This window comes from Monodelphis domestica, chromosome 5 (genome assembly GCF_027887165.1).
Source record: "Monodelphis domestica isolate mMonDom1 chromosome 5, mMonDom1.pri, whole genome shotgun sequence".
Taxonomy (NCBI): domain Eukaryota; kingdom Metazoa; phylum Chordata; class Mammalia; order Didelphimorphia; family Didelphidae; genus Monodelphis; species Monodelphis domestica.
This window is the reverse complement of record NC_077231.1, coordinates 172,619,481-172,682,738: the sequence shown is the minus strand read 5'-3', so window position 1 is coordinate 172,682,738 and position 63,258 is coordinate 172,619,481. Positions and strand designations below refer to the sequence as shown.

At 34.7% G+C, this 63,258-nt stretch overlaps 1 protein-coding gene across 3 annotated transcripts; it reads left to right on the top strand.

The window, feature by feature from the left end:
* The first annotated feature begins 2,583 nt into the window (after positions 1 to 2,583).
* On the top strand, positions 2,584 to 57,627 carry PNPLA8 (patatin like phospholipase domain containing 8). Of its 3 annotated transcripts, none has more exons than XM_056799549.1 (10): positions 2,584 to 3,050; positions 7,670 to 8,849; positions 8,993 to 9,142; positions 21,086 to 21,237; positions 29,477 to 29,571; positions 35,944 to 36,115; positions 38,764 to 38,821; positions 45,875 to 46,069; positions 54,246 to 54,444; positions 56,575 to 57,627. In XM_056799549.1, exons 2-10 carry the CDS (start codon positions 7,764 to 7,766, stop codon positions 56,847 to 56,849), a joined length of 2,382 nt encoding a protein of 793 aa, XP_056655527.1. In that variant the 5' UTR covers positions 2,584 to 3,050; positions 7,670 to 7,763; the 3' UTR covers positions 56,850 to 57,627. The 3 variants fall into 3 exon arrangements, with proteins under 3 accessions (XP_056655527.1, XP_007504198.1, XP_056655526.1); XM_007504136.3 differs by lacking the exon at positions 2,584 to 3,050 and adding an exon at positions 3,058 to 3,248; XM_056799548.1 differs by lacking the exons at positions 2,584 to 3,050; positions 54,246 to 54,444; positions 56,575 to 57,627 and adding exons at positions 3,078 to 3,248; positions 51,880 to 51,912.
* The last annotated feature ends 5,631 nt before the right edge of the window (positions 57,628 to 63,258 follow it).

The window sequence follows — 63,258 nt, the reverse complement described above, 5'->3', positions numbered from 1 at the left end:
ATGATCAAATCAATTTACTACTCCATCAGCAATGTCTTATTGTCCCAACTTTGCCACATCCTCTACAACATTTATTATTTACCTTTCCTGTTATATTGGCCACTCTGCTAGGTGTGAGGTAGTACCTCAGAGTTGTTTTCATTTGCATTTTTCTAATCAGGAGGGATTTAGAACAGTTTTTCATATGATTATTGATAGTTTTGATTTCTTCATATGAAAATTGCCTATTCATATCCCTTGACAATTTGTTAATTGGGGAATGATTTGACTTCTTATAAATTTGACTTAGTTCTTTGTATATTTGAGAAATTAAACATTTGTCAGAGAATTTTGTAATAAAAATTTTCCCCATTTTGTTGCTTCCCTTTTCATTTTGGTTGCATTAGTTTTGTTTGTACAGAAACTTTTAAATTTAATATAATCAAAATTATTTATTTTACATCTTCAACAAGAATAGTTTGGGAAAATTGGAAAACAGTTAAGTTCTCAATGGATGAATTATCTCTAAAAAGGCATATTTCATACAATTTGGGGGGAATGACATATCTTTTATAATTATCAATGTTGAAATTTTGGTAGGATGGAACAATAGGATCTCATTTTTAGTTTTATTGCTATCTTTTATTTTTAATCTCATTAATTTCTGTTTCAGTTTCTCATCTGTAAAATGAGCTGAAGAAGATCAAGAGAGGTGAAGTGACTTGATCAGGATCACACAGGTCCTCAACATTCTTTCTCTAGCACAACCCCAAGTTCAGTTCTCTACAGCAAAGCTTTTTCTTATGTGACTTTTATGGGCCAGAACAGTTATTTTAATATAACAATTATGTTACTATTTGAAATATATTCTTTGTTAGGTTGTTCATTAATGAAGTGTGATGAGGGAGATGTCTGAGGTCACATTTGAACCTAAGACCTCCCATCTTTGGGCCTGGTCCTCTATTCACTTAGCCATCTAGAAACCACTGATTCCTGGAATTTTTAACAGGAAGTAATATTGAATTTTGTCAAAAGCCTTTTCAGCATCTGTTGATATAACCATGTGATTTTTTATTTATATCATTAATATGGTTAAATTTATAGTCTTTTTAATGTTGAATTAACCCTGTATTACTGACATAAAACCAATCATAGTATACTGTATAATTTTGTAATATTTTGTACTAGCCTATCTGCTAATATTTCAGTTAATTTTTTTTGTATCAATGTTCATTGGGGTATTGGTATATTATTTTCCTTTTCTATTTTGTTTCTTTCTGGTTAACTATTGTCAACATGGAAATATAGAAATCCCCAGTTTATTTAGTTTGAGTGTAGAAACCCCAGGTTTTGACCTTGTCACTGGAGAGGTTTCCCCTTGAAGGAAGGTCCCTCTTCACCAGACAATGGACTTCCTGGTAGTTTGGATGGGAACAGCTAATCCCATCCAATATTAAGCATCTCTTTTTTCCCTGTTGTTTCTCCCCCTAGGCTAAGGTCCATTCCCTAGCAGGCCCAGCCCTGGGCTGGGTCTTTCCCTTTTGTGTCCATTGTAGGGCATCAGCCCCTCACTGTTATTTCTGTCTGGAACTCCTCATTTTCCTTTCTTACCATTGTAAAGTCAATCAACTGTCCCTCTAATCCTAAACCCCCCAGGTCATCTAGAGTGGTATATAGGTTCCCCAAGTTCTTTTGTCGCACTTAGTAGCTAACCCTTTTCCCCTTGATTAAAGAGTGATTTTGACTATTTAATAGTTCTGCGTTTTTTCTCGTTGACACTATCAAGAATATACTTCTCACAGAGAAATATTAGGAGGATGCCTTCTTTTCTTATTATTACAAATAGTTTTACCCTATATTGGGATTTTAAAAAAAATTGATAGAATTTACTTTTGAACCAAAAGGAATTATTTACAACTTTCATAAATATGTATAGAGAAAGAAATGCTAACAAAATAAGTAGAAATGATCATAGAAGATGAAAAGCTATTGCACAACCAAAAATGTAGTAAAAATTAGGAAGGAAATAGTTGACTGTGAAAAATATATTTGCAGCAAATTTGTCTAATAAAGGTTTGATATCCAACACATAGGGAAGTTATATATTCATATAAGAACAAGAGCCATTCTCCAATAGATAAATGGTCAAATGACATAAATAGGCAGTTTTTAAATGAATAAAAGTTATTGTTGTATGGCTGTGGGGATAGGAACAATAATGCATCGTTAGTGGAGATGCAAATTGATCAGAATAAACTCACTAAAACTAGTCACTAAACTGTGTATATACCCTTTGACTCACTGATGCCACTACCAGAAACATATCAAAGAAGAGCTAGGGAAAGCCTCCAGTAGGTGAAATTTTAGGGGGATCAAAAGGGAAAAGGAGGGGGGGGGGAGAGTAGTCCCGGATTTTATTTTTAATGTTTTTGTGCCAATTCTTAAAGTTTTATTAACCAGACTTTTATCAGAAATATGTATTTTTTCCAAGTCTGTTCCTTTTATACGGAGTGTGCCAATTTTTATTTTTATGTATTCAAATCTATCTGACTAGAAATGCTGAATGAGCCATTTCCCATCTGTGTGAATTCAGAACAAGTCACAGGACCTCCCTGTGCCTGTTTCCTCATCTATAGCAGAGCTCTTGTTGTACGAGTCTGAGCCGCTTTTGGTCTTGGTCTGCTGGCCAGCCGGAGGTAGGGGAAGGCACGTCTTTTTAGAAGCGAGGTTACAACACAGTTTCTATAAACATAGGAAAGGTCGGACACTGCCACTGGGGCCTGGGACCGACACCAAGTTGCCACAGGAAGAGAACCACTAGGGAGCAGAGAAGGACGCACGCTCTAGAAAAGGGGCCGTTTCAGCACGCTCTGGTCCCACCAGTCCTAGGCCTCACGAGCGTCAGAGGGCGGGGAAGTGCGTAACCCACAACCACCTCGCACCACACGCACTACGTCCCCATAGCTGGCAGTGGTTTCGAGAGCCCGGATAGAAAGGAAGTGGAAACTGGAAAAAAGGTCCCGGCCTCACGACGCTGGTCACTGATTGGCTGAGTCGGGCTAGGCCCACAGGTACTTCACTTCCTTGGGCCTTGTGGGGGCGGGGCTAAAGGAAGTGTTCCTAGCGAGTCTGGTTTGGGCGTCTTGTTTGTGTTGGTTACTCAGCTGATCTGGGTGGTGCGTTCGGGGCCTCGGCTGGGGCTGACGTCATTGTTCCCTGACGGGTGGAGGGCGAGATGAGGCGCTGAGCTGCTCTCGGCCTGCAACCGGGTAAGTGGGCCAGGGGACCCACCCTGAGGCTGCCTTCCCCTTCCAGCACTGTATAGGGACCATTTATCGACCACTCCAGGCCTTTCGTGACAGTGCTTCCGACTCTAAGGATTCCAAAGGACCCCTGACTCCCCCGGAAACTTTGGAGTGGTCCAGAGGCCCCTTCCCCCTTCCCTACCCGTCCACCACTGTCTGTTGTGTTTGGGTTTCGCTGTCTCCATCCAATCCCTTTGCTTCCTCGGACCCTCTTCTTCCCCATTCTTGAACTCTGACAAGTCTCGAAGTGGCCACAGGTTCTGGGGCCCAAGTTTCCATTCTTTCTGAGTCAGCGCTTTGGTGCCCTTTGATCTAGTGGTTTATATACTTGTTAGTGTATGTTTGTGTGTTTAGGTATTTTATGTCCCCGGAGCCTCCTTCTTAGCTCTCTTCAACTCCCACCCCCAGCCTTTGTTCGAGTAAGCTCTACTACTTGCTCTTTTGAAAAAATGAAATTGTTGTGCTATTTGTAGGATTACCTGTCAATTTTTAATGTCCATATGTATTTTTAAGCTTTCAGAACTTAAACCCCGACAACATTTTTAGGGATACCTTGTCGATCGATAGTTATATCTTGATAGATCTTTAGATCTCCGTATCTATATAGGGGTCAGCTAGGTGGTGCCATAGATAGAGTACCAGGCCTGGAGTCAGAAAAGACTCATCTTGATTTCAAATCTTGCTTCAGACACTTAATTGTTGTGTAACCCTGGACAAGTCGGTTAACCCTGTTTGCCACAGTGTCCTCATCTGTCAAATGCTGGAGAAGGAAATGGCAAATCACTCCAGGATCTTTCCCGAGGAAACTCCAAATGGGGTCAGGAAAAGTTGGAAAGGTCTGAAACAAGTGAACAACAACAAAAATAGATCCCTAGATCTAAACAGTTCTAGATTTTGTCTGTCTATCCTTTTGGATCTATAGAGAGTATGGAGGTGAGAGAAAGAGAAATAAGACAGACAAATCAGTTATTACTGCAAGTAAACTAGTTTCGAAATAGGATTATGGCATTAAACCAAAAGAAATAAAAGACTTCCAGGAAAAAAAAAAAACTTTCGGAAGATAAGACATAGACTTGCAGAACAGAAGGGAGAGCATAGAGCATTACTTAATGGTTCTTAAAATAGTGCATGTTTTTAGGTTCAGTTATTTTCTAGATGGTACAGACAAGTAGAAAGATAATTGAGTATAAAAACAAAAATATTAAAGCTTGCTATTGGTTTGAAGAAGGCAGGTTGGTTTGTATCTTAGAGTCTCCGTTTTTCATTTGTAAAAAGTTGTTGTAGCAGATTGCATCTAAGGACCCTTCCAACTCTAAATCTGTGATCATATGGAAGTTTGTAGTTTTAGGCCATTACTACTATACTAGAAATTCTTAAAAAAACAACATATGAGATGATAATGATAAAATTTGTATTTGCCCATGACACTTGGATTATGGCTTTTCTAATCATGTGGTCCCTTGTTCTGAAAACAATTTATACTTATAACATGTGTGCTTGTTTATATGTGTGGTAATTCTTGTCTTTAGTGTATTATAGAAGATTTAGAACTGGAAGTGATCTCAGAATTTACTCACCTAGTCTAACCTCTTCATTTCTTAGTGGAAATTTCTCTGGGTTACAAGAAATTCTGTTAAGGCCAAGGTCAGAAAACTAGTAAGTAGCAGAGCCACATTTGAAACCCAAGTTTTCTGATTCTAAATACAGTGGGGTTTTTTTCTACTGAACCCTGCTGCCTCTTGATCTAAATACTCTTAATACCTTTATGGTGTATAAAATGCTAGCTTAAAAACCCTGTACATTACTATTTTTTGTTCAATAAAGTTAAATGGAATTATGGATCTCAATAGAGGCTACAGCCTAATGATAAATGCTTATTTTTCATTTATAAAGATGATACAACTGACAGCATGCATTTTGATTTTTTCCCTGGAATTGGAGATTTATGCCTGATCCAACCATACTTCAACTTGTGACAGCTCAATTTTGTGATCTTGGTTGGGATACAGAAAGATCTGTGGTTGTTTAACAGAGTAGAATTCTATGGCTTATTTAAGAAAAGAATCCAAATCTCATCATATAAACGGGAACTTTCCAGTCCCAAGCCCTTTTTAAGTCCTCATTCTTATTTTAATTTTCATTGCATTTGATACTATTTACTCATTCCTTGATTTTCCTTACATTATTTTTGTTACACAGTTTTCCCTTAGTGATCTTGCCTCTGACTTTCTTTTTTTTCCCCTTTTGCATTCTTCTTCCTGTGTATGCACTGTTCTCTATCTTTCTTTATGTCTATTTTCATTCCTTAGATAAGTTGATGACTTCAAGTTTTATTACTTCTTTGTAGTTAAGATCCAAATGCATATAACTAGACCATGTCTCTCGGTTTCTGCTTTATATGCTATCCAACTACAGAATATCTCCACTTTTTTTCCTTCCATATTTATATGGCAGTTATATACAAAGAGCTTAACAATTTTTGTTCACTTAGTCCTGTCCAACTCTTCATGATCCTTTGTTTTTTTTGGCAAAGATACTGGAGTGGTTTGCCATTTCCTTCTCCAGCTCATGGGAAACTGAGGCATAAAGGGTAAAATGCCTTGCCTAAGGTCACACAGCTATTAAATGTCTGAAGCTAGAATTTGAATCTCAATTTGAAATTGAGAAGATGAGTCTTCCTGACCCCAAGCCCAGCACTCTCTTCCCTTTGCCACCTAGTTTCTCTTCTTCATAATAAATACCCTTACACCTTGATCTTAGTGTGTCCAGAAGTAAATATTTTTCTTCCCATCTCTCAAACTGACTTCCTTTTCTAACTATACTATCTCCAACAGTGGCAACACCATTCTTTCACTATCCCCGGCTAGGAACCTTGGAATTACCTTTAAGTTATCTCATTCTTTCATCCTCTGTAAACATTTTACTCAAGGTCTTTCTTAAAAAAAAAAAAACAACCTGATAATTCCTTTCTTTCTATTCTATTAGAGTACTTTATAAAACGGCTAATTATTGAGCATTTAAGAAAGGAAGTAACAATCACTTACTGACAGCATGGCTTCCTTAAGAATAGGCTATGATATACTGAATTTATTTCTTGAAAGGTAACATGGCTTAGTTCAAAGAGGGCTGCATTTGGAGTCATGGGACTTAGGTTCCTGAGAGTCATAAGATCCTGGATTGAGAATGAGAATGTCATGTTGGACCTTGTTGGGATTTTTGTCCTGTAGTGAAATTGTTGGGTTAAAGAATATGAACAGTTCATTGAGATTTCAGCAAAGCATTTTGCAAAGATTTTAATGGTATCCTTGTGGACTAGATGGAGAAATGTAGGCTATATTGCAACATGTTGGAGTACAAAAGAGGTCAGAGTACCTGGTTTCAAGTCTTACCTGTGAAACAGCATTGTATGACTTGGAACCAGCTTACTTAATCTCTTATTTCCTCTGTAAAACCCACCATACTGTGAGGCATATAATAGAGGCTCAATAAATACTTTTTTCAATAAATACTGATTTTTATTACCATGTATAGGTAAAGAGCTAAGATGACTCAAATTTTGTAATCTTGGCTCCCGATCATCTTCCCTTCTCTCATTTTTCTTTTCCTATTCTTACAAACCATCAAGAGAGGCATGATTGAACTCTAAATGAGTAAGTTATACATGTACTTTTGTTTTTTTAAACCCTTACCTTCCATCTTGGAATCATCACTGTGTATTGGTTCCAAGGCAGAAGAGTGGTAAGGGCTAGGCAATGGGGGTCAAGTGACTTGCCCAGGGTCCGCACAGCTAGGAAGTGCCTGTGGCCTGATTTGAACCTAGGACCTCCAATCTCTAGGTCTGGCTCTCAATCCACTGAGCCACCCAGCTGCCCCTTACATGTACTTTTTAAATGTTTAATATGCCAGTAAGCTTTTCTTTAGGGAAAAAAAAAACACAAAAACCTAGGAATGATTTTTCTTCAGTTGTCTAGGTATTTTATTTAGTCCCTACTCTGTGTTAAGAATTAGAAACAAAAGTGTCAATGTTCTACTGTTAAAGAGTGTACAATGTAATTAAAGGGGTAAAACTATCACATGTGAGACAGAGTGATAAGTCTACTTAGATGTTAAGTTACGTGGTATAGAAGAACTGATATATTAAAAAGCTTCCTAAATTTGATCTGTCTAGTGAAACTTGTACTAATCCTCAGTTCCCTTATTTCTACTGGCCATGTACTGACTGGTGGATTCATTCTCATAAGCTAAAAATAAAAGACTAAATGATCCACAATAAAAATACAGAATTCTGTTTCCTTGAGAAAGATTGTCTGAATTTAATTCAAATGAATTTTTTCTTATTTCCATTTAAAAATTTTAACTTCTAATTTTTTTTTTTACCATTTCAGATAAGACTATGAATTGTGGCATTTCTTAAATGAAGCATTCAGGAGTGAAGTGAAAGAAAGTCATAACATATGGGAAATAAAATCCTCTTAAGTAATGTCCATTCATTTGACTTTAGATATATATATTTATCTCCTTAGTAATGCAAGAAGTCTTTGTGGGAAACAGAGAAGCAAGCAACTCTATCTCTTGTGCACATCTAAATATTGGAGAATAAGCTACATCAATCAGCAAAGAAGTTTTCATATAAGTAGAACAAGATATAAATGGACCAGAAGCCACACATTTGTTTCTAGTAAACACTCTTGTAATCCACGCAACCATGATTTACACATTGGAGTTTCAAAACTTAGTACTTCTGCACCCAAAGGACTAACAAAAGTAAGCATTCATATGTCCCGTATTAAAAACACCTTGGACTCTGTTTCAAAAGCTGTTTTTGGCAATCAGAATGAAATGTTTTCACGTTTCTCTAGATTCAAACCAGGAATATTGAGGAAAAAATCAGAAGATGATGTGTTAAAACAGAAAAGTGTTAAACAAGCTTCTGGCACCAACACTCTGAATGATTCCAGTGATAATAAAACAGAAAAGGGCCCTTTTCCAGAAGGTGAAATCTCAGACCCTTCTTTGGAAAACCCAGCCAAGATTGACCCAGTTTTAGAGAAAGGCCTAGAAGAGCGTAAACAAAATATTTATTATACAAACTATATAATTGCAAAATTTGAAGAATCGTTATACTTTTTATCAAATCATATAAATTCGTACTTTACAAATATGACTGAAAGAACTGAAAATGACCATCTGCAGCAGGCCACAGAGATGAAAATGGGAAAAGATGAAGCTGGAATCAGAGAGAGTCCTTCTAAGGATGAAGTTCAACTTAAAGAAAAGGGGACAGATTCACAATTTCTTTCACCTACTGTAGCTCACTCTGAAGAGCTCACTGGAACATCTGATACTCTTCCAGTTTCTGTTAAACAGAGTTTTGCCAATTTTCTTGCAAGACCTAGTGACAGTGTACAAGCACTTGTAGGTGGTTACATTGTGGGGCTTGTACCCAAATTAAAGGCTGATGCAAAATATCATTCAGAAGAATTTCAAGGAGGTAAAGCTGAGCAGGCTAGTGGGAAAGAAAACCATGAGGAAGAGAAAAAACACCTATCCCTTCAGCGAGAAAAAGCAAGTCACTTTTATAATTAGTTTTAACTTGTGTTGATATTTGTAACATTTGAGATGTTTTTCCATTTTTCTGGTTTTGCTTAAGATTTAATATTTTTCAGTCTTGCCAGAATAATTTATTTCTCTTTCTATATGTTTTATAGATTATTGAAAGGGTAAGTATAGATAACAGAACCCGGGCACTAGTTCGAGCATTAAGAAGAACAACTGACCATAAACTCTGTATTAACAGGATTGAAGAATTAACTTTTCATCTTCTAGCATTTCCAGAAGCAAGAGCACTAGCTGTAAAGGTCAGTATTATTTTTTTAAGTTCTAAAATGGGTTTTCATTTTTGGATTATTTTTCTATCAATGTTTTTCTTATCTACTTTAAGTACTACATATTCATTACAAAGTTTTTCTATTTATCCATCTTACTGTTAATTGCTACTCTGTTGTTACTAAGTAAGCTTGATACCTCAAAACTGGAAGGTTTTTCTTGGCATCTACTGGTTGGCCCACCCAGTACCTATCATTTTATGTCTTTAGAACCTTAAAAAATTATAAATTTATCAATAAGTATTATCAAATCAACATACAAAATAAGAGGCAAAGTGAAAGTCTTGCTCTTTCCTCATGCTTTTAACAAGGCAAAACCAAAAGAATTAACAAAAAGATAAAATGATTTTTGTCCTGTGTCCTTTTCCATGCCTCTCCAAAATTCTGGATTTTCCTTTTTTCTTTTATTCTTTTGGGCTTTCCTTTTTTATTTTATTCTCAGAGTGGTTCTGGTTCTTTGAATTTACTTTTCATCACCCTCATATAAATATTCCATATTTCCTTATTTCATATTTATAATATTTTGTGGTAGTATAATATTGTTCCATTAACATCATTTATTTAGCTATTTTTCAGCTGTTTGAATATAAGTTGTTTCCATTTTTTTCCTGTTGTAAGTAGAGCAGCTATGAATATTGTTCTATATATAGATATTTTGATTATAATTTTGGTATAGACCTAGCACTGAAATCATCAATGTCTTCAGGGGTCTGTAGCCTCACTAACACTTTTTTAGAGAGTATGTCTCCCCACAACCCTGTCAACTTTGAACTTTTGGTTTTTAAAAAAGTTTTCATTATTCTAGTACATTTAAAGGACTTTGGTCATCTTTTTATGTAATTACTAATGGTTTAGATTTCCTCTTTCACAAATTGGGTCCTTTAATCATTGTTATATTGGGAAAGTAGAAGTGATTAATATTAGTCTTTTGATATGCTGTCAAATTTTTTTTCCCAATTAAAAAATCCATTGCTTGTGGTATAAATTTATTATTTTGAAATCTTGCACTTAATTCTGAAGTAGACTTACCAGGCTTTGCTCAGTGCTCTGAAAATAGTCAGAACTTAATAAATGTTTGTTGAATTTCCTGTTGGTATTGCTACAGTTTTCCTTCAATGCCTTTTAAAAAAAAATATTTGAGTCAGTTTTATATTGTCTAGTTATAGAACATGATTTTATTCCTATTTTAATAGTGATTCATTTTGTGATCTTGACTAAATACTTTTTTCTTTGCTTTAGTTTTCTTAACTATAAAATGGGAATAATATGAATAAATCTTATGACTTCTGTATAAAGTATTGAATCTTTTTATCATAACTTTTTTGCAATTATATATTTGCAAAGCAGGGTTTTTGTTAAAATTATCAGAAGTGTGCTAGTTAATAATATTTTTGTCAATATGTGAAACTAAAATTGAAGTTGAAAAGAAACAATGACTTGGACATTCTCAGTCTTACTTTATTGTTCCAGAATTCAGATATATCCTCTTTTAGATGGCAACTGCGTAACTGAATGTTACTGATTATTATGCTTATTCATTCACCTCTTTTAAGTTTTTGAACCAACTATTTATGCCTAGGTTAAATAGGCTGTTAGGCAAATATTCAAGTTCTAATTATTAAAAGAAGCTATCTTTAATTAGATTTTAGTGCTTAATAAGATTTTGGAGAAAAAGTGTTGGAGAAAAATTGATATTCCAAAAAATGGACTGAAATCACAAGTGTAATTAAATGTCAACTTTTCATGCTACATACAGTTTATAATCTGTGATCTTCCAATACCCATTTCTGTTTAAATAGGGGCATAATTGCTAATATTTCATGTACCTAAAATAACTTTGCTCTTATACCAAAAGATACAGTAAAAAGATAAATTTATTGATATATATTTTGTTATTTTCATATACATTTCCCATTGTATTTCTCAGCCACCTTCCTCAAAAGGATCCATATCTTAAAACAAAAAATAAAAGAGGGAGCAGTTCCAAGATAACAAAAGAGTCTAATATATTTAGCATTCCACATCTATTGCCCCCTGCCTCTACAAGAAGTAGATTGAGGTGGCTTATCATTTCTCTTCTTTTGGGCAGATCCTGATTATGATAATTTTATATTGTCATATAGCATTAAATCATACATTTGTTTATAAATATATTAAAAATTCCAATGTAAATTCAGTAATGGATTGTATTATAAGGAGGTGCAAGATAATACCTTGAAATCTCATGAAGCTATAAAAATGACTTCCGTCAAGTGTTAGCTAAAGTTCTGCAAGAAACCTTTCCCAATTTTCTTAATGATATTTCCTTCCCTGGATTTTTTCCAATTTATCTTGTCCCTATCTTGTTTGTCCACTGTTGTTTGGATGTTGTTTTCCCTCTTCAATTGTCAGTTCTTTGAGAGCAAGGATTTTTGCCTCTCTTTGTATCTCAGTGCTTTACACAGTACCTAGCACATAATAAATAGTTGTTTAATAAATGTTTATTGATTGCTTGCTTGTTCGTGCTTAATAAAGCTTTATTTGACTGACTGGCATACTGGATACTATTGCATTTGGCTTAACTCATCTACAGAAACTTTGCCTGACTGATAAAAGGATAATTATAAATCCAGTCCTAGTATGTACAAATCAGTCAAGATTGGGCACAGTATGAATGTGGGGAAAAAAAAAAACATAGTCTGAAGGGCTATCTCTTGAGCCTTCTACATAAGAAGGCCCCCAAATCCTCATTCTTTGTGAATTGGCTTAGTAGGATCCAATCTCCATTCTGTCTCATTTAGGAGAAATGGAGAAGAAACCTTTGTTAACTTGGTATATAAATTAACTTATTTAGAAAAATCCTAATAAAATTCAAGCCTATAAACCACATGTGTGTGAGTGTGTATGTGTGTGTTTATTTTTTACTGATTTCATAGTAATTTACTAATCATGGTTGTATGCTTGTATTGGCTAAATTACTTTGTAAATTTCATGAGGGAAGAGATCTTGTCTTTGTGTTCAGTAGCTTACATAGTATTACCTTACATAGTAACCATTACATAGTATTGCCTCCTATTCAATCAATAATCATTTACTAAGCACTTATGATGAGTCAAGCATTATTGTAAGCACCAGGGATACAAAGACGAAAGCTAAATAGTTCTTACTTTTAGGAACTTATATTCCAAAGGAAGAGGTAATGTGTACCCATTCAAGTACATTCCACATACCTATAAAGCAGAAAAAAGATAATTTTGAATGGCAAGACAGTAGTAGCTTGGGAGACTAGAAAAGGACTTCTCTGCAGAATTGGTGTACTTTATCAGATTTTTAAAGAAAATGAAGGATGCCAAGAGTAAAAGGCATAGAGATAGAGCGTTTCCGGCCTGGGGGACAATTAGTAATTAGGCTTAGAGATGGGAAATAGAACATTGTGTATAGAAATTGTAAAGTAGACTTTTGTGGCTGGACTATAGAATGCACAGAGAAGAGTAATGTGGAAGGAGCATGGAGAGTTAGGAAGAGGTCAGGCTATGAAGAACTTTAAATATCAAACAGAGGAGGGTAGTTTTAGATCCTAGAAGTCATATGAAACCATTGGTAGAGTGGGATTATCTGGTGAGACCTGAAGTTTATAAAAATCACTTTGGGGGCTTCTTGTAGTATTGTTAATAGGAGGCTATTGTAATGGTCCAGGTTAGAGATAATGAGAGCTTGAATCAAGATGGTACTTGTGTGAGTAAAGGAGATATATGCCAAAAGAGTGTTTATGGAGCTAGAAACAACTAGATTTGGCACTTGAGTGAGAAGTTGAAGATGACACCAAGGTTGCAAACCTGGGTGACTAGAAGATAGTGGTGCCCTTAATAATAATAGGTAAGTTAAAAAAAAGGGTAGGTTGGTGGAAAAAGGAAGAAATAGGGAGTTTTGTTTGGGATATGTTGAGTTGGAAATGGGATAGAAGGTTAAGAGAGTACAACTGAATATATAGATCTGTGAGTTTTTTATAGGATAATTTAGCCATTCTGAGCTGATGGGGTCACTAAATCAGAGAGTATACAGAGAAAAGAACTCCTAACATTGACTCTTAAAGTTAGTAGGAAAGATATAGATGATGACCTAGTAAAGTAGATTGAGAAGGAAGAATCAGATAGGTTGAAGAAGAGTGTCACCCAGGATGGAGAGAATGACCAGGAGAGGAGGATGGTCAGAAGTATAAAATGCTTTAGGGGGATAAATAAGGATGAATGAATTCAAATTGGAAAAAATAGCAGTTCTATATTCTATTTATCAAATATTTTAGTTTAATTTGCATACTAATTCAGCATTGGGACATCTCAGTGGCACAACAAATAGAATGCTAAGCCTGGACTCAGGAAAACTCATCTTCCTGATTTAATATCTGATCTCAAATACTATGTGACCCTGGGCAAGTCACTTAACCTTATTTGCCTCAGTCTCCTTATCTGTAAAATAAACCATAGAAGGAAATGGCTTATCACATAAGAAGTTGGTGGTAGAATCTAGGGTTCCTGTTTTTCTGTCCAGGACTCAGTGTATCACTTTGTATTATAATAATTAGAAAATATTTCATTTCCCATAAAATATTTAAGCCATGGAATGGCACTTCAACATTTTTGTTACAAAAACACCAAATGGGGTCACAAAGGGTCAGAAATGCCTGAAATGAATAAAAAACAAAATTCATATTTTGACTTTGGCTTAATGTCTTTGTGTAGAATAAATACACACTGCTATAAAACATACACTGTCTTGGTATAGTTCCAATTTGTTCTTGCTTCTAAAAATGGCTTAGTAAAATTAAATAAATAAATAAAATTCTGAGAAGGAAAACTCATCAGCTTTTGACCTATAATAGCGAAATTTATAATTTATTAAACAAAGGTTATACTCAAATACTGAACACTTATCATGTATCAACTATCTAGAGTTCTAGTCCTGTTCTAAGTCTTGAGCTTAGTTCTCTGAGTGTAGGTGTATTTGAGTATATACATGTAAAATAGAACAGAATGTTTATATTCTATTTTCTACCTTGTTCCATATTGCTATGTTTTCCTTCTCTTTCTTTTTTATTCATAAGATTGTAGATTTAGAATTGGAAAGAACCTTAGAAATCATCTAGGGGGCAGCTGGGTAGCTCAGTGGATTGAGAGCCAGGCCTAGAGACGGGAAGTCCTGGGTTCAAATCTGGCCTCAGACACTTCCCAGCTGTGTGACCCTGGGCAAGTCACTTGACCCCATTGATTAGCCCTTACCACTCTTCTGCCTTGGAGCCAATATACAGTATTGACTCCAAGACAGAAGGTAAGGGTTAAAAAAAAAAAAAGAAATCATCTAGTTTGGCGCCTTTGTTGTGCAGATGAGGAAACTAAGGCCAGGAGAGACCGAGTGATTTGCATAATGTCACACTAATAATAGAAGCAGATTTTGGACCCAAGTATTCTGATTCCAATCCATTGCTTTTTCCACTACACCATATAGCCTCTCTCTGTTTCCATTGTCTCTTTTTTTATCCCATCTTTCTGTTTTTACTTTCTTTTTTGCCCAACTCTTTAAATTTCTTCTTAATTTCTTATGTCATCTCAGCTTTATTTAGGTCCTCTATAAGAAAGAATAAAAATAGTATATACAAATTTTAAAATAGACATTGATATTATTTAGCTTAAAATCAAGGTTAAAGAGAAAAGTTATAACACTTTATTCCCGTATATTAGGAATGATTTTAAATTTCATCAGTGATGCTTTTATCTAACTTGAGAAAAGCCATCTTTAGAACAGTTGTAAAGAAGAAATTTGTTGCATATCAAATGATTGGTGGTTAAGATGGTTAACAACCCAAGGGAGGCAATGTATATTATTTAGTTTCAATATAAGTTTCCTATTCCACCCCCATATTCTTTCAATCTGTATTATACTGAAATTGAGTATAGTCTATATATTTGGTCTTAATTTTTGTTGAATATATATTTTTCTTTGAAAGATCATCCATAGGAATGTGGATTCCAAACTACCATGGCATTCCACTCCCCCCTCCAAGAGTCTTTAAAATAGTTAAGAATTTATTATGGTGTGCTGATACAAATCTGGTCTGAAGGTCTGTTAAAAAAATATAAATATGATTTTTGATTTTGAGCCTTGTTATTAAAAATCTTGTTGCTGAGGAAAAAATTCCATAAAAATAAGTTACTCTGTAATTCTAACAACCAAGTTCAAAATAAGGCTTGATTAGTCATTCTAGGGCTTAAATATTTTATGGGAAATGAGGTGTTTTCTAATAAATATAATGTAAAATGAAGTTTGATAAAGGTTTTTTGATGGGTGGAAAAACAGGAGTCTTAGACTCTGCCACTAACTTTTTTGAATGATTTTGAGGGAGTTATTTTTCCCTCTTAGGGACTGTTTCTTTTTTTTATAAAATGAGGATGTTAATACAAGACCAGCAATGATAAAACTTTTATAGACCAAGGGCCCAAATTGTAACCCTTATTATTCATGTAAGCCGCCCCCTCACCCCAGACAGGGGAGGGAGGAAGTACTCCCATTCCACTGCTGGGCAGAGGGGCAGGTGAAGTGAGGCATGTCTACTGGCACAGTGGAGAGGGGGAGGGAATCAACCCCCTCTGGCATGCGTGCCATAGGTTCCCCCGTACAGCACTAGATCTTTTTTAGGTCTTTTCCATAGTGATTCTAAGTACATAAAAGGTAGTATTAGAGTTCAAAGGTGGAAGAGATTGTGGAAATTAGGGAAGGATCATATGGAGATGACACTTTTAAGACGTCACAGACATTTTCAGTAGTCCAAAATGGTGAGGGCTTTCCATGATTGAAAACTACCAGTGAACAAAAAGCAAAAGGAGAAAAAGATTGAATGGGATGGGATGGGTAGAAAAGTTCAAAAGAAATTGGAAAGGTGTAGAGTAGGCAGGAATTAGAAAGTCTACTAAATTACCTCTTTCTTTGTGTTCTCCCCCTTCTTCAGTGGAATGATGAAACCAGATTTTGACTGGGATACATAATATCTTTTTTAATATACATAATAAATTAAAAAAAATTTTTTAACCCTTACCTTATGTCTTGGAATCAATACTGTGTATTGGTTCCAAGGCAGAAGAATGGTAAGGGCTAGGCAATGGGAGTCAAGTGACTTGTCCAGGGTCACACAGCTGGGAAGTCTGAGGCCGGATTTGAACTCGGGACCTCCCATCTCTAGGCCTGGTTCTCAATCCACTGAGCTACCCAGCTGCCCCTATATAATAACTTTTTAAGTTAAGATGATGACTGAAGATTTGGGGGGTAATTCAGTTAATAACTTTCTAGTTTGAATTTTCAAATATTCAAGCCTGAAGAATATTTACTTGGCTGTTGCCATTACAAATAAACTGCTTGTACCAATGATAGTTGTTAGACATAATAAAAAACTGTATTTGATGACAATATCTTCATTTGCATGTATTCAATTACAGAACTCACTACAGATTCTAAAGGCAGCTTAAGTAATAATCTTTCCATCTACATCTGTATTTTCCTGAAACAAAAGACAGAAAGATTTTAAAAATCTGCTTTTTAACATTATTCTCACCTGGGCCTGACTCATACCAGTTTCCTAATATTGATGCTGGAACCAAATTAACACCTGTAAGCCATGCAACAAAAAATTATCAAGTCAACAAAAAGATTTGTATTTAGTCACAGAAGGAGAAGGTATTCAATAAAAAAAGGTATTGAGGACACCTCAAATTGATACGGCTGAGTATCTCTGTAGAGTGTCTTTGGAGCTTTTTATTATGATGACTTTATACTAAGGCAGTGAGGAAGTTATGCCCCTTGAGTCAACCAAGTGTCCAAGAAGGTGTCAGTAACTTTTAAGGAAAAGTAGACATAACTTGCATGGGAGGAGACATTAAGACACTGCTTTTGTCCTAAACACCAATTCTCTAATCTTGCTGTATAGCTTTAAATTGTTGAATACTACATTTGCCAAAGAATTAGTTTCAAAGTCTCACTTTCTCTTTACATACTCCCTACTTAAGGGTACCTTAGTTCAAGTCTTTTTCATCTATAATCTAAACAACTTCAGTAGCTTCCTAATTAGTCTTCTTAATTCCATTCACCCCTTTCATTAATTCATATCCTATATAGTTGCCAAAGAACTCTGTCAGTCTGTTGCACAAGAAGCTCCAGTGGCTTCCTATGGTTTCTAGGGTCAAATATAAACTTTTCCATTAGGCATTTAAAGTCTTTTACAAAATGGTTCCAGTTCATCTTTCCAGATTTATTATGTGTTGCTTCCCTTCATATATTTAACATTTTGGCCAAACAGTCCTAATTTTTGATCTTTACAAATAATACGGGATCACATTCTTGCTCCTTTCTCTGTGCCTTTCTACAAAATTTCCCCCCACACCCCCATTATTCAATATGCATTCCTTTCCAAATCTTTGGCTTCCTTTAAAGCTCACTCAAGAGCTATTTCTATAGGAAGCCCTCTTTCTCCCCTCAGCTACTAGTGCTCCCCCTGAAATTACCTTATATTTACTCTGTATGTATGTATTTTAAAAAATCTTTTAACATATATATATGATTTTTAAAAATACATGTATATATGTGTATATATATATATATGTTAAAAGATTTTTTAAAATACACATTTAGTTTCTCCTAATTAAAAAGGTCAAGGATGGTTTAATTTTTTTATTTCATTATATTCAGTGTTTAAGTATCTGGTACATAGATGGTGTTTAATGACTTGATTGATTAGTTGGTATAACTATTCAATAGCATTTTATAAACAAATTGCTCACAAAAGATGAATAAAAGATATCATCAAAGATGTATGAATAGAAACGAAGCTGGGCCAATTGTGTAGCCAAATTGTATTATTATCATTGTGCTACTTTGGTACCCATGTTATATTGAGAAGCCTTGAAGAAGGCTCCCCCAAAACCATCTGTAGAGGATATACCAGAAGACATAGAACAGTTGTCACATATAATGAGATTACATGGATGAATTGTGATTTACATTTTTGAAGGAAATATCCATATAATCTTGATGAAATCATATATTCAAGGAATTATTCTTTGCCAGGCTGGTTAAAAACAACTATTTTAGTGATTGCAAATCTACTATAAAATTTTTGGGACCTTGCTAGTGGAGGGGTGGGTGGTGGTAGAAATGGAAATAACTTGAACATTGTTTTGATAACTTTGATGTATTTATATAAATGATAACTGTATTTTATTTTCCCCACTAGATTATAATAAGGCCCACAAAGGCCATGGCTGATCTAAAGATTGTGTCTCTCCCACTGCTTAGCATAAAGTTCTTCACACAATAATCTCAATGTTAAATGAATAAGTAAATAACTACAGTTGTTTCTGAAAATGATATGTTTAAAGTTGGGGGTAGTGTCTTAATCCAGATTAAGTAGAATATGGAATGCTAAAGTCTTACATAAGTAAACTCAGAGCTCACAATATGATATATGTGACCATGAAAATATGGGTTTCAAGACTGTGAATTGCCCAAACTGTTAGATAATTTTTAGCATCTTGATTTTATATAAAAAATAAATGGTCGCCATGGGGAAAATTCCCAAATAAGAAATACCCAAGTCAGACAGGTTTTATGGAGATTTTAATTAATATAAATGAAGGAATTAAGGAAAGGGAAAGAGACAGAGTAAGAGGAAATAGTAGGAAAAGGCTAGGGCCTAGGCCAATGGCCTAGGCCTTTTCTCTTTAAGAGAGAAACTAAGTCAGTCTTTAATCACTCACCACAAGATCTTTCCAAGCAAAACTCTAGTGTTCAGAGAACCAGCAGTCTCCTCTGACTCCTGACCTCCAATTCAGCTCACAAAGCTGAATTAAATCTAACTCCCTTGAACTGGTTCAGACAGCTCCTTTTAAAGAGAAATTTCTTGTTTCACCTCCCCTAAATTTTCATGTCTACCAATCACAGTAGACGCTTTTCCTAGGACAGCCCATTCTTAGTTTTTTAGTTCTCACCTTCTCTGGGTAGATTATATCTTCTGAGTATTTCACACCTCTTTGTTAAGCTTGTCCCTTGCAAGTTGCCTGACCTTTTAGTGATTAATTTGACCTTCATAGGTACTTAGCACCCTTTTGTATTAGATCTAAAGATAGACCTCGCTTAAGGGCTTTTGCCTCACTATAAGTATGGGTTAAGTACTTTTTCATTGTTCAGTAAGGAGTTTACAACTTTATCTTCCCCTAAAGTATGTCTAAGTATGGGTGGAGTAATGTTAGAGTTCCCAATACATTCCTGACCAAGTACCTCCATTGTTTAAATGGGGACTAACCTTAACCATAACCTTAAGATAATGTTCCAAGGTAGAGTCTGAGAAAATTTAAGATTTACAATAGCAAGCTAGCTTTGTTGATGGGAGACATATAAAAAATTAAGCACAGTCAGAATGATGAAAACAAGTCAGGTCTGGTGGAATATTAGAGTCTGGTGGATTTTTATTAGGTTTTTATATGAATGTAGCAGGACCAGATATTCTGGGAAGGAATCAAGGAGCCTGGACTTATGAATTGGTTCTAATTTTGGTAATTGAGGGAGAGAATACACCTGCAGAATTGAAGGCTAGTTACCAAACTCTACTCAGTTGGGAAAAGGGGCTTTGTTGCCTATTGCTGCTTATCTTACTTTGGCAATCACTCAGCTTCCCTTTGTACTTAAAAAAAATTTTTTTTTAAGAATTCCAGTGTTTCTTTAGTGGCCTGGGAGATTACTGTAATTCTTATATCAATAGGAATTGTTGTTTAGTTGTTTCAGTTGTGTCCCATTCTTTGTGACTTCATTTGAGGTTTTCTTGTCAAAAATGCTGGAGTGGTTTATCATTTTCTTTTTTCCAACTCATTTGAGAGATGAGAAACTAAGGTAAACAGGGTTAAGTGACTTGTCTAGGATCTTATAGTTATTAAGTATCTGAGGTCAGATTTGAACTCAAGAAGACATGTCTTCCTGATTCCAGCCCTAGTGCTCTATCCATTGTGTCTCTTAATTGTTCTATATAGCAGTGGTATAAAATTAAAATAGAAATTGAGGTCACTAAACTGTATATAAGGATCCTTGCAGTTGCATATTGACTTAGAAAGCCACATATTTGCATTAACTATTCTTTACTGTATTTTTATTTATTTTGTTAAATATTTCAAAATTATATTTTAATCTGGTTTGAGCTCCACCTGGGAGAGTTGCAGGCTTCTGTGGATGTTTGAAACCTCTGAGTTATACAGTTTTATTTAGGACTCCTAGAATATAAACAAAAAATTATGAATAGCAGTGAAAAAATTAGATTTCAAAATATTGATCCCAAAGTGAATTTAAATCTCTAAGTTGTATTGCTTCTCATGTTCTGCTTTTCTGAGACCTTAATTTGCTAACAAAAAATTTTTCATTTGGTTTAACCCATCAGAAATTTCATTAAGTATCTTAGACTCTTTTAAGTATAGGTCTTATTTTTTTTATTTCTACATTTAAAAATTACTAACGAATATGAAACAGTATTTGTCATTTTGTTCTCTCATATTGAATATTGCAAAAAAAATAGTTAAATGTAAGCTTCTTGTGGGCAAAGACTTTTTTACTTTCTCTTTCTTCCATTTAACAGTGCACATAGTGGGAACTTTATATATGCCTATTGAATTGTATAGGTGATGTTCAGTTAAGCTTTTGTTATGATTTATATGGGAAGATTTTATCTAATCTCTATATACCTGCATTTTCTCTAGCTTTAAAAGAAAAGTTTTTCATGGAGATTGATATATTTTAACAAATACTTATGAAGAAATACATTTTCTAAACAAAATATTGTCAAAGGATTCTTAAAAGAATAAACTTTTCACTATTGCATTTTAAAATTCAATAAATATATTTCCTTCTCTACAGGAAAAACTTGTTCCATACTTATTACGACTAAGAAGAAATAAGGATGAAATTCTTCAAGCTACCGTTAGGGAAAATTTGGCTTTAATTGGCTATACAGATCCTGTGAAAGGAAGAGGAATTCGTATTCTCACAATTGATGGTGGAGGAATAAGGTAGAATTGGGGATAATTTGATGCTTATTTTAGAGTGAAACCTAATGTTATGGAAATTTAGCCGCCTGATTCTTTAATTAGAAAATCAAACATTGGTTAACATTATTATAAAATCAAACTTAAGTTTGTGATTTTTACTAAATAGTTTTTCCATAAAGGAAACTGATTTTTGCTTAAAATTCTTTGTTTCTTATTTTAAAAGAAACTTTTTGACACAAAACTAAAGTTTATTTTGTAACACAGATGGGAAGGGTCATCCACATTTTTTTTTTGTTGGGACTTCACACCTTTCACTTGGACATGGACTACTTACTTATTCTTTGAGTTGTCTTGTTCACCCTATCCTGCCCTTATATTAGCAGGTCTATATTATAGAAAACCACATATTATTTTCAAATTCTCTCAACAGAGAATTCTCTCAATAACTTGTCAAGTAAGTAATATAGTGGATAGAATATTGAATTTGGAGTCAGGTAAACCTTTTTTTTCAAGCCCTTATCTTCCATCTTGATTCTAAGGCAGAGGAGTGGTAAGGGCTATGCAATGGGGGTCAAGTGATTTCCCCAGTGTCACACAGCTAGGAAGTGTCTCAGGCCATATTTGAACCTAGGACCTCTCATCTCTAGGTCTGGCTCTCAATCCACTGAGCTACCCAGCTACCCCCTAGAGTCAGGTAAACTTGATTTCCATCCTACCTTACTATCTTTATAAGTTGGGGCAAGTTACTTGCCCTCTCATTTTCAGTTTCATCCCTCTTCCTACATAAGACAATATGTAAAGTGCTTGGTCAGCATGAAACAGTATATAAATGATAGCTGTTTTTAATTAATAGTAATAATGATTATTATTCTCATGTTCTCATCAGTGTGTTTCTATTTACATAAACCAGTCATTCACCAAGATGACACTTTCAGATTATAAACAGGATTATAGTAATAAATTTTTTAAAAAGTCAATAGATCCCAAAAATAATGTTAACTAGCTTTTATCTAGCACTTTAAGAAGGAAGTGCACAACTATTAAGTCACAATCTACACATAAACCTTGGAAACAGGCTCCTGCCAGTGCACTTATTGACTGTAGTGCCTGGACCAACACAGGAACCTAGAAAACAGATACATGAAAGAACAAAATCCTGATGGGCTTATGGTAACTTAGAGCTTTTGATCACAGGCTTCACTGTTATTGATCCACTCAGAAACAGTGGTACTACATGAAACTTCTGCTTTGGTCACTGCAAAAATAAGAACCAAATGTAGAACAACTGATTATGTTATGGTTGAAAAAGGAATATAGCAAGGCTATATATTGTTACCCTATTTGTTTAACTTCTGAAGAGAGTACATTATGTGAAATGCCATGCTGAATGTATCAAAAGCCAGAATTAAGGTTGCTGGGAGAAATATTAACAATTTTAGACATATAGACAATACTACTCTGGCAGAAAAAGATAAGAATTAAAAAGCCTCTTAATGAGGATGAAAGAGGAGAGTATAAAAGCTGGCTGGATACTGTCAGGTTTTATATTCTTGGGCTCAAAGATCAATGCAGATGGTGACTAAGACCATGAAATTAAAAGATGCTTGTTCCTTGGAAGGAAAGCTATGATAAATCTGGACAGTATATTAAAAAGTAGAGACATCACTTTGCTGACAAAAGTCAGTATGAAGTAGAGCAGAGAAGCTCAAAAGTCACCATGAGAATCCTTTCCAAACAATTTTAAAATAATACCATAAAACCAATACAGGAGTGAAAGAACCAATAGGAAGACAGAGTAAAACAACTTTCAAGAAAAGAAAAACCTAAAAAGTAGGCAGAGAACATCTGGGGCACTGGGGTGAGAGATGAGCACAGCCAGCAAGACTATAGCAAGTAGTGAAAAGCAAGCCAAGAGTGAGGCTACTTCCAGCCCCTTCCCCTGCCCCCTTTCCAAGTAACACCTGTTGTTCCAGGTTCTGAACCTAAGCCCAAGCCTACATCCAGATTTTGAGATGCTGCCTGGGCAAATAGAGGTCCAACAAACCCACACCCCTTGAAATTCCAAACCTGTAAGGAAATCTGTAATTCTAGCCCAGGGCAGTCTGTGCCAAGGCAGGCTGATCTGTGTGGGCCCAGTGTGAAGATAGGAGTCCCAATCTGGATCTGAGACAAGGACATAAATCCCAGTTTGGGGTAGTTGGTAGACTCAAAGGTGGGGGAGAGACCTCCTGATCTTTTTGCCAAAAGCTCGAGGCAGAACCCTAGGACAGGACAGTCCTTGACCTGATCAAGCACAGAATGAGATCAAAAACTTACACCCAAGCCTGAAGCAAGACTTTAAATTATGAGCATCTCAAGGGTTAATTGAATCAACAGTGGGATGTGACCTTAAGAGCTCCTAGCCCTCAGGCTATCATACCATCTTGGAAGAACTGAAACTGGCAGAAACCCAGAAATAAAGCTAAAGTTAGCATCAAGGAAGGAGTAAAGTTTAAGAGGGTATCTAACCTCCCAGAAAACAGAGCCTACCATTAAAAAGTTATGAAAAATGAACAAACAACAACAACAACAACAAAAAAGCACCTAATTATAAAGACTTTTTATGGAAACTAAAAAGAACAAGTTACAGACACTGAAGGGGACAATAAAAGCAAAGCAAACACATGGAAAGTTTAAAAGAAAAATATGGATTGGGCACAGATTCTTGAAGAGCTCATAAAGGACTTCAAAAACAAATTAAGGGAAGCAGAGGAAAAATGGAGAAGAGAAATAAAAGCAGTGCAAGAAGAAATGGACCAAATGAAAAAGGAGACCCCAAAACTGACAGGAAAATCACATCAAAATTGAGCTACTAAAAACTAGTGATTTCATGAGACATAAAGAAACTATAAAACAAAATAAAAAGAATGAAAACAAAACAGAAGAAAATATGAAGTATCTCATTGAAAAAAAACTGACCTGGAAAATAAATCTAGGAAAGACTATTTAAGATTTATTGAACTATCTGAAAGCCATGATCAAAAAAAAAAAAAGCAAGCTTGGACATCATAATACAAGAAATTACCAAAGAAAACAGCCCAGAGGAATTCAAACAAGAAAATAAAATAGAAATTGAAGGAATCCACAGGTCACCTCCAGAAATCCTCAGATGAGACATCTTCTAGGAATATAATAGCTAAATTCAAGAGCCTGCCACCTCAAGCCAAGGAGAAAATACTTCAAGCAGCCAGAAAGAAACAATTCAAATACCATGAAGCTACAATCAAGGATCACACAGGACTCAATAGACTTATACATTAAAGGATTTGAAGGCATGGAATATGATATTCCAGAAGACAAAAGATCTGGGTTTACAATCCAGTCACCTATCTAGCAAAACTTGAGTATATTCTTTCAGGAGAAAAACTGGATATTCAATAAGATAGAAGATTTTCAAGCATTCCTGAGGAATAAGCCAGACCTAAACAAAAAATTTGAGGTCCAAACATAAGATCCAAGTGAAGCCCCAAAAGGTAAATAAGAAAGAGAAAATTAAAGGGACCAAATGTTGATATGTCTTCATAGAAAGAGGGTTTCTATATAATTCTCAAACATTATTCTTAGTAGTAGGACAGATAGAAGGAATATACTTAGAAAGAGAGTGGAAAAGTAAGCTGTTTGATGATATGATATGTAAAAGAAAATCAATGGGTGAAAAAAAAGGATTGCACCAAGAGAAAAGGGAAGAGAGAGATATAATGGGGTAAAGTATATAACATAAAGGGGCATGAAAAATTATTATGGGGAGGGGAGAATAAGGGTGGTGATAGGCAATACTTAAACTTTACTCTCATTGTAACTGTCTCAGAGAGGGAAAAACTAATATACTCATTGGGAATTCTCTTACCCTACAGAGACATAGAAGGGGGAATAAGATGAGGGAAGGGGAAGGTAATTGGAAGGAGTGGGAAATGTGGAGGGGGTGATAAAAAGAAAAACACTGGTGAGGAGAAATGGAGTGAAAGGGAATAGAGCAGGACCCAAAGGGGAAAATAATACAGAGAACAAATCACAATTAGTAATCATAAGTGTGAATATGAAAGGAATGAACTCACCCATAACAGTGGATTAAAAACAATAATCCTACTATATTTTGTTTACAAGAAACACATTTGAGTCAGGGTGACACAGACAGATTCAAGGTAAAAGGCTGAAGCAGAATAATATCAGGCAAAGCTAAAGTAAAATTTTATCTGATTAAAAGAGATGAAGAAGGAAATTACATCTTGCTAAAAGATACTATAGACAAAATGTAATATCAATACTGAACATTTATGCACTATAAATGGTATAGCATCCAGATTTTTAAAGGTAAAACTAAAGGAGCTTAAGGAGGAAATAGAAAGTAAAGCCATACTAATGGGGGACCTCAACCTTTCTCAAACAAAATACATAAAACAAACCAAAAAATAAATAAGAAAAAAGTAAGGAAAGTGAATGAAATGTTAAAAAAAATTAAGAGCTAATAGATATCTGGAGAAAAATGAATAGGGATAAAAAGGAATATACCTTCTTTTCAGTAGCACATGGTACATGTAAAAAGATCAACTATACAAGGCATAAAACATTGCAAACAAATGCAGAAAAGCAGAAATAATAAATGTGCCTTTTTCAGATCATAATAAAAATTTTAATTAATACAGGTTCATGGAGAGGAAATTTGAGATTAATTGGAAACTAAAAACAGACAAAACTATAGATCAATCTCCTTAATGAACATAGATGCAAAAATCTTAAATAAAATACTAGCAAAGAGGCTACAGCAAGTCATTACAAGGATATGCTCTATGACGAGGTCTGATTTATATCAGGAATGCAAGGATTGTTTAATATTAGGAAAAACATCCACATGATTTACCATATCAATAATCAAACTAACAAATCACATGATTATCTCATTAGATGCAGAAAAAGCCTTTGACAAAGTACAACAACCCTTCCTATTGAAAATATTAGAAAGTATTGTAATAAAAGGGACTTTCCTCATGATCAAATGTAATCAACTTTGCTACCAAAAACAATGTAATGATCCAGGACAACTTTGAGGGACTTAAGAGAAAGAACCCTTTTCACATTCAGAGAAAGAACTGTGGGAATAGAAATCCTGAAGAAAATGTATGATTTATCACTTGTTCATATGGGTTTGGTGTTTTGCTTTTAATAGATGATTACAAAATAAATAATATGGAAATAGGATTTGAATGATAATATATGTATAATCCAGTGAAATTTCTTGTCGACTTCAGGAAGAGGATGGGGTCAACAAGAATCACATAACCATGAAAAAAATTAAAAAATAATTTTATAAAAACAAAAAATAATGTAGGCCATAAGGAAACTATTCCATCACTCTTTGTGGATGATACAATGGCATACACTTAGAGGATCCTAAAAATCAACTAAAAAGCTAGTTGAAATAATTAATTACTTTAGCAAAGTTTCAGGATAGAAAAGAAAAACCAACATAAATCATCAGTATTACTATATCTTTCCCAGAAAGCTCAGCAGCAAGAGTTAGAAAGAGAAATTCCATTTTAAATCACTCCAGACAACATAAAGTATCTGGGAATCTGTCTACCAAGACAAACACAAATATTATGAACACAATTGCAAAACCCTTTTCAGACAAAGTTGGATCTAAATAATTGTAAAGACATTGATAGCCCATGGATAAGTGAAGGGAAAATAATAAAAATGATAATCCTATCTAAACTAATTTACTTATTCAAGACCACACCAATCAAACTACCAAGAAACTTTTTCATAGAAGTAGAAAAGCTTATAAAAAAGTTCCTGTGGAAGAACAAAAGATCAAGAATATTAAAAAAAAAAGTAATAAAAAATGTGAAGGATGTGGATTTAAAGTACTAGATCTTAAACTGTACTATAAAGCAGTGATCATCAAAAAAAAAAAAATATGGTACTGGCTAAGAGACAGAAGGGTGGATTGATGGAATAGGGTAAATGTACTCAGTAAAGTAGTGTTCCACAAACCCCAAGATCCCAGCTTTTGGGAAAAGAGCCCAGTATTTGACAAAAACTGCTAGGAAAATTGGAAAACAGTATGGAAAAAAAAATAGTTTTAGATCAATATCTTACACTCTATACCAAGATAAATTCAAAATGGGTAAATGACAAATATAAAGAGTGAAATCATAAATAAATTAGGTAAACATAGAATAGTATATCTGTCAGATCTATGAAAAGGAAGGCATTTAAGACTAAGCAAGAGTTAGAGAACATTACAAGATGTATAATTTTGATTATATGAAATTAAAAAGGTTTTGTACAAACAAAACCAATGCAACCAAAATTAGAAGGAAAACAACAAACTGAGAAAAAAATTTTAACAAAATTCTCTGGCAAAGGGCTAATTTCCCAAATATATAAGGAACTAAGTCAAATGTACAAGAAATCAAGCCATTCCCTATTTGACAAATGGTCAAGGGATATGAATATGCAGTTTTCAGCTAAAGAAATAAGAACTATCAATAATCACATGAAAAAGGGTTCTAAATCCCTCCTGATTAGAGAAATACAAATCAAAACAACTCTGAGGTACCTCCTCACACTTAGCATATTGACCAATATTACAGTAAAGGAAAGTGATAAATATTGGAGGGAATGTGGCAAAACTGGGACATTAATGCATTGCTGGTAGAGTTGTGAATTAATCCAACCATTCTGGAAGGCAATTTGGAATTATGCCCAAAGAGCCTTAAAGATTGCATGCCCTTTGATCCAACTACAACACTACTTGGGTTTGTAGTCCAAAGAGATAAAAAAAATGTTCTCATGAAAATATTTATAGTTTAACTTTTTGTGGTGGCAAAACATTGGAACATTGATATGCAATCAGAACTATTTATATTCATAATTGTATACTACTATGATATATATATGTTATAATATATATAATATATATATATAACTTATTAGTTACTAGTTTTTATTACTCTAGGAACTTAGAGAGGCAGATCAGACAAGGCTGAACTTCTGAGGGAAGACTTTATAGACCTCAAAAGATGAGTAAGCTTTAAATAGTTGGAGAAGAAATAATAGAGAATATTATAGTAGAGAACAATATGAATAGATTCATGGCTCTTTAAATTTTAGGGTTCTTAGTGTCATATATTTTTGAAACTAATAAGAACATTTGAACTTCCTTGAGAACCAAAGTACATGTTATAAAGTCAAATAAGATAGTTTGTGTGAGTAGAATGAGACTTATGAAATGGAAGATTTTTAAGTCAAAGCAGAAGTTTGAATTTAATGTGATTGGAAATAAGGAAATGTTGAAGGCTTTTTTTTTTTTAAAGAAAAGGAACGACATTTCAGAAGATGTGTTTAAAAAAGTAGTTTGTCACAAACTGCCTGTTTTCTTGTGCCCTTATCCACCTCTCTTCTAGACAAATGCACCTGATCACTTCTGGGTTCAGATCTGTCCATAGTCATAGAGTAGTTCTAGCCCTAAATTGAAATTATTTGAGTATCCCTATATTAAAAGGTATCAGCTTAACTGTTAATCTTCATTATTGGTTCTAATACCCTATTCTTTGCTATTTTGCTCCTTTAGATCCTGACTTCTTAACTGCTCAGACTATTCATCCTGGAGTCATGATCTTTGTTATGTAAACCTCCTATTTGGAGACCCCTTATCCTTTTATTTCCTTGTCCTAGATTTCTAATTCTTGCTGTTCATTTTCCTGGATTTAAGTAGTTTTTTTTTTAATCTCTACCTGCTTATTCTTTCCTGCCTTATCTTTCTTCTTTATACTTGGTCATAAATTTCCTTTCTGGACTCCTGATTTATGGTACTTGGTAATGTCCCTTCATCCTACTTAAATTTCTGGTTCTGGCCCCACCCTGGCCTATTGCTGCCCAAATCCTGATATGATAGTGTAATGCAGGATATATTAGAATTATCAGATTTAAACAGGAAATTATTTCAGTAATCCAAGAATGAGATGATAGAGTTGTGAACCCAGACACTGGATGCTAATACTGGATTATTTTAATAGCTTTAATGAGATTTAAAAAGGAATAACTTGTTACAAATGCTAACTTACAAAAAATGTACTCTTGCTTATTTACATATTAATATGTCATGATTACTGGTTTAGAATAAACTGGGAAATGCATTTTCTGGGGGGCTTGAACTTCAGTCCTTTTTCTTTAAAGCAAACATTTTAATTATATCTTTCTCTAAACTTTATTACAGAGGTGTAGTTGCTCTTCAGAGTCTTCGAAAAATTGTTGAACTTACTAAAAAGCCAATCCATCAACTTTTTGATTACATTTGTGGTGTAAGCACAGGTAATTGATACTGAAAATGATATATTTCATTAACCCATTTAAAGAAAATAATCAAATAGGTTTTAAAGAGAAATCTATTTACTACTGCTTTTTTTTTCAGCTTTTAGGTTTAAAATTTAAATATTCTTGTTTTGGAGAAAATTCATCTTTCAGTCAACTCCTTAAGGCTATTGATTAAGGAGTAAACCATTTGGTTGCAATACAGTGTGGTTCAAATCAAAGTGATATACATTGAGTTAATCTATTTAGGATAGCATTGTGAAAAACAATTTTAAAAAGACTAAGTAATTCAAAAGCATATCTTTTTCTTCTGTAAGCATTACATAATTCACCTGATGATCAGTTTACTTTTTTAATGTGTTTATTATAAGCAAATATTTAAAATATGCTTGTCTGTAATATTTGAGTAACAGTGCCAAAAATTCTAGCTACAGAACAAGATTTAATTTTATAACCAGTTCTCATCTAAAATTACATTGCAGTTAAATCATACAGATATGGAAGGTATATTTTCTTCCCCAATCCAGTATATTTTCAGGGGTTCTTTCTTTGCTTTCCTTGATTTATATTGCATTTTTTTTAAAGACTGGCAAAATGGCAATCTCTGTCATGGTCCTTTAAAAATAAGTAGGAGCATCTAGGTGGCTCTGTATGTAGTGTGCCAGGCTTTGAGTCAGAAGGACCTGGATTTAAATCTGGTCTCAGACACTTCCTAGAGACCCTGGGCAAGTTACTTAACCTTAGTGGCCTAGCCCTTACCTCTCTTTGCCTTGGAACCAATACTTGTAGGAATTATAAGATAGATAGTAATGGTTTCCCCCCAAAAAAAGAATTCTTTACATTTGGGAATATCAATATTATATTGACTTGAAATTAGAAGTGGATAAGAGTTATACAAAGTTACTGTCTGTATTCTGTTAGGGATTATTTCATTGGTGAGAGAACTTGCAGTCAAGAACCAGATTGAGAATTGGAAGGCTTTGCTTTTTGAGTAATATGGAATACATTTTAGTAGTCAGTGTTATGCAATTTGTCTTGCTTACAGTTCTTAAGTTGCAGTTGGTTCATTTTTGTTTTAGTACTTCAGGTTAGGAATATTCTTACTATTGAATGGTTTTATAATTCACTTCTGTTCTTTACCAGTAAGTAGGTAGGTGGCACAGGACCTAGAGTTAGTAAGCCTGAGTTCAAATCTGGATTTAGACACTTACTAGCAGTGTTACCATGGGCAAATCACATAATCTCTATGTGCCTCAGTTTCCTCATCTTTAAAATAGGGATGATAATAATAGTATCTACCTCCCAGAAATGATAGAAATTCTCAAGAGGCAGTATTTATTAAACCTAAGTTAATTTACTAATTGGCCACTCAAGAAAATCTAAACTAGCCAGTGAATCCCTCCATAATCTAAATGGATGCCAAGGAGTGTAAACAGGGCAAACAAAAGAGTGGGCACCCAGGAGCATCTGGGCAAGAGAGCTGAACCAGAGAATCCATGAAGCCAGAGAGCTAGGTAAGAGAGAGTGACTTCCTTTAGCATAAACAGTATATATCCTTTGTGATATCATCACTCAACCCCTCCCCAGGATATCTGATTGGAAGATCATCACTGTGAAGGTGGACCTAGAGACCCCAAAGCTTCCCTTATTATAATTATCATTTTGCAAAAAAAATCACAATTCAATATTAATTTTCTGCACAGGGTTGTTATGAGGATCAAATGAGATATTTGAAAAGTGCATAGCATAGTGCTTGGCACAGAGTTGGCACTATATAAATGCTAACTATTACTGTTGTTGTTATTGTTATTATTAGCTTCTTTTTCTCTTTTCCATTTCCCTTGCTCTGTTCTTACTCCTTTTCACTTTTCTCTTTATCCCCCAGCCTTACCAATTATATCCACAGACATTGCCTAAACTCACAGCTGATGCTCGGGTTTGGTTAAATTAATCATCCTTGTTAAATACCTTATTTGGGGATTTGACACTTCCACTCTCCTCTTTCTTGGTCAGGCCAAATCTTAAGTATTGTGTTCTGTCCCAAGTAGCATATTTTAGGAATAAAGGTCATAGATATTCAGAAAAGGGAAACAAGGATAGGTAAAGGTCTTCAGATCATCCTATATAAGAGAAACAGCTTAAAGATAATGATTTTTTAGTCTGGAGAAGGGATGGTTTGGTGGAAAGGGAGGAAAAGACAGGGAAGGGAAGTGGTAGACATAGCCACCTTCAAGTACCCCTAGTAGCTTTCACATGAAGTAGAAATTTAATTTGTTCTGCATGATCCTGGAGGGCACAACAAAGAGGAACTGGTAGCAGTTTGCAAAGGAACAAATTTTAGATTTGATGTAAGGAAAATTTTTCTAAAACTTCTTATTAGATTTAACCTAATGGTCTAGCTTTTTATATTCATAGTCTATTATTTAACACATTTAACTGGTACTTCTGGTTTTGTGTGTATAAATTTGATAAGCATGCCATTTTGCTTTTATCCAGGTAATTTATTTAAAAAGTTAAATAGCAGGAAACCAAACATATCTCCAAATAATTCTGTCAGAAAATGATTTCCAAATCGATATCTAACCATTTATGACTACTCTCTGTGTCTGATCATTCAGGCAGCTCCAAATCTACCTATTATATAGTCTACATAGCCATCTTTTCCACAAGAATATGCATGTGAGATTTTGTTAAGCATTTTGCTAAAATCAACTACATCTATAGATTTTTCCTTGATCCACCAGTCTAGCAGGAGTCATTTTAGCTCTTTATGATACTTCTTTTTCTAAATTGTTCACCAGCCATTCCTTTCATAAGGCTTCTTGCAGTTTTTTTTTTTTCAGGAATATAAACAAACCTCATAACTATAGTTTGCTTAACTCCATTCTCTTCCCTTTTTTGAAAATCGAAACATTTCCCTTCTTTCCTGTCCTATGGCATTTCTCTTATACTCTGTGGTTTCTGAGAGATCACTGATACTGCCTTAGCAATCAGAGTCATCAGTGGGTTTTTTTGTTTGTTTTATTTTGTTTTGTTTTTAGTATCCTAAGATGTAGTTCATCTGCACTTAATGACTTGAACTCATCAAAACCATCTAGGTACTCTTTTACTTTGTTTTTCTTTGGAATCAACTCTGTTGGATTTTTTGCTTATAGCCTTTGGCCAGTGTCAAAATACAAAAACAGAAGCAAATTATGAGTTAATAAGTTCCACTTTATCTCCTTTTCTTATTCTTTTTGTCCTTATTTTCCCTAGTACAACTTAAAAAAAAAACAAAAACCAACCCATAACCCTGTTTTAATTTCCTTAGTTTTTCTTACCAGCTTCAAATCATTATAATTACTAGTTATTTCCACATATATTATTGTGGTCATAGTTTTTCTGATTTTATGTATTTCATTTAGTATTAGTTCATATGACTTTCTGTGCTTCTCTACATTTTTCATATTATTTCTTTTAAAAATTTTTTGATATCTTTTGTTTTTCTACCTTCATTTGTCATTGCCATTCTTTCCCCCATGCCTTAAACCAGAGATCCATTTCTTATAATAAAAAAAAATTTAAAAGAGGAAAAAATAAAGTTCAGAAAAATCAACATATTAAAAAATGTCTAATATTATATGTATTATTTTACACCCATGGTTCTCCTCTACCTTTGCTCTAGGGTGCAGCATTTATTAGGAATTGTTTTATTTTTTTCATTACATTATTATAATTTTGGGGTATAATGCTTTCCTAGTTTTAAGTATTTTATTTTGCATCAGTTAATGTGTTCTCATACATTTCTCTATTCATCATGTTCATTGTCTCTTAGAGTTGTAAGGGTTAAATTAAGAGCTTTGACAAAAAAAGAGAGCAGCTTTTAATAACTTACATTTTAATGAGAATATAGTAGAATTGTAAATTAATATTATCCATTTAAGCCAAAGAAAAGAAAACTTCTAGCAGCTTTTAACAATTAACAATTTAGTTTAAAATAGAAATAGTAAAATTAATATAGTAAAGGAGAGAAAAATAGGAAAGAGGTAGAGAAAGAAATTTCCTAATGTCTATACTGGTTATCCTATAACTACCTATATTTACTACCTAAAACTGCCTATATCTACCTATAACTTTCTATAACTACTGCTATTAACTGCTATTAGAAAAAGTCCAGCTGATCACCCTTTGGCTCAGCTCATCAGGCAGAATCAGTATATATATCTATATTCCAACCACCAACTAACTAATCACCAACCCATACCACCAGAAACCAACCCCTAACAACCAAATACCAACTACTTCCCAATCCTAAAAAGGTCAAAAAGCCCCTCATAGTCTTGGTGCTGGCCTTTTATATCCCCTTCCTACCTCACTTCTGTCTCTCCTTTCTACTTCCTTTCACTCTCTATGGTAAAAGGACCTCCAGGTCCCCAGTTAAATTAGAAGAAAGGAATTAAGAATTCCCTTTTACAGAGCATAATAATATTTTGTTACATTCATGTACTACAATTTAACCATTCTGTAAATATTTTTATTTATATGGAGTTTTTATTTTTGTAATTGACTTTGGAGCATATAGGTAGAAGTGGAATTTTCTGTTCAAAGGGAATAGGAATTTTAGCCACTTCCCGCACAATTCCATCTTACGTTAAATACAGTCATTGTATCCACTAAGTTGGCCAATTGAAAGGTCCACCAGCAATACAGTAGCATACCCTCATTTCTGTAACCTTTCTAATCTTGGCAAAGATGGCAGAATTCATTTTGCTATGTAGAGGTGAAATTTCAGGTTTTTTATTTGCAATTTTCATTTCAGGATTTTTATTTGCAATTTTCATAGTGAAACAGCATTGGTTCATGTGTTTACTATTAATAGTTTGTAATTCTTTTGAGAACTGGTCATATCTATTAACAATTTATCTATTGAGACATGCCTTTTGGTCTTACAAATATCAGTTCTTATCAGATATTTCATTTAAAATATTTTTTTCCTAATTGACCTAGTCCCTTCTCCCAGGTGGATTAATTTTATTTCTGCAAAACTTTTTCAATTTTATGTGATCAAAATGATCAAGTTTATCATCTGTCCTTGCCTTGATCTCTTGTTTAGCTAAAAATTAATTCACTAGCTAGGGTTCTATGGGATAATGAACTATGTCTCTTTTAAATTTTTATATGATCTTGAATATTTAGGTCAAGTATTCATTTTGAATTTCTTATGGTATTGATCTAAGGCAGGACTTCAGAGGTCATCTGATTTAACACCTTTATTTTACAGATGAGGAAGCTGAGGCCCAGGGAGTTTAAGGAATTTACCCAGAATTCCGCAGGAAGTAAGAGACAGAGTTTTGGATTCTTGTCTTCTGACTCCACATCCATATTTTTTTCCATTGTACCATGACCACTACTATTTTTCTCTTCTTCCTCTGTATCTTATATGCCCACCAGATGGCACATATGTGCCTGAATCTTTCTTTGAAGCACAAGCAACTATTTTCTCATCAGGAGGCCCTACTCCCTCCTTTTTAGGAATTGCTTCATCTGTTACTTAGGCTCTAGTGATCTTTCTTCCCAGTTCTCCTCTATTTCACAGTTTTCTACCTTCTGTCCTACTGTTCAGTATATCTCCACTGCCTCAGTGGATCTTTTTTCTCCTTTGTTTATACATTTAAGTCATCTTTTTTGTTTATTGTATTTTTATAATTTCTTTCACAGTTTTGGCAAGTTTAATGAACACATATTTTCTTAGAACTTAGATTTATATAGTAAAGCAATTACTATATAGTTTACGTAGGGATGGTTGTTTTTTTTTTCTTTCCAGCAATCTCAATAATGAAATGACATTTCTCTTAAGTTAATGATACCATGTCATAGTAACAAGCATTTTCAGCATAACATTCAGAGTTCAGAGAGAATTTGATATTGCTAGTTATGGTAATATGGTATGGTTTATGCATTTAGAAAAAATGTTTTCTTTATTTTTTTTCTCAATTGTATCCCAGTTATCACCATTCCAGTTTATTCATTGACAATTTAAAATATTTTTATAGTTCTCTCCTTTATTTATTTTTTTTGGTTGGCTTAGCCTCAATCTAAGACACACTAGGTGGCAGTAGTTGCTTGTTATTAATTGTAAATTAGCTTTTTAAAAAATCATTCTATATACCTACAAAACTTCCTTGGTCTAATTTAAAGGAATGAGTTGGTAGGTTTGTCAGATGAGACATTCAACTATCAAAGCTATGTAATTATTCTAGCAAATCTGTCTATTGAAGTTTCCCATATGTTACTTAATGGAAGGTATGTGTATAATTTCTTCAGTTTTAATTAAAATTTGATACTTTTTTTCTTGAAAAACACAAATTTTATACATTGACATTTTTCTTTTAGGTGCCATATTAGCTTTCATGGTGGGATTATTTCACATGGATCTGGATGATTGTGAGGAACTTTATAGAAAATTAGGAACAGATGTATTTACACAGAATCTCATTATCGGAACAGTCAAAATGGGGTGGAAACATGAATTTTATGACAGTGAAACCTGGGAAAGAATACTTAAGTAAGTTGCCATTTGAATATGTCATTTCAATAAATTTTTACTTGAAGTTCTCAGATATGAGTGATATATTTGTTACCTTTTAGAAAAGCTTATTGTTCCTGGCACTTAGTATCTTCAGAGAAAACTGAGTTTTGGTGGGCTGATTTTAATTTATAATTATCCATAGATTGTCATGTAATTATCACTTCTATTTTCCTGAAAAGTATAATTTGAAACATTTGTAATGATTTTTCCATTTTTAAGTAATATCTGAAATAAAAACAACTGAAATACTTTTAGAATTTGCTCATGATGATTTTTATCTACTAAGTGATAAACTACTAAGTGATAAACTCATGATGATTTTTATTTACTAAGTGATAAAAAAAATTAGAAATGATGTAGATATAGTTTCCTGAGAAGCTATAGAATGTGCAAAAGTTGTATCAGACTATTGCCAGAAGAAAAATTAGTTTTTTTCTGTGCCTTCTAAATGCATAAATTAGTTTTTTTTCCCTGTAAGATTTGATAATATTTTTGATTATATATAGTTTAACATTGCTAGCAGTTAGTTTCTTTTAAAATAATAGGTCATATATTGTAACACATTAAAGTTTGAAAAAGTATTTTCCTCACAGCTTCCTTAAAATTATATAGTGAACAGATCCTCATCCCTATTTTATAGATGAATAAGCACTTTTACCCAAAGAAATGAAATTATTTACCAGACCTAATATGATTTATTAGTGGTAGAATATAGACTTAGGTCTAATTATAAAGTCAAGTCCACTGTCCTAAAATTTAAAAATTTAAAAAGAAAAAATCCTTTAAAGGTTTCCTATTTAGAATTTAAATTAAAAAAATAAATTATACTACTTGTAATTAGGAGTGTGTCCTACCACATTAATTTGGGGTTACTCTTGGCTGCAACATTTTCTTAACCCAATCAAATACCAAAAATAAACAAGCCTGAAAAAAAGTAAGCTGCTTCATATAAAAAGTAGCAAGGAGGGGGCAACCAGGTACCTCAGTGGATTGAGAGCCAGGCCTAGAGACAGGAGGTCCTAGGTTCAAATGTGACCTCAGCCACTTCCTAGCTGTGTGACCCTGGGCAAGTCACTTGACCCCATTGCCTAGCCCTTACCACTCTTCTGCCTTGGAGCCAATACACAGTATTGACTCCAAGATGGAAGGTAAGGGTTTAAAAAAAAAAGTAGCAAGGAAAGTAAAAAGTTTGGGTTAATTTTTATAACCCCATCAAGACTGAAATAGACTAAAATGTTTACCTAATTGATTTCATTATCTTTAGAGTTGATAATAAAATCTAATTTCTGAATGTTCAGCTGATTAACACTTATATGGTAAATTCTGTTTAATATTACAGTAGTTGTAAGTTTTGCAAAATATTTTACATATATTATCTTATTTGATTCTCCTAACAGTGATGTGAAGTAGCTAGAAAAGTTATTATTCTCATTTTTACAGATAAAAGCCTCAGAGTTATTCACATAGCTAGTAGTGTCAGAAGTGGAATTTGAACCCAGGTCTTTCCTGTGCTCAGACCAGCTGTTTTGATATCTCACTACCTTAGCCTTACTATCCAAATGAGGATTCTTAGTTCAGAAGAAAGATTTAAACAACACTAAGACAAATACTTTCAAAGCCCCTTGGTGCTTAAATCATATTTTACTTAGAAAGTGATTACCGCACCACCATTAGAGCTGAGCTGAGCTAAAGGGTGCCTCTTCACTACCTCATATTTGCGTATTGGAGAAATCTGAGAAAAGAAATTTCCCCATTAAAAGACTGTCTGATTTATTATTGATCCCAAAGGCGGCATGGTGCCAAGTCCAGAAGAAGCGAATTCTGGTCCTTCTCAAAGGTCTCTTTTATATTTAAACTAGTATAAGGTTTCTTTATAAAAGGCTTTAAAAAAACACTACCAAACCAGCACACAAATTATTCAGGTGTATACTGGAACTAAAATATATGAATATATGTAGTACAAAGTATAGTGCTCAATTCTTAAGTAACTTACTTTTTACATTTGCCACTAATAATTTGGTCTTTTTTACCCCTAAGTTCTTTTTCACCTATTTTATCTTCTAAAACCTTTATTTCCTTGAAATTTAGTAGAATGGCTCACATTTCCATAATGTAAGATAGGATTAAATGTGATAGAAGGCAAATTTTAGAACTGAGCTAATTTAATTGAATGAGCAATTTGCATAACAGCTTTTCTTGATTTTATTATTCAACTAAGAGATATTTACTTGATGGCCTTTATATACTTGACTATGAGGATCCTTAAATGAAGTAGTTTTTCTTTTTAAGTAAGAGGATGTATCCTTCCTCTAAACAAAAATACTTGGGGCTTGAAGAATTGATTCATATGTATTGGTTTTATCTCCTTTATTAAATTTTAAAGTTCCATAAAGAGAAAGAATAATAGCATTTTTTGTTATCTCCCAATATTTTGGTGCATAATAATATTGTTTGGAAAATACTTGTTCATTTATTGAGAGTTTAAAATGTAATTTAATTAGAATTTTTAAAATTTTATTATTTTATTTTTAATTTTAAATGGATTTTAAAATAGATTTTTTTTATCACCAACCTTCTAAAATGTAATTCCTTTGATATAAGTTGCTATTTCTTATTTTATAAAGGGACAGGCTGGGATCTAATCTAATGATTGAAACAGCAAGAAATCCCAAGTGTCCTAAGGTAAGTGTAGAGTCATATGATTGTGAAAGTATAGAAAAATGTTTTATTTATAAGTACTTTTTATGGGGAAGAAATAACAGAGCTTTTCAGAATAATACTTCCTTCAAATCCCAGTTCTAACCAGGTTTTATAAATACCTGATTTTTTAAAAAAGTGCTATAAAGTGGTAAAATTTATGATGGTCTGTTGTCATGACCAATTCTTTGGGACACTATTTAGGATTTTCTTGATATACTACAATGGTTTTTCATTTCCTTCTCTAGCTCATTTTACAGATGAGGAAACTGATGCATCAAGGGTTAAGAAACTTGCTCAGGGTTACATAGGTAGTGTCTGAGGCTAGATTTGAAACATTTGTTTCCTGATTCCAGGCCTGGTACTTTATTACTGTGCCATCTAGCTGCCAAAAAAATTGGTGTAGAGTAGTATAACAGGGGGGGAAAAAAAGCATTATATTCTAGATCAGTGATGGCAAACCTTTTAGAGATAGAGTGCCAGGCCCCACCCCCCTAGACCAAGTGCTGTGCCGGCCCCCCATCAGAGACTGAATGCCATGTCACATTCTACACCCTCTTTACCTTAGACAGGATGGAGGAATCACTCCCATTGGGCTGCTGGGCAGAGGTGTAGGTGATGAGAGGCATGCTTGGAAAGAAGAGGAGTGGCCCAAGGGTTCCACTCCCCTCCAGCTCTGCTGCCATGACCCACCCACCTTACCCCCTATGCACTCCTATTGGGCTGCTGGGCAGAGGGGTGGGGGATGTGAAAAAAATGTCATCAGGTACAGTGAAGAAGGGGAGGGAAGTAGCTCTGCTCAAGTCCCTTTACCTTTCTATTAAAAAACTCAGAAGGCTGGGGGAGGGGGTTTGGGAGGGTGGCCCATGTGCTAATAGAGAGTGCTCTACGTGGCATAGGTTTGCCATCATTGTGCAACCTTATTTCCTTTTCTGGCAGTTCAAGGGATTACAATGGATAAAATTTACTTAAATTTTAGCAAAATATTTGAATCCTTTTATTTCTGCTTTTAATTGATTGTGAGTGTGATTATTGACTTATTTCCAATTGATTTTCTAGCCCATTCACTGAAGGAACTTTTCCAAACTTTTTCGTCTCTCCTCAAACCTCCCCAGAGTGACTTCTCCCCACTCTCACAACTGAGAATTTTGTTTCATATTTCACTGAAAAAATTGCCTTCATCAGGACCTCCATCTTCTCATCTTGTACCACTCAAAATGATTTGCTATTATTACTTTCTTCACCTGTCTCCCATGAAGAAGGGTCCCTTCTCCTTGCAAGGCAAACATCTCTACACACACAACTGAGCTCATTCCATTCTTTCTTCTCCAGAAGAGTGCTTCCTCTATCATAGCCTTGGCTAGCCTTTTCCAAGTTTGAGTGCCCAGTGGGTAAATTTGAGGTGTCTATGAGCCCCCACATTACCAGAGAGAGCAGAGGGAGGAAATGCTTGCTTTGGGCAGCTGGACAGAGGGCAGGACATGCAAAAAATTTCCTCAGGTACTTGGAAGAGTGGGAACAGAGCAGCTCCTTGACTGCCAACTATGCACACATGCCACGTCGCTTCACCAGCACTGCTTTATCATATCCAGTCTCTTATTTATTGCCCATCTTTCCCTATCTCCTGGCTGCTTCCCTGCTTCACTATTGTAGTGGCCTTATGATTCTGATTCTGCCTCTATATCTTCCGTACTTCAGTCCATCTTTTCAGCTGTCCAGTGAATCTTCCTTATGGGCAGATCTGATCATGTCATTCATTACCTTATTCAGTAAATCCTTGGGGTTTCCTATACCTCCAGGATGAAATAAGCTCTATGTAGTTTTTAAAGCCCTTTATAACTTGACTATCATCTACCTCTCTAGGCTTCTTATACCTTACTTCTTCCCTTGTCTCCCCATGCCCACTTAGTCTATAATACACTGATACTAGTTCCTTCTTAAATACTCCTACTTCCTGATATCATGCATTTTCATTGGCTGCCCCAATTCCCTTGAAACTCTTTTCTTCCTCATCTTGATTTCTGACTTCTCTGGACTCCTTCAAATATTAGATAAAGTTCTACTTTTCGCAGTCCTGTTTAATCTTAATTCCTTCTTTTGAGATTGTCTCCAATTTATCTTGTTAGCATGTAGTTGTTTTTTTGTTATCTCCCATAGGTGGATTTGGCGCTGTTTGAAATGACTCCAATTTCTACTTGGAAAGATAATTCTAATGAAGTGTTTTAGGGACCTAGTTTAACCCTATGCTATTTAATATTTTTACTAATGACTTGAATAAAGATCTAAATGTCATATTTATCAGATTTTAAAATGATAAAACTGAGAGGCATAGCTAATAAAAATTAAAGATCTTAACAAATTAGAATACCAAGCCAAAAGGTGAAATTTAATAAAAATAAATTAAAGTCTTAGACTTAAATTAAAAATATATTACAATTATAAGTTGTGGGGTGAGAGGCTAAACAGTTTACCTGAAAAATATGAAGATTTAGACCATATGCTTCATATGATTCATCGGTGATATGGCAACTGGAAAATTCCCTTTCACAGTTTCTTTCATGAATTTATCAGTGAATTCTTTAAATTCCTGATTTACCTGCAGGATCTAGAATATCAGGGCAGTTTCTTTGATAATTTGTTGAAAGATTATATCTAGATTCTTTTTTTTTTTTTATCATGGCTTTCCATGATCCAATAATTAGAAATTTATCTCTTCTGGGTTTCAGGTTCCTTGTTAGTTGCAACAAAAAAGAAAAGAAGAAAGGAAGGAAGGAAGAAAGAAATAGAAAAAAAGCTCTTCTGTGTTCCTGGGCTATAAAATTGGCTCATAAATATAGAACTAGAAGGGAATAGAGAATACCAAGTTTAACTATTTTTTAAAAATGAAATTAAATTAGCAGAGGAGGCAGAGGCTTGGAGAGATTGGGTGACTTGACCATGGCTACACAACTGGAAAAAATTGAGGGTGGAATTTTGAACTCAGAGCAGGTCCAGTCTCTAGCCTCCATAATCTGAATCCAGAGCCACTATTCTTTTTCATTAGAATATACTGCTTGCCTCTGCACAATTCCCATCCTTCAGGGCACCCATGCCTGAGATTTTGCTATAAGAGACCAATCAGTTTTATGACAATTGGCTACCAGCTCCCATCCATCAACTCTTTTGAATTTAAATAATTCATGTTAGGTGTGCCAAGGGAATCTTATCCCTTCCCCCTCCTCCATGTTCAGGCTGTACATCAATAAAAGGTAGGGGGCAGGTCTTTTCTGGACTTCTTGGATGGACACGGGAACTAGAGAGAGAGATGAAGGGGAGAAAGATAAATGGACTCTACGCACAAGTGGTTTGAGATCTTAAGAGTAAGGCAGTGAGATTTAAATTTTCTACCCTTTTATTAATAAACTATATATTTAATAACTGGGTAGTTATATTAATTTAAATCTAACATAGGTATGCTAGAGTTCCAACCTAATCCTTTATTCTGGGTTGTTTCTCTCAGTGTTGTATTATGCTGTATTAGGAAAGCATGACATTTAAAAATAATATCTCTTGGGGGCAGCTGGGTAGCTCAGTGGATTGAGAGCCAGGCCTAGAGACGGGAGGTCCTAGGTTCAAATCCGGCCTCAGCCACTTCCTAGCTGTGTGACCCTGGGCAAGTCACTTGACCCCCATTGCCTACCCTTACCACTCTTCTGCCTTGGAGCCAATACACAGTATTGACTCCAAGATGGAAGGTAAGGGTTATAAAAAAAAAAATCTCTTCCTCAATTTATTGTGTTTTTTTTTTCCTTTGGTGGGCATGGATTACATGCATTTGTGAACTTCTCTTACATCTTTAGAACCTAGTCTTTTGGCTGTGTAAGGCTAGATTCCAGTACAAGATTTAACAAAAATAAAAGAGCATTGTTTGAGACTTGGGGGAAAAAAATCTTTCCTGTATCTATTTTCCAGTTTAGTTGTTTTTCCAGTAAAATATTTCTCATTTTTTCTTTTTTTTTTTCAGTTTTTTAATTTTGCTTTACTGTTTCTTAGTGTCTCATAGAATAATTAGCTTCCACTTGGCTAATTCTGGTTTTTAAACAGTTTTTTTTTTTAGTGAGCTTTTGCCCCTTCTTTTCCATTTAGCCCGTTCTACTCTTTTATGGAGTTCTTCTCTTCAGTGGATTTTTGTGCCTCTTTTACCATTTCTCCCATTATGTTTTTTAAGGTATTGTTCGAGTACTTCCAGGAATTATTTTGGCCTGAGACCAGTTCACATTTTTCTTTGAAAGTTTTTGGATATAACTGTTTTGACTTTGTTGTCTTATTCTGGGTTTGTGTCTTGATCTTCCCTGTCACTATATTAACTTTTTATGGTCAAGTTCTTTTTTTGATTGCTAATTTTTCCAGCCTATTTTTTGACTTTTACTTTTATATTAAAGTTAGGCTTTAATCCCAGAGTGGGGAGAACACTGTCCCAAGATTCAGATTTTTGGTGTTCTGTTTTCAGAGCTAATTCTGGGGTTCTATAAGTTTTTAGTTCTTCTAACATAGTAGAAGTGAGTTGTGGTCAAGTTGTCTCCTGGGCTGTGCTCTTGCCTATTAAGTGACTGCAACCACTCTTTTCCTCTCTGAAACTGTGATGAGGGAGGGTCTCCACTCCTCTGTGGCTACATACTGTAGTGTGCTAGTGCTCCTTCTTTCCCTGTATCTATGACCTGGAGCCATGTATGGGCAATATATCAGTCCAGCTCCCAGTACCAGCAAAAGGTCACCTGTAATCTCCATCTGACCAGTTATCTGACTCCTTAATAGCTGTGGGTTGAGAGCACTGGAAGCTTCTGCTGCTTATTCAGTCATTCCCAAGGCTTGGTGCTGGCTTACTGGGGTATAGTCTGTGCTAGACTATGCTCACTTTCACTTTGATGAGACAGACCTTTCTAAGTTGTTTTGGGTTGGAAAATTGTTTTACCCCATTGTCTTGTTAGTTCTACTATTCCCAAATTTGTTTTGAGATGTTATTTTAAAGTTGTTTGGAGGGGTATTTGGTAGAATTCAAAAGAGTCCCTACCATTACTCTATCATCTTGAACATCTAAATTGCTATCTTTAGTTATAAATGCCTCAGTTTAGGAAGAGCATTGAAAACATGAAAAGAATCTAGAGGAGGGTGACTAGCTAGGATGGTGACAGGCCTTGAGATCAGGAACTAGAAATATTTGGCCCAGAACTAGGAAGAGTTAGGAGTGATAAGATAGTTGTCTTTAGATATTTGAAGGACTCCTTTTTGGCAAAGGAATTGACCAAAATAAATGGTGGACATTGTACAGAGGGAAGATTGTTTGGTGGAAATCAAAACTTTTGGCATATCTATCCAAAAAAGGAAATGTGTTACTTAAAGAGAAAGAGAGTTCCTCCTCATGCTAAGTTTTAAAGCAAAGCTAAAGGATGTTTCATCAATTATTCTTTTCAAAGGATTCTTATTTAGGGAGGTGTTAGATTAAATGGCCTGTGATGTCCCTTTTGACTCTGAGATTCTGGGACTTTGTTATTCTGAAAATGGAGATTTTCAATATGGGATTTGAGTTAAAAGAGGCTGAGAGTAGCAGAGGAAAGGAATGTTTGGGAATTAGGCCTTATGCTTATTACATTAATAAAGTTTAGAGTAGAAGTTGTGATTCATGTTAGGGACAGAATTCCATTGAGTTCTTTCAGTTAGTCAGAGATTATATCTTATTGGACAGCAAGACAACACAGTGGATAGAGTACTAGACCTAGAGTTAGAAAGACCTGAGTGTAAATCCAACTCATATACTTCCTGGCTTCGTGATTCTGGATAAGTCATTTAACCCTCATTTGGCTCAGTTTCCTTATCTATAAAATGAACTGGAGTGGGAAATGGCAAACCACTCTAGTTTCTTTGCCAAGAAAACCCCAAATGGCATTCTGAAGAGTTAGACATGACTGAAAGGACTAAAACACAACATCTTACCACCCAGCCAAACTTTTTGTTTTTATGTAGATATTTAACCAGAGGGAAACAATGTAGATTACTTTTTATGATGCATTCCCCCTTTTTAAAGATAATAATGACATTGACTCACAATCAGTAAGACAAATACCACTTTGATGTATTTTTCTAGGAACAGGTTCGGTTTTAACTTTATTAATTGAATCTTTTTTCACCAGGTTCCTCCTATAATTAGTGACACACTAATAATAGTTTGTGAAAAGTAGGTAGGAATTCAAGAGTGTAGGCTTGATTTAAGAAGTATAGCAAAATAAATTAGTATTTGGAAAAAATCTGCAACTATATTACAGATAATCAGCACATCTTAACTAATTTTAAAAAGTTTTGCTAAATTAATCTACATCTTTTTGTCAGAATTCCATTTTTCTAAAGTCTAGAATTACCAGTGACACAATTTTATTTTTCTCTTTAAATTAACATTGACTCATCATATTCCTAAAGAATATTATTATAAAAATCAATGTATAAAATGCTGTTTGTGTCAAAGATCAGAAAGATGATTTTGTGAAATGCCATTATGAATATAGTGATACCCCATTTTTGAAATATACTCAATTATAGGGGGCAGCTGGGTGGCTCAGTGGATTGAGAGCCAGTCCTAGAGATGGGAGGTCCTAGGTTCAAGTCTGGCCTCAGACACTTCCCAGCTGTGTGACCCTGGGCAAGTCACTTAACCCCCATTGTCTAGCCCTTACCACTCTTATGCCTTGGAGCCAATACACAGTATTGACTCCAAGATGGAAGGTAAGGGTTAAAAAAAAAAAGAAAGAAAAAAGAAATATACTCAATTATTATTCACTTATTATTCAAAAGTTTTAGCAATGTGTACTAGTGTTTATTTCTTTGATAGCCATATTCAGATGGACAAAATAACCCTTTGATCTATGTTTCTTGTAGTTGCTTTTTCAGAAGTTTTCTTAAATTTTATTTCTCCATATATAAGCATATATTAGATAAAAGAAAAAATATTCTCCATCTTATAAATAATAAGTCTTATAATATCTGTTTTTCTTTTTTAATTTTTAATAGGTGGCTGCAGTAAGTACTGTTGTAAACCGAGGAATACAACCAAAGGCATTTGTGTTCAGGAACTATGATCTTTTTCCTGGATCCAAGTCACACTATTTGGGAGGATGTCATCACAAAGTATGGCAAGCTATTCGAGCATCATCTGCTGCACCAGGTTACTTTGCAGAATATACACTAGGAAAAGACCTTCATCAAGTAAGCTCTAACTTGGATTATTGTACATTTTAATTTAAAATGGAATTTAAAAAGAAATTGCCAAAATTAAACCCAGAAATTAGGGAAGGCGAAAATGGGAAGAGTGACTGTATCCTTCATAGAGTTTTTATAAGAATATATAATGGCCAAATAACTAAAACATTAATTAAATTTAATAAGCCTGTAAGCTTCACAAATTATTTTTTTCAAAACTTGATTCATGTACAATATGTACATGATCATGTACTTAATTCATGTAAAAAAATGATGAATATGTGATGATTAGTGTTTGACTTTGCACATAGGATATAGATTTATAGTGAATTCAGTTTCTTGACATCCCCAAGAGATAGTGAGCACACATAGTGGATGCTTAATTGTTGATTTCCAATTAATTAATTGGCATTCTTTTTCTCTGTTTTAGTAAACATATTTCAAGGTTTTTTAATTCTGTTTAATAAGTTCATGAATTTAAACAACAAATTCTTATAAGATTGGATAGTCACTTAAAATGAAGAATGTATTTAGAAATAGAAATCTAATAGAATTTCATACCATAAAGTTTTTTCTCAGTTTCCTCCTTTGTAACAGACATAGTAATATCTGATTATAGAAGATTAAGTTAATGTCAGTAAAGTATTTGAGCTTTTATGATATTTGAAAAGAACTTGGTTTTGTAAAAACAATTTTTTCTGTAGATTAACATTTGTAATATTGAAAAATTAATATTATACCAAATGTGAGAGAGAGAGAGAGAGAGAGAGAGAGAGAGAGAGAGAGAGAGAGAGAGAGAGAGAGAGAGAGAGAGAGAGAGAGATATGAATCACCTACCTTAGGTGATCTTTTAGGTGATCTGCCTTAGGAGGCAATCTCCTTTAGCCATAAGAGCTTACATTCTGAGTAAATGTGTTCAACCCCCTTCAGCTTGATTCACTACATCCCAAAGTTCATTCTGGATCCTTTGATGCAATGTGTGGTTTCTGCAGGCTTCTTTATGGTGCCTTTTTCAAAAAGTTCACTCTTAATTCAGGGAGTTAGTGAGCTTCTTTTCCTGAAATTTCTCTCAAAAAATTTTTTTAATTTTGTATTTTATGAAAATTATACACTCCTTGTTCCCCCCTTGAGGAGGGTATTTTTGGGATAGGAATTTATTTAGGTTATTCTGTATAGTTAGAAACAAGGATTTCAGTTCAGAGCAGGGATTTTGTATTTTGCTCTGTTTCCCTTTAAGTAGGGAAGACAGAGATATTGGGTGTGGCTCCTTTAATCCAAGAGGATAGAGGTCAGTGAAGGGGGAATTCTGGGCTTCTGTGTTCTGTGAGAACAGAGGTGAATTTTATCTCTCTCTGGGAATGATAATTGGTGATGGTTGAAGATTAAAAAGAAGAAATTTAATATAATTTAGAAGGCTAAAGAAGAAGAAACTTACGATTGTATTTAATAGTGGAGTGACAGAGGGTTTTTCCTTTCTCAGCACTCTAAGTGAGAGAGGTCCAACTTTAGGGCCTACTTTCCATAAGACTTTGAAGTACAAACTCTTGGACTTCTTGAGAAGCAGATTGCTGGGCGATTCTCTCAAGTTTAAGAAGATCTTTAATGAATTAAGAACTGCTACTTTGAAGTAGAAAGATTTATATTCAGCTGAAAGAAAAGGGTGTGTTCTGAAGTTTTCCTGTTAGGATCCACAAGGTGGTGCCAGAAAGCAATAGTATCTCTAATAGGCTAAAGTTGAGCAGATAAAAAAGCTGCTTTTAGGGTTCTCTGTGAAGGGAAATCTGATAAGTTCAGTTTGATAAATTACTTCAATAAGATAAAGATTACTTTTAGTTTAAGTTTAGCTAGATAGTGAATAATTTAAGATAGTGAGTATAAGTTAAGTTTGGCTTCTATCAAACAAGAAGATACTCCTTGAGGAGTAGATTTTGGTGTGGGTGATTATTTAGACAAATATTAGTGCTAGAAATATAAGAGATCTCCTGTTTAGTTTTCTATTTCCTACTTTTACTCTCCCTACTCTAAAAGAAAATAAATAAGGTTGGATCAAGCTGCCTCCAGCCAATTCATCCACCTCCTAAACCAGCTTGGCCCTGAAAGCTTTCATTTATCAATATAGCTAGAAACTTAAAGCTATCAATACCAATGCAGTCAGATCAATATATATTAATAATGAGTATTATTACAAGTTTTAAATTACTTTATTACATTTGGCAGGCCCTAAATCCATCATCAGAAATAGAGTTCATTACCTCAGCTCCAACTGCATATATAGCAAAGTTTTTATTATAATTATTATAGTGTTGACCAACACGCAGATCAACCTAGGATACATGGTTGAGTTGTGGGGTATATGAATCAATTTTCAAAGAAAATCCAAAAACATTAAAAAAAAATAAGAGAAAAAAATCAAATGTTGGGGAAAAATATCAAAATAAGTTGTACATAAAAATTCTGAATAAGTAAGAATAAGCCCATAACAGGTCCTTGAATCAGGGCCCAATTAGCAATATAGCTCTTACCCATTGGTAGCCAGGACTACAGAAAATTGACATACCATAAAGAGAGAAAAGGGACTAGATTTTGAAATAAAAGGGAAGTATGATTCCTTTATTTTACCTTCACTCTCAGGGATAGGGGAGTCAAAACAGCAGCCAAACTGAAGTAGATCTGACATGGGGAAATCCTGCGCCTAACAATGTCAAATAACCACTTCCTTGAATCTCAAAACAAGTCCTCTGTCTTGGTGCAGATTTTCATCAATCCCACCAGGATTGGTTGGTCTCCTTGACCTTGTGCTTCTTGGGGCTATACAGCGGCTCTTTTGTGATCCCTTCTTCTGAAATCAGACACAATTATTATTAGTAACAGTCCCATAATGCTTAACAATAGCAGGTTTCTATAGCCTAAAGCTTTTGGGTTTGCATTGATATTAGGGCTAATGGATAGTTTAAATTTATTCTTCAATATAAAAAAAACCATTAATACTAGTTACATGTACTTCAAGTACCAAAAAATAAGAGAAGAAAGAAAATTAAAATATCCTATTGCAAATAAAAGAAAAACAATAATAAAAATGTTTTTAAATTAAAAATTCATAGTTCACATTCCCTGACAATGTGTCAGCCAAAACTGTGACCAACTTGTCTATGAACTTTTATGATGGTATTATCTCTGGTCCAATCATAGGAAGAGTAAAAATTAAAATTAAAAAAATTGTAATACAGGATACAGTTAATCAGTATTGATAGAAGGTGCCCTTTTCACATGTGAGCAATGAATCCAAGAGTCCTTTTCTCCAATTTTGATAGCTGTTGGAATGGTTAACAGGATGTGGAACAGACCTTCCCAGGCAGGCTGAGTTTCCCAAGTGCACTGGGAGTTCTTTATGTACACTTTGTCTCCTGGGTGTAAGTCATGGAGTGAGAAGTCTTTAGGTCCTGCTTGTACAGCAGGTCTGAATTCTTGGAGTTCTTGTGATTTGATATGTATTCCCTATATATATATGAAGCAATAGAAGTGTCTCCCCCTAGGAATGATGTGTATGCAGGAGAAAAAGGCTTAGCCTGTATATGGGGATGTCCAAAAAGCAAATCAAATGGTGAGATGTATAGATCTACCTTGGGTCTGCTTTGAAAATAAAAGAGGGCTAGAGGGAGAACTTCAGGCCATTTTAAGTGATTTCCCAGTGCACAATTTTAAATCATAGTTTTAAGATCTCTGCTCATTCTCTCAACTTGACCTGAACTCTGGGGATGATATGGTACATGGAATTTGAGAGTGATCCCCAAACCAGAATAAATCTGAGACAGAACCAAATTGGTAAAATGAGTTCCCCTGCCTGAATTAATACGTGTTGGCAGACCAAAGCAAAGAATAATCTCGGCAACAAAAGCTGCTGTTGCTCATGCCCTAGGAAACACTCTGGCCATCTGGTCAGCTGATACACTATGAGCAAACAAAATTTATAATGTCTAGCCTTTGGCATTGTGATAAAGCCAATTTGTAAATACTCAAAAGGTGTGTAAGCCAGAAGACACACAGAAAAAGCTTTGCCACGAAAGGCATGCTGGTTATAGGCTTGACAGATGGGGCAGACTGCACATACTTTAGAGGCTATGGTAGTTATATCAGGGGTTATTCATACTCTTTTACTAGAGTCTACAATGCCCTGGGTGCCAAAGTGACTGTTTTTGTGAATGGATAAGCATATTTGGTGATAACTACATTTAAAGAGCCTATAAATTGCATTCAGAATCAGGTTAACTCACCTATACTGATTTCAAAGCTCCAGTGTCTAAGAGGCAATCATGATACATGTTTCCAACCTTCATGAGGTTCATTATCATGGGGGGAGAATGGCCTGGGATAACTGGGGTAAAAACATCAGGATCTGGGAAGTCAAAGGTTTCACTCTCTGATTCCAGACACACACACACACACACACACACACACACACACACACACACACACACACACACACACACACACACACACACACACACACACACACACACACACACACACACACACACACACACACACACACACACACACACACACACTCTTCATAAAGATTCTTGGCTCCCTAGTGTTTCACCTCCTATTTAAGCTAATGCTAGAGACACATGGAGGTTCAGGAAAGGCCTTAAAGAAAGGACAGACTTCTAGGAGTAAGATAATGGCTAAACTTTCTTAATTTAGCCCAATAATTAATACCTTCTAATAACAAAAAAGACTGAGCTGAACTTATTACCTTCCTTCAACCCTCTGGGATTCGAGGATGTGAGATGGTAGCTTGTGGGGACAGGGTTTTTCTCCCAGGTAAAAGGAATCAGGAAGGTGAAAGTCCTGAGGAGGCTAATTGTTGCTAAAAGAACATCCAGCTTACCAGGCTGCAGCAAGTAATGGCTACCCAGCTGTTTTCAGTTTAAGAGGAGAAAATGGGATTTAGATCTCACCCTTCTGTACAGGAAAAACAAGGTGCTTCTAAACAGCTCTCAAACCCTCAGGCAGTGGTTGGGAGGCAGCAGTGGCAAGAGCATGGGGAACTGTGTGGATGGCAGAAGTGGCAGGAAATAGCGGGAGGCAGTGGGGCTTCTAAAGCTTGATAGTATCTGACCTACAGCTATAGCCTTGAAACTAATCTGTCCTTTTGTCTATTTCAAAAACTGCTCTACCAACTTAGAGTGGAGTAAAAACTCCAGGCTCCAGAAATAGCTACTAACAGATTGTCTTAAGGGTAGTAAAAATGAAGAAAATTGAATAAGATTGAGGGTAATCATCAAAACCTTTGTGGTCTGCCAAATGTAATATTTAAAAATTAATATTTTACCAAATGTAATATGCTAAATGTGATTCTTAGAAATTGGTTTAGGAATATAATATTAGTTTAAAAAATTATTGTGGTCACCGTTTACGACAGGGAAGAATTGGTATAATTTATGAGAAATCCTGTAACAGTTACTGAGATATTTTCCCTTTCTTTGTATGTATTTTTCTCACCTTCCACAGTTTGAGGAGGCAATATCTATGGATTTTATTTGTTCACATAATTTGTCTACAAATTTAATTTGAAATTTTGTTAAGTATATTTCAGTACATTTTAAAATCTATAGCAACTTGATTGCTAAAAAAGAAAAAGAATGTGTAAGCCTTGTTCATGTTTCTTCAGCTGTTTTTATTAAGAAGCTCCTAGGTAGGAGCTGCAAATTGAAGTAATTTTCCTGCATAAAGTCCTACCCCAATCCCAAATTTTAGCTACTAAAATGGAGTAAATTATATAAGTAATATGTGGATTTAAATATGATTTCCAGATCACATTTCAGATTTAATGGAAAAATACTTTGGGTTCTGGGAAGAAGATTCCATTGCTGGTAATTAAATGTTTCTTTCTAAAACATTAAATATCTAACTAGATATACATAAAATAATTATTAGGTGAAACATTTTTCCATATGGAAAATAGTAAGCTTAATTTCCTTTATTTTGACTTTAACCAATCTCATTCTTTTTTGATCCTGTGGCTAGAATAAATACTCTTGCATGTATCCAAGACACAAAGAACCCTCCAAGATTTGTAAAACTTTGGCTGTTTACTTCTTATGATACCCATGTGTACAAGGGACCCAGCCAGGATTGCTAATAATAAGGAATACCTAGGAACTGAAGCCAATAACCTAGGGCACCTGTTTCCAAACTCCCTCCAACCCCCCACCTTTCACTATTTTTATGACAATCTGCAAAAAATTAACTTCAAAAATTAAGCAATAAAAAATGTAAAGTATCAATTTTAATAAATTTAAAACTATACCCATTTTTTTAGTTATTTCAAAAAATTTTTAAGCTGTGGGTTCTTTTTGGAAACTAGTTTGGGATTACTAAATAATATATACTAGAGTTACTAAAATTACTACAGCTGAGAATTTTAACAGCTGTCATGGTACTTTTAACTTCCACACAAAGATTATTTAACTTTGTTTACATATTTCTCATCTACCTGCTGTAAGCAGTTTGATGGCACAATTCATATATCATGTTCCTGACCATACTGGTAGCAGATCACACCCAGCTTGATGTTTGACATACATCAACTCAAAATTTGACCTCATTCATACATGCTATATATCACATAATAACTGAGCTACATTCACTGTCAATTGGAGCAAATTCTCAGTGTTAGTCTTGTTTTTGTTGACTTTGATTTGAAATCTGTTATTTGATATAAAGCAAATATAATAATGAGGAATTATGCTAGAAAATGTTTAGTCATTTTAGCACTACAATCTGCCCTTAGATTCCTTCCCTTTAAGCTGGAAACCTCTGCTCTTAGAGAATGTTAATGAAACAAATATTAAGAGCATAGATACCAGTTTCATCACTGTAGCTGATCACAAAGAAGGACTTTAGAAGGCAGCCCAGTGGCTCAGTGAATTGAGAGTCAGACCTAGAGATGGGAGGTCCTAGGTTCAAATCTAGCCTGTCTAAATTCCAAGCTGTGTGACCCTGGACAAGTCATTTAACCCCCATTGCTTAGCCCTTACAGCTCTTCTGCCTTGAAACCAATACACAGTATTGATTCTAAGGTGGAAAGTAAGAGTTTTAAAAAAATAAAAAAGAAAGGGCTTCAAAAAGCCTTACTCATTAGTAAAAGACCCTACTTAACACGGTCTGTCTTAAATATGCCTTACTTCTAGTGCTTTTCCTTTGATGATTAGTTCCAATTTATCTTGTATAGAGTTTGTGCATAGTCATTTACATGTCTCTCCATTAGACTATGAGTTCCTTGAAAGAAGAGACTTTCCTCTCCCCCTCATATCCCCAGCACTTAGCACAGTGCCTGTTTCATAGTATGGGCTTAATAAATGTTTCTTCACAGATTGATTTAGTAGGATTCAGATGAATGAGTTTTTATGATCTCTACCAAACCATTGAAATGAATACCTTATATAAAAAATAGAGGGAAGGAGTTCCTTCAAGAAATTGGTTTAGGAAGTTTATTTACCAGTAAGCCCTCTCTATCAGTAAAATCATAGAGCTACCCATAAAGAAAAAAAAACTCCATACAAATATATTTAATTTTGTGTTCAGGAAAGTTTCAATGCTTAATAAATAATTAAATACAAAATGCTTTTTGCCTATATGTGATTTGTTATGTAGCAATAGATATGACAAATTGAGCATATGCAATTAAATTTAAAATAATCTAAAAGCAGTTTAGTTTCATGTGGAAAATTTTGCTTTATTTGATAACTGTATTTTTCTGTTAATCTTGTGTAGAACCTAAAATAACCATTAAAATGTGCCTTTAAAAAGTAACTCTCTTATTTTAATAGTTCGAACCAAATATTGAGAGTGATCCAGGATGAGTTCAAAGAGCTTTTGTAAATAAAAATGAAAGCTTAATAAGAAACTTACTCATTAGGCTGGTACATTTATTTTTCCATTGCATCTGTAGTGTTTCAGAAAGAAGAGGGACCAACATAGAAATTCTCCATAAATAAAACTGTGTTAAATAATTTTTTTCTTAAAACCACTATACTTTTTAGGATTCATCTGTAGTTTAGGAGGCTACTCTTAATCTTATTTAAAAGATATTTTTGTTTTCATGTTTCCTAATTTTTCTGCTTGTAAATAAATTTCATTTTCTCAACATGTTTTGTTTTGAAATATTAACTTTCAGGATGGAGGTTTGCTTCTAAATAATCCTACAGCTTTAGCAATGCATGAATGTAAGTGTCTTTGGCCAGATACTCCATTACAATGTATAGTATCCTTGGGCACTGGGCGTTATGAAGGTGATGTGAGGAACTACAGTATGACAGCAACAAGCTTGAGAAGCAAACTGTCAACAGTTATCAGCAGTGCCACTGATACAGAAGGTTAGTGCTTCTAGTTTTCTGTGTTGCTTTTGCTCATCCTCTGATTCTCCCATCCACAAGCTGGATGAGTACAGTTAAGTCACTTAATCTTTCAGTGATCCAGACCTTTCCATAGGCTATAGGCTCCAGGTGAGTTTCTCTCATCAGTGGAGGGAGTTTTTATAGAGAGAGCTCCCCATGATGATATCGTAAGCTTCATCAAAAAACGAAACTAAAATGCAATTTAGAGAGGGAAGGGGACCTAGGAGAAGTCAGAAAGCTGGAGGGATATTTGAAGAGGAAAACCAGAACTGGTTAACAGTCTTTGTCCTGGACCTTTCTGCCCTTTTTCCATGACCTGATTCCCTTTATGGGTTTAATGATCATATCAAACTCTTAAATAGAGCAATGACTAACCAACATAGGTGCCTCTCCAGCCCTAATCTTTCTCCTGTGCTTCAGGCCCACATCACCAGCTGCCTAATGGACATTGCAAACTGGATGTCTTATAGGCATTTCAAACTCTGTTTTTTTCATAAATGGAATTCATTATCTCTTCTCCCTTCCCCACCTACACACCCACCCCCCTTCTAAACTTATTTCTGTCCAATTCACCTGCATTTTTCCAGTCCCACAGTTCACTAGCTCAGCATTATCCTCAACTCTAAGTAGCTCCAGCTCTCTCCCGCCTAACCTGTGCTCTATTTATACAACCACCACCTCTCCTACCATTGCATGGCCTACTAATGGTCATCCTGCCTCAAGTCCCCACCTCCGAATGCATTCTGCACATTGCTGCCAAAGTGATTCTCCGTACATGCCAAATCTACCTTGTCCCTCCCACTCTCAGTAAACTATTATCTCCTTTTGCCTCTAGAATCAAATAGAAACTTCTCCATTTAGCTTGCAGAGCCCTTGGCAACCTTTACCTAACTTATCTTTCCAACTTCATTACACATCACTCCTCTTCCTACACTCTGCAGGCTAGCCAATCTGTTCTTTTCTCTTTTGATTGCCTGTATATTCCATGTCCCATCTATCTCTGTCTTTGTACTGGCCAGCCAAAGGAATTGCTTGGAATACTGCTACCTCACCTAATTCCTCCATCTTCTACGTTGATGAAGCCTTTTCTGAGTGTCCCCACTGCTAATGCCATCCCTAACTTTTAAATACATTTTATATCTTTTTTCATACTTTATATACTTACATCCTAGGCATGTTTCCATATACTATTGTATGATGAACCACTCAGAGCTGGAAAGTCAATTCACTTTCTTTAATAAAAATATATTCAGTAAGCATTCCACGAGACAATGAAAGCAGATAAAAGAAGCCTGAAAGGAAATAAAAGCAGTCCACAAGGAAATTTTCTGAGGATCTCCCTTCTAGAGTCCTAGATCTCTGGCCCAGCTCAATCAATTCTGGGGCAAAGTTAACTCAGAGTAGTTTACTGTTGGCTTAAAATATTGTCCTGGTCCATAGCTGCTAACATATATATGTATTGTTTTACCTACTGGGTAATATAAGCTCCTTGAGAGGAGGGATTATGTCATTCTTTTTTTTTCCTTTTAAACATTATTTTATTTGGTCATTTTCTATGCCATTCTTTTTATTTGTGTCTCTAATGCTGTAGCACAAGGCCTGGCACATAGTAGGCACTCTGCTAGAACACTAGAGGCACAAATCAGGGTTAAGTTTCAAGACAGAAAATCAAGGAAATTTTCAAGATAGGGATGGGGGCTGCACAGAGGGGGAATGAGGGTCAAAGCTTAGCTTTGAAAGATGAGAATTCTGAGGTAGGAATACATTCTGGGTATGAGGGCTATGTGCCTGGTAATGTAATAATGTGATAGAGTAAACTGGGATGAAAATGCGCCTAGTTCATTTTGTTATTCTATTCTCCCCACCACCACCCAATTCATCTTCTGCATAATTCAAAATAGTTACAATTTTTAAAAAGAAGATATAAATTCTCTTTTGAAGAGTCTTTTCTAATGGTATTTATTTTAAATTGATTTTTAAAATATTGGTAATTAAAGTATGTGGTGAAATAAGCAGAACTTTCATAGATGAAAAAGTAAAGGTAAAATTAATAGACAATCATTTAGGAAGTTTTATTTTTAACTTGTATTTCTTTTTGTTTTTAAACAGAAGTCCATATAATGCTTGATGACTTTTTACCTCCTGACACTTACTTTAGAATCAACCCTGTAATGCGTGAAAACATACCTTTGGATGAAAGTCGAAATGAAAAACTTGACTTCTTACAGTCGGAATCGATAAAATATTTAGAGCGGAATGAAGAAAAAATTAAAAAGCTAACAAAAATATTAACTCAAGAAAAAACAGCTCTACAGAAAATTAATGATTGGTTAAAATTAAAATCAGATATGTATGAAGGTTTTCCATTTTTGTCTAAATTGTGAAAATAATTTGCATGCACTATACTAAATGTAAAACCTATTTTAAAAGAGCTACTAATTCTATGAAGAATTGATGCATATAGGTATACAAATTAACTTTATAATATGTGTTAGTTATAAAATATGCTGGAAAAAACACTGCCCAGACCAGTATGAACAGTTTAGAGTGTTCGGTGCAAAATTTATATCAGAATTAGGTTTTTCTGATGTTAATAATTGTATGCGCTTTAGGAACTTACCTGTTGTACCGTTTGGTTTTAGTAAACACAATGGCATTTTGTTTTTTGTTAAATTTTGTGCCAAACAAAAGACACTGAAAAATATTAGAACACTCTATTTTTGCTTTAAGGTATCATAATCATGTTGAATTTATTTGAACATTATGGGGTTTTTTTAGTGGAAAATCAAAATGTTTCCTGATGATCTATTCTAATATTTCACATTCTTCATCACCTATTATCTTCTTTATTGACTTTCAGTTTAATAATCTCTTAATGGATGTATGACAACAGAATTTTGCTTCTGTTAGAGTACTTTCCAAAGATTAAGTAACTTTAAATACATAATTTTATCTACTAAAATTTACTTATATCATCAAAGTGTTTGGTTCAAGAAACATATCACTGAGCTACCAGTACTTTTCTGAAATTTCAAAATACTGTATGCTACCTTTTCTAGATCAGCTCTAGCTTGTCCTTCATTGAGAATTAATCCTTTGACTTCTTTGAAAAAAATATTCTTATCAAAATAACAAAATAAATTCCTAAATCTGTTCCAGAAAGGCTAATGTTATTTTTTTTAATGTCAGCAGCATTCAGATGTTTTGTAGGAATAGAGCTGATTGAATATTCCCACGAAAGGCAGAATTCACATCAGTTATTACATGAATGACAACTTATATTAATGTAGTACTTCTAAAATTTGCAGAGTTTACATGCCATTATCTCAGATAAAGCTCAAAATATTAGCCTCATTTTTAGAGATAAAGAAATTGAATCTCAGAGATATTGTGACTGATAGCTAGTGAATATTATGGATGGGATTTGATAAAGGTCCAGATTTTACCAGAACTAAGGGTAATGCTAACTGAAACTTAAGACATCCTTCTTGCCGCTGATCAAAAACATCATATTTTCCTTTTTCGCAAAATTTGCCATGGAAATTTTACATGGGATTAGAAAGCATACTCCAGGGAAAATTTAGGAAGGATAACTTGGTTGTTCTACTCAGCTGCATATGGAACCCCAGGCTACCTCTTGAGTTTCATGGATATCTTGTTAGATTGCATGACCAATAATACTATATGAGAAGAATAATCTGAAGCAAAGCAGACCCTAGCACTCTCAAAGTGAACAGAGCTTAACTAGTGGTGGTGGCATGTACTTCCTTTGTCCACAATCCACATCTCTTTCACTTTTCCTGCAAAGTTATCTTAAGTGATAATTTCATAGGAAGGGAGATAAACTATACTTAGTGTTATAAGGAGGAAGATTTCAGCTCAATATAGCTAGAAACTATGTAATTGTAGCTAATTTCATTTCCACACTACTCTGCATCTAATAAGTGCTTTAAGGGGAATTTGACTCTGTAGCAGAAATTTGGACTAGATTTTGGGAAGCAAATGTTGCTAAATTATCAACATAGACTGCTTTGGGGAAAATAATTCAAGGAGTTATGTACCAAGATAGCTATGAAATAGAGAACTATTGAAGTTCAGGCAATAACGGCATAATCAATGAATTGGCCAGCATGTGAAGGTATTGTTTTTGCTAGCTAAAGAATGTTTCTTCCCCACCAGAATTTTCACATCCCCTCAAAACTGATATAAATTATATATTTTTGAATTTATTATCTTTCCATGAAAGACATGCTTCTCTTCTCAACTTCTCTATGTTGGTGGTACTATCTTTCTCATAGGCCACACAGACCTGCCAGAGCAAAACCTCAGTTATCTTTGAGAGCAGCATGGTATTGTGGGAAGAGGACCTACTCTGAAGTTAAAGAATTTATCTCTGATACTCAGAACCTATGTGAGCCTAGACAAACCACTTAGCTTTCCTATGCCTTTGTTTCTTTATCTGTAAAAAAAAAGTAAAGAATTTGAATCAATGGTGTCTGAGGTCCCTTCCTGCTCTAGTTATATGATCCTATGACTTCCTAGTCCCTCACCTGGGACCTCCATCCAATTTGGCATAAGGCTCTCTTCATTTTCCTTTCATATCTCTTGCATGCGTCCCTTTGACTCTGCTCACTTCAGTTCAATCCCTCATCACCTCATGCCTGGCCCACTTTGTTCTCATGATCCATCTTTCAGACAAGTACCAAAATCATCTTAAGGCACGGGACTAACCATGTCATTTCTTTCATTGCCTAATTGCCCTACAACAAAATTTAGATTTCTTACCTGGGCATTTTATAGCCCCCATCAATATGGCTGTAGCCTACCTTTCCAGTTCCATCAGGTACTCCATGTTCCAGCCAAAACTTTGCCTGATCCCAGCTTATCTCCTTGCATCCTGAAGAGGCTTAGAATAAATGCACCAATTATCATTTCTGCCTTCTGAAATTCTCTTCAGCTTAGGTACCATTTCTATTATGTTGTGCCTTGCTGAGAATGCCTAAAATTTTTTCTTTCTAAAATTTCCTACAGCAATTTTGACCATTTCTTTCATTGTCTCCATCACACTCTGCCTTCTGTTCAATTTATGTTTATAAATATATGTCTTATCTCTTCCATTGGACAAGAAGATATTGATGGGGTCCAGGTCATTTTTTTTCACTTCTATATTATTCACAGTGCTTCATACATAGCATACACTTAATATATTTTAGATTGAATTTTAGTCATTACATAATTATTTAAATAAGAAAAGATTGATATTAATAGGAAGAAAGAACCACATTTAGTGTTTTCTTAGAACTTAGAATTTTTCACCTGTGAGATTTATCCTTTGGTCTAATGCAGTGATTTCAGTTTTCAGAGTAGCATTATATTGTAGTCAAAAAAGTGCTACACCTCAAAGTGTTCTGTATTCTGATCCTGACTAGCTAGACATTAGATTAGTGTAATTTTGTGATTTTGGAAAAGTCATTTGAACTCTCTAGGTCTCAGCTTCTTGATCATCAAAATGAAGAGGATGGATGGTCTAGCTCTAAAATGCCTTTAATATGATAATGTGGAAGACAGATTCTACAAAGTAGAAGTGGAAATTTTGGAGTGAAACCATGATGTCTTAATACATTTGTCATACATAGAAACAAATTATAAGTTACGAATGGTTTTTCAGCTTTAAGAAACAGAGAAGTATATACTACTCTTTTGGGAAAACTGAAGTTTCCTTGGTAAGATTTGTGAAAATCTATTAAGATTAAAAATATCTATGGTGTTAAAAAAACATCAAGGTAAATATTTCAGAATTCTGAATAAATTATTCATTTATATGGTTGACAATTCTATTCTTTATACACAGAGCCTATTCTTTCTGGTCTATAAAATGTTAAGTACAGTACCACAGAAAAGTCCTTAGATGGCAATGAGCCTGAGTAAATTATACAGTCCTGCACTTCATTTCTGTCTTGGTGAAATCAGGTCAAAATTAAATCAAGAACATCCTTGAGAGGGGAAAAAAAAGTTACAATAAGGCAATTGAAGAGTATGAAAGAAGAAAGGCTTTAAAAATGTCCTTTTCCTTCCATGACACCAGAGATGGGCTTACTTTAAGAACCTAACTTCATAGATATGTCCAGCATATCTGATTAAGGTGTGCAACCAGAAACTGAATTTTAAAAAAAAATTAATAATTAATGAATACTCAGCCATAAAGGATATTTTTTCAACTAAAGAATTTAAAATATACTTGATTTTTAAAACTTACACTAAAGTATTTACCTAAAATTCAAACTAAAAAATGAGATATGACATCAAGTTATGATCTACATGAAGCAGATACAATAGTTGGTATTTTTTAAATTTCTTTTTAATTGAATTGAAGCTATCTTAAACTGACCCAAATAGGTTAAGATTTTATTCATCTTCCTGTTGTAGAGAGTGTGAAATAAGTCACATCTGACAAGATGATTCTTTTTCAGTGTAAAAAAATCAGTGAGAGGTGGTGCTTTTAGGACATTTGTGTCATTTTGTTTTTCAAATGTTTCTAGTTTCCAAAAGCTTCACTCACATGAACAGCTCCCAGCAGGTAAGACTACAAAGCATTGAGTGGATTCATAAAAGGCCTTATCTGATTACTCTAGCCAATTATGCAACTCTTTGGTGATATTCATAAAAATGTCATTGGGAACAGAGCCATTGTAACCCTGAAGCAATTCCCCCCAACTTTCATCTCATCTAAGAATACTTTTAAATTTGTTAGCATTGATTCTCACGTCATGACTGCCAGTGTGTAAACTCAGCAGTTTTTCCACACTCATCACAATTCTACAAGTTTGTTAAAACCACTGCTCTGTTCTTGTAATCACTGAGCCTAGGAGAAAATAAGATGAAGTTATTCTCTCCTCTCTGTTATTAAAACAGTGCCTGAACTCAAATACATCACTAGTAGTTGTTTCCCTCTTAACTATCAGAATCAATAAAGCGTCATTGGCACAAACAGTTTCACACTGTCACTGAAACTATTGTAGGCCACTTCTCATCCCAGCCAAAGAATCATACAGACGTTTCACCCATCACTTTAGTAAGCTGAGATCTGGAGCTTTAAAAGGCCGACCTGTTTCTACCACCAGCTCAAGATTAGCTTTGCATCATATCAGTAGCAGGGATGAATGAATTTAGTTCATGGACAAGATCCCTGAATTTTATCATGAGGAAAGCAAGTTGTTATGACAATCTCTTATAAACCTCACAAAATAATGTAATTAAAAAAAAAAAACAACCTTAAGCTATGTGTCTTGGTCCCAAGACTAGGCTTGATTGATTTGCCCAGGATCACACAGCTGGGAAGTGTCTGAGACCAGATTTGAACCTAGAGCCTCCCATCTCTAGGCCTGGCTCATTTTCCACTGAGCCACCTAATTGCCCTTGTGATTTGGTTTTATTGTATTTACTCTTCCTGGTTTGTGTGACCATCTTGGTTTTGACAGTGACTATCTCAACATTTTTAACTGGGATCCTTTTCATGAAGTAAATATTCCAGGTTTTACCCTTCTCCCCTTGTCCACCCCTTTTGAATTTGCAATGCCCATGAGACATCTAGTCTTAACTATCTAATAGTGATGCAGGATTGGAGCTCAGGAGACAAACTCAGGTTAGATATAGAGATATGGGAATAGCCAGCATAGAAGGCAATTGACTCCCTGGGGACTGATGAATTCCCCAAGAGATAGAGAAGATGGTAGAGGCCATTGTTACCTTGGATGAAGATGAGAGATACAAGATGAAAACTAGTATTGGAGTTGTTAAGATCTAGTGATTTTTGTGAGGGAGTGAGATTTTTTTTTTTAAAGATATATGAGAAATGAGCACGTTTGCATTCAGTAAGAGACTGAAGGTTACAGAGTGGTTGATATTGGGAACAGTCTTCTGGAGGAAATGGAATCAAGCATGCAGGTAGGGTGCTAGGCTTTTGATAGCCGTCTCATCATCAAAGATTTCAGTGAAGAAAGAAGTATGGGAGAAGTGAAAAAGATGGGATTTTTCATTTTCCCCATTGAGGACGGTGAGGTTCATAATTCCTTTTTTCTCCTGCTTTCCTGTAAGGGGGAAAAGGGGTTAATCATAAAAAGGTTGAGTTGGATTATTTAAGAATAGGGTTGCTAGGAATTTTAATTCCAAGAGATTTATTTAATAATTTATTTATAAAATATAGAAAGAGTGAAAGTAAGAAAATGAGAGAGGATGGGGTAAGATATCTAGCATAAGCACTAAGCATTTTGCTCCGACCCCTGGCTCAAAAACAGGAGAGTTTAGTCCTTAGCTGGAGAGGTCTCTGCCCTTGTAGTTGAGAACCAGGGGATGCAGGGAGACTCTCTCAAGAGGATAGGTCTCTCCTGAGGCTAGTCACTTCAGAAAATCCAGGAAAGGTGTCAGCCTTTTTCACTCACCAGTCAGTCCAAAGGGGAGAGATTCAAGGACAGTCTCGTACAGGGTCTCAGGTCCAGTCAGCAGATTCTTCACCAGACTCCAACTCGAACTCAGAACTCCAGAAAAAGACAAAGTTTTCTCTGAAGATCTCAGACAAAGATCCCATGAATCTCAGATCTCCAAAGGAAGTTGTAACTCCCTTTTAAAGACACTTTCTTTTGTGTCACTTCCTGTTTTTTCCTCCAATTTTTATGTCTACCAATTACAGCTAAAGCTTTACTTAGGACTGCCCAGGGGGCAGTCAGTTTGATTCTGTTTTGTCACCCACTATTGCACACGTGGGTCACAGACTTCCCCTACTCAAGTGTGAATGAG

Excerpts from the sequence above, each read along its gene's own strand:
- PNPLA8 (XM_056799549.1), top strand. The coding sequence starts at position 7,764 with ATGTCCATTCATTTGACTTTAGATATATATATTTATCTCCTTAGTAAT. Across the intron at positions 21,238-29,476 it reads ATTGATGGTGGAGGAATAAG|AGGTGTAGTTGCTCTTCAGA; the intron begins GTAGAATTGGGG and ends ACTTTATTACAG. Across the intron at positions 46,070-54,245 it reads TAGGAAAAGACCTTCATCAA|GATGGAGGTTTGCTTCTAAA; the intron begins GTAAGCTCTAAC and ends ATTAACTTTCAG.